The 72,089-nt window shown below is 30.7% G+C and overlaps 1 protein-coding gene across 3 annotated transcripts; it reads right to left on the reverse strand.

The window, feature by feature from the left end:
• Positions 1–2,074: 2,074 nt before the first annotated feature.
• On the reverse strand, positions 2,075–45,991 carry LOC139519242 (zwei Ig domain protein zig-8-like). Of its 3 annotated transcripts, none has more exons than XM_071311185.1 (10): positions 45,556–45,991; positions 23,829–23,952; positions 20,658–20,782; positions 16,765–16,975; positions 9,247–9,291; positions 8,209–8,229; positions 6,229–6,522; positions 5,566–5,592; positions 4,650–4,670; positions 2,075–2,715 (listed from the first exon to the last, which is right to left on the reverse strand). In XM_071311185.1, the coding sequence occupies exons 2-10, from the start codon at positions 23,923–23,925 to the stop codon at positions 2,600–2,602; spliced, it is 957 nt and encodes a 318-aa protein (XP_071167286.1). In that variant the 5' UTR covers positions 23,926–23,952; positions 45,556–45,991; the 3' UTR covers positions 2,075–2,599. The 3 variants fall into 3 exon arrangements, with proteins under 3 accessions (XP_071167286.1, XP_071167287.1, XP_071167288.1); XM_071311186.1 differs by lacking the exon at positions 45,556–45,991 and adding an exon at positions 37,639–38,327; XM_071311187.1 differs by lacking the exon at positions 45,556–45,991 and adding an exon at positions 37,639–38,229 and having other exon boundaries at positions 5,566–5,589.
• Positions 45,992–72,089: the final 26,098 nt, after the last annotated feature.

Here is a 72,089-nt window from a genome sequence, read left to right on the forward strand (position 1 = left end):
TGCTTAATCAGGATTTACTGTTTAAGGGGTGTTATGTTTAGTTTCTAAGAAAATTGTCAATACCTTTTTCAGTTATCAGTCAGTTTATTTTTATTTCTTTAATTTTCTATGTTATGTCATGTGTACCTATGTTTGTCTGTTTGTCTTTTTCATTGTTAGCCATGGCGTTGTCAGTTTATTTTCGATTTATGAGTTTGACTGTCCCTCTGGTATCTTTCGTCCCTCTTTTATTTACTGTGATTTACACACAAAGACGGTGTTGTTTATGACTTTCGCTGCGAGAAACACATAGTTGTCATGGAGGTATGATTAGCATTTTGCAGCATTTGAATCTTTAAAGATTGATGAAGCTTGTGTATTAGTAGACCCAATCACTTTCTTAATCGTTTTTTTGTAATTGGTAAAAGTATAGAAATACTTAACATGTAGATTGACTTTTATGTTCTTTTATGTGGTTTTCGGACGGCTGCCGCTTTATACAGTCTATGATGACATTTTGTTACAACCAATTTGATAGCATCGAGACATTTGTTGGCAAAGGAAAGTTTAAGAAAAGATCTTTTCTCCTTTCCATCTTTTGCCTATGCGAACTAGTTTGAAAAGTATTTAGCGGTAAGGTCATTGTTAACAGCTTTAATGCAATACATTTATATCGCCAATGTCATTTCAACTGATCGGGTGGAGCTTATGTTTTAATTTGCATAAGGACAGTCTATTTGAAGATGTGTGTGATAAGGATGATTGCCGTTATAATTTTTATTGAATTCTAATCACCTATCAGTGTCATCAAACGCATATACAAAATAACTGACTGTATGATATGGGATGAATATGAACTGGACACTTCATTGAAGAGATGATCCCGAAACTCCTGTCTATAGATGGAATGTTCTTAAATAATCAAACTTCGTAAACCCCTCCCAGTCAAGTGAAATTAATTAAGTAATATTCAAGTGTAAAAAAAATTAATAAAAGAATATTTGCTATATCTGCAATAGCAGTAGTTAGTTTAAATTAGTTTGAATGAGGGTTAATGACAGTGGTTTCAACACATAAGTTAAACAGAGAATGCACTATTGAAAAAAGCTTATCATTAATAAAGATAATAATCATAGATAGTAGGTGATGTATGATGACGATGACCATGACTAATTTTACGCCGATGAGTATAGTTGAAAAGGTGCAGCACATTCACCGAGCTGATTGAAGGACTATATAGAATACCTATACTATCAACTTTGTCATTGCAACCATATGGTGTCGCAGTCCCAATTTTCGAATTTTGGGCCATCTGAGAGGTGTTGCAAGATGAGGACTGTTAGTCAGGTGGTAAATTGTTTTGATAATGCGAACTTGCATAGAAAGGATTGAATGATCAGGCTGGTTAATAATGTCGCGGTGCACTATGATTGATGTGTGACCTATGGCAGCAAATAAGTTTATGTAGCCTTCGTTTCGTTTCTCCGATCTAAACTAATCCGCAAAGGTTACTCTCTAATCCTTAGACGACATTAAAAGAATTTGTTGACTTACAAAACAGATCATCGTAACTTCAGGTGAAATTTGACTTTTATTCAAACTGATTGTGAATTAAACATCTGTTATTAAAATTATAAAGGTGTTGCATTTCGAAATGCGGCAGTCTTGTTCATATTTATCAAAATCAAAAACTTTTTGGAGAAAAACTGAACACGGCCAATGATACAACTGTCCATTCAAGTCACAATGTTTCTAAAGTAAACCATTTAAGGTCAAAGTATGATCTTCAACACTGCGCCATGCCTCAAACCGAACAACAAGCTAAAAAGGGCCCGAATTGACATGTGTAAAACAATTCACACAGGAAAACCAACGGTCTAACGCGTACGATGTCTCCAGATAAATTGCGCACATTTATTTTTAAATAAGTAACCATTTCTAAGAATAATTTAAAACGTGTTCATTATGGTTAAAATGCAGCAGGACATGTAACTGTGTGTTAAGTCAATTGTACTTTTTTAGCATATGACTGTTTACTTTATTGTTAAGATTTATCTACGGTAGTTGACAACATATATATACAAAATAAGTAACATTTGTAAAATTATCATTTTTAATAAAAATAACAACTGCATTCAGAACAAATCAAACTTCCACATGAGCTACTTAATGGACCTAGATTATTGGAATGATATAGAATGTATCGCATGAAACAAGTCATTGTTTTGAATTGCTGCCATCTTTGGAAATGAAAATTAATGCTATATTGCTGTTTTTTTGTCCATCAACATTTCATAATTTTATATATACATGAAAATAACGGAACATCAAAATTAGAAAAGAGAAGTGAATGACATACACATGTGCTTTATAATGCATTTACAATAAACTAAAACGTGACTAAATAATGTTTAATGCATATATTCATCTGCAACTGGCCCTTTTAAAGGTTCTGGTTAATTTGCTTTTCTCATATTGAACGTCCTCCTGATATCTTTCTTTCTTTCATTTCTGCTTAAAAGAACTCGTTCAAATTTCCACATAGACAACTTTTGATCGAGGAAATCATTTATTTAATACGTTTTCGCTTGATATTCTTGTCAGCTATATATTGTGTATATCACGTGACAAACCACGCATGTGTAAACCAGGTTGCTGATAGACAGAAAAATATTATTGAGCACTGTTTACTCCACTTGAAGGAACAACAAGGGATAGCAGAATCGCTCACATATCCTGAAAAAAAAGAATTTTAAAATTTAATTAAACTATAAAACATGATAATCAAAAGTTTTAGGTTGGACATATTAAGCAAGGCTCACTTTTATTTACAAATACACGTGTGCTAGTATATAAAAATCAAACAAATACTACTACACATTAAAAACATGTTAACTACTTTTACTCGTCGAATAAAATGAAAAAAAATATATGTTATATGTGTGAAGGCAGTTCTCAAACAGGAACACTGGAGATTATCGATGAGCTTGTATCCTGTTTATAGCGAGTTATAGTACTGTTTAAAATTAAATGTTGGTCAAATGTTGTCTTCGTTCTAATGTAAGGTTGGTTTTCAATGTGATGTTTTCTTCTTGATTGTTCTTTTCCCAAAGTTGTTGCCTTTTAATTGTTTGATAAGAAATATATAATAATTTGAATTTGATAAACATTTAAATAAACAGGAAGAGCAGAGACGTTACCATTTTGCGTTTGTCGCAAATAACCTGATTGTAGCTATATATATCGTATATATATATATAGGCGAAATAATTATCATTTTATTGTAGTTGTTGTATGATGATTTTGTTACAATGCACAGTGTGATTAGACAAAGTAAATGATCCGATATTATATAATGATATGTTTAACAGGTGATCACTATTTAAAGCATGTGATATTCTAACAGAGAGAAGGATAAATGGCAACAGCTGTCTAACTCTATTGTAATGCACTGAACCTCGGCACACTTCTATCAATATAAACTTACATAGCGGGATTATTTACCAGTCATGAACAATTTTACAAGATATATAATCAGAATTATTCCACCACAAAAAATGATCTTAAATAGAGGAGTAATACCACCATTGTATGGCTGACTATGCGGTATGGGCTTTGCTTATTGTTGAAGGCCGTACGGTTACCTATAGTTGTTAATTTCTGTGTCATTTTGGTTTCTTGTGGAGAGTTGTCTCATCTGCAATCATACCACATCTTCTTTTTTATTTATATTGTATTATGTTTAGTATTTGTTAAATTGGCATTTACAAAACGTGTGATCAATTAATTTGCAGAATCCAGCCGTGTTTTAAATGAACACAGTCTTTGGATGAGTAAAGTTCCTTTCCAGTACTATCATTATTTTTTCACATTTCATTTAAGATGTGAACAATCACTAGGAGAACACTTATCGGATGATAAACCCTTTTCCAGTTTTCAAGCTTTAGTAAACATGTCACCTCATTTTTTCAAAATATTTTATAGAATCACCAAATTAAAAAAAATGTACCAAAATTAATTTACCACGGATGTCAAATTTAAGGGAACCTTTGTCAAATCTTCTCCGAATGGAACCGGATGTATATTTTGTTTCTATCACACCTAAAAACTCAAATTTACAAACTTATTTAAAACCACTAACAGCAATTAATTGTTCCGAGCTTTCATTTTGATCTGTCTATAAATTTCCGATAACTTAATAATTCAAAGCATCCGAGACCTAACGTTCCTCTTAACTGTAAATCGGAAATGTGATCAAGGCGTCTAGTGGTCTAACAATCACTTTGTTTGATTTAGACTCAAATGGATTAGAACATTTGGCAAAACAAGTTTTAAATTAAGATGTATGATAGTTTAGACTACTTGGTGTTCTTTTAGTTATTGATGCCACAAAATGTTACAAAATAAAAAACTAGCATGTCTCTCAATTTCACTTAATCAGTGCATATTCTTAAGTTCTTTGATTCATTGAACATAGTTTTTTCTGACGGCTAAGCTATCATGGTTATTTCTATTGATTTTGAGTTTTATGAGCAGTATTTTGTGAAGGTACAAACACAAAGTCATCCACGAAACAAACATGTCATTCACAAAATACGTATAACTAATTCTCCTACTCTACACTAGACAACTTCAATCTAATTCAAACATAAGTTTAATAAGATACATACCATGAGACGGAGATCCATCACCTTTGAAAGGAATAAAATAATATGAAATAGTTATCAAAATAAAATTTCAATTTGTAGGCAACTATAAATGTGTTATTTCTATTCTAGTTGTTACGAAATGAGAATTTTAATTATGTCAATATGTGTACGAGTGTATTTATGTTAAATACAAGTTTATCAATTGAAAATTCAAAAGTTTCTTTTATTTCGTCACTTATGAGTCTGTTTGTTTTCATTCTGATGAGTATATCATGTGATGGCAATGTATATAATTGTTTTTTTTATATTTAATTAGAATATTAAGGGAGTTCGCTTCTCAGTTTCAAAATAATTAACTTTTCAAAACACTAGGTTTTATTGATAGGGGATGCATAAAGGAATCAAAAGAGCAAAACAAATATATAGGTTATTGTGCTTGTTTTCGAGATATCAGAAATTGCAATTTTGGCGGGAAAATATTGTCTCTTGACTTTTCATAGCTTTATCATTGACAAGTTTAAGTTCCCCAAAACTATTAAAAAAAAAATAAAAAAAATTACAGATGGCTTTTTAACAGACATGTAAGAGATTTATAAAAAGAGAAATGGGTGTCAATGGGCATTTTTTTAAGGCATTCAAATTGATAAAACCAGAGGATTCCAAAAATCTGACAAAACATGACAAGCGAACTTCCTTAAGCAAATGAAGCATTTCATCAATGAAGTATCTTTATCCCCTTTTAAATTTTTTTCTGAATATTGTTTCAATATTGAATTTTATTTGTGAACAGTAATATTCTATAAACGTATCTTTTATAAGCAAACAATATATATCTATAAGGAACTTTATTCTGTCCTGAAAATGGGACGCTTGTTTCAAACCACGTGATTCAGATCTTCCTAGTACTTTATATAACAATATCTAAATATTGGCTTACCACGCTTATCTATACTTGACTTTTCTTCTGAAACAAAACATGAAGAAATTAAACATAGCTTTTTCACTTAGAACATTACTAGGAATTTAATAAAGATTAATCGTTATAAAGATAGTTGTTTTAAGGTTTTCAATCGAATAAACTCATTTGTTCCATTCTCAGAGAAATACCGCTATATGATATGTTTGCTCTTGGCGCCTATATAATTTGCCATTTATCAGATTTCTGCAAATTATATTTCAAATCAGTTTCATCAGAACATTCTCATGACGTACAGAGCGTCACTCCTGAGAATTTTTAAATCTTTACATTTCTAATAATACTAACTATTTACCCGATCTGAGTGACAGTTCCCAGATGAAAGTTCTCGTTATTTCTCAAATTTCATTCTTAATTGTTTTATCTATCTGAGCATTTCCATATTTGTGATTGTCGTTGATCCTTAGATTGTTTTCAATGTTTCCTCAATGACGCTTGTCTTTAATAAATGTGACCAAAAGTCAGTTTGCAAGAATGTAATATTAAGAATAAGACAAAAAATGTTGAAGATGTCAACTTGTTGTTAAAAAATTAATCCTTTATCCTGTTCAGTATTCATGAACGAAGATTGCATAATTTAAAGTTAAGTTTAGAGTTTACTCGGCTTTTTTTATATATACTTACCGTCTAATATATGGACTGTCAGACTACCTGTTCTCTGTTCTGGACCTCTACATACATATATTCCTTTATCATTCATTATAGAACGTCTTATTTCTAAAGTGCTTAGTAAAGTTCTTTTATTATTGTCAACCACTGGATCGTAAATTCTAACACGAGGCATTGTTTGATGATTAACTTTATGTCCATTTATAAACCAGTCTACTCCATCCGGGGCAAAGTCCTCACCTGTGGCATTACAGGTAAGTAGTATAGTCTGACCTTTGCTGACAAATCTTTGTCCTGACATTAGAACCTCTTCAAAAAAGAACAAATCATTTAATGAACAGATAACAGCAGTATAAACTGTTTTTTTTTATTATACAAAGTACATTATCGGAAGTTGTACGGTTTTGAACAAGGTAATTGAAAAACCAACAGACATGGGTAGACATCTTGTCTAAAACACTTTTGTAATTGTTAGGATTATTTTGATTTCAAACACGGATTGATTTTCAGTTTTGAATTTCCCTCGGAGTATGGGATTTTTTTTATTCTGCTTTATAGGTATACTTCAACTGTATTTGATTAAATGAGACTTTTCTTTACATGAAACGGCTATTTTTTTAAATCTAAAATTCTGAGGCTTGGAAAAAAGATCATATCTATGAGAGCTTATTCTGCGTCATCATTTGAAATGCTCTTTTTCGATTCAGCAAGTCAAAAAAAGAATTTTGTTTCTTAACTCAATCATTTAAGAAATAAAATAGGTAAGAATATGAGTTCGTTAGGAAGAAGATAAGCGTCTTTTGATTTCTTTTTCAATGTTGTCTACTGATTAAGATAGTTTTAAAAAGAATTCATTATTGTGTTTTAATTTAAGTCATTCTGAATGAGGTTTAGTATTGTGAATTTGTTTTAAAAAAGATTTACATTATCACCAATTTAAAAAATAGTAACTTCATTTTCTTTGCTTAATACCATTAATTAAGATTTAAGGAATGAGAATGCAACAGTTCATTATTATTGATGGATATGTAGTGATTTGTGGCTCTGTTTGTCTTTTCGTAGTCTTTTTTTTTTACGAGTAAAACAATTTAAACTTCGATCAGTTTCTGAAAATTTGATTACAAGATAAGAGAATGTTCGATTATTCTAATTTAAGACAATTTTTGTCAATAACAATAAATCTGGGTTTTGTTATTTTTGCATTATTTGGTAAAATTTAAGACAATTATCTTAAAAGTGGCGCTATTCCTAAAAGGTTTTGCTGATTTATTTTTAATATACCAAAATGATAAAGGGGTGATGCCACATATGAAATCAAGAAAAAAAAGATGACACGTTTCTACAATTATGAACTTAAATGTCAGGCTTGTACAATTGTAATTACAATATATGTACTAAATGATAAATTTATCAATTACACACAATGAATAGATTTACTTCTTTTAATACTATACATTTTTCTATACTGTTAGATTTAGAGAATGTTAAAAGCTTTTAAAATATGACATTTTGATAGCTTTAGCTAATTTAAAATAAGTTATTTTCATGAATGTTTTATGTAGTTATGAAAAACAATGGCAGAATATACGAGTGATATGCCTATCTTCTTTATAAAGACAGTTTTAATCCCATAAAAATCACTTTAATTAACAGCTACTTGACACAATATTTTTTTTCGTTCGATACGCTCACCCGACAATAAGCTTTATATTGTGACTCGCAGTTGATATTTTACCATATCAATATACAGACAACTTGATAATCGGTACCTTGTTTAAAAAATCTTTGTAAATAAGTTCAGATTTAAAAAAAAAAGATATATTTTGAAACACCTCAAATGGTTGTCTATTTTATACATCCAACGCAATGGAATTGAGTGAGAAGATACATCTAGTTATCCGGAATTTCGCATTTCAGATAAAGATAGCATTTTCTCACTATAAATTAAAAAAAACCCACTAATAATGAATGTATATATTACATGTTTATACTTACGAGATTTTATGCTATCTTTATCTGAAATAAAGAAAAAAAAAGTAAAACTATTGATCTCCGAGGAAAATTCATAAAGAAAGTCCATTATTAATGATAAAATCAAAAGCTCACAAACATCAAACAAATGGATAACAACTGTGAAATTCCTGAATCATGCGGAAATGATGGTGTGAGTTTTTCTTACATTCCGATAACTCAAAAACCATCGCTTTCTTTAATTCAATTCATTTCTTATTTACTTATGATTATTATGTTAAAAAGAATGGTGTATAACTCAAGGCTTACAATGCAACAACAAAAAGCCATAAAAAAAAAACACGTTGCACTATTTATACATTTTTATTATTAAAAATCTGAAATAGAATGATTTTAGATAATTGAGACAGACAAAAATTAATGCAAGAATTATACCAAAACAAAAACCAATGCACAGAATACACAAAAAAAAAAAACCGGTGTAAATGATTACAAATAAAATATTCTATTTTGAAGAGAATAAAACACCATAAATTTATGTAATAGTATATTCATTTTGTTTCTATGATGAGACCATTTCGTCAATCATTCAATCTGACAGGAATTATACTTATTTCGTTTTGTTAGTTACTAACACTTTGCTAATTTTTTAATGAAATATGACAATTTTTCAAAATAAAACAAACATAATTGACTGACATTATTTGAGACGATTCAAAATATTAACATATAGGAAAGAATTAGAACAACAGGAAATTTTGCAGAAAAATAAAAATGATCGGTAGCTATATATAGATGATGGTTAGTTTTATTGTACAGCAGCAACAAATCAAATGTCTAATAAAAGGGTTTGGTCATTTTCTTCAAATGAATATTTAAACAAAAAACTCCAAAATAAATAAAATACAAAGAAGCAACCAAAAAGAAACAAAGCACAATACAAAAACAAAAACAGCAAACAAACAGAAAAAAAAAACATAACAAAAACTCCTTTATCAAAATGGTCAATAATTGGTTCTCTTTTTCTATCATGAATGTATATAAATTTCAACATGAAATTACCTTTATCATATGCTGAACCTTTACTGTTAAAACGTCGTGATGTTCCTGAAACATACAAAAAGTTTCAGATATACGTAAGAGCAAAATCATTGGATGAATAGTATTTTGTTCCCATAAACTGTGAATTTGCAAGAAATTGTTGCTATTCACAAACATACCAACATTTCAAAAGTACATGATAGCGCAATTTTGACAAATAAAGAGTTGCGCCATGAGCGCATGATATAGTCGTCACTTTTTCACAGACTAAAGTTCCAAAACTTCTCAATGTCATATCAGAAATATATCAAAAATACTAAAGAAAGTTATAACAATAGAGCTAGATATACACCAAATGTTATCAAAATCCAAAGGGAACTTATTTTAATAGATAAACAATTCCCCAAAGTTTCGCGAATCGTTTTAGAAGACGCTTGTGATCGTAATTGATGTTGGTTGAACTCAATATTTGAAGCCACAAATAATTTTCATGAAGACGCACAGGTGTACTTTTATGACTACAACTAAATTTATTCTGAATTGACCAGTAAGTACTTTTTATTTTGTTATACCTTTATTTAAAAATACGTACGGCACAAATTATCATGACACATTCCATTTTAGTGAAAAGGAAGGCCAAATATGACCCTTACCTTTTATATGCAAATAAACCTCTTTATATATATCTTGACGACCAAAGACATTTCTGTTACAATTTTCTCTTAAACTATGAAATAAAATTTCCTAAGATTTTGAATCAAACGTCGCCAGCATATTTGTCCCTCTGATGTTTTTTCCTATCTATCGTTACTCAAATTCCCGTTTACCGGATACGTAGAATAAAATAAAAAAATTGAAAATAATGAGTTTAAACATAAATAAATAAACTCATCATAGATACCAGGACTAAATTTTGTATATACGCTAGACGCGCGTTTCGTCTACAAAAGACTTATCAGTGACGCTCGAATCCAAAAAAGTTAAAAAGGCCAAAAAAAGTGCAAAGTTGAAGAACTACTGTTTCCTCTAATTTGAAAACGTTTAATTCTCTTTTGATTCTCTTCGTATGCTGTTCACATTGTCGATAATGTGTTTGTGAATTCATAGTTGAACTGATAATACTTTACCCTACTTAATATATAAATCCGTAGTATCATTATAAATGGTATTTGATATGTTTTTTGTAGATATATATATATCGGACCAATTGGCAATATTCTGATTTATGATATCTATCTATGAACAGTTGTGGTTTACCAAACTTTGGAATGACAATTCGAATGTGAATGGAAACAAGTTGAGGCTATATAGACGTTATAAGAAGGACCTTCATCCTGAACACTATGTTACTAACGCAATGTCACGCCACTTACGAAGTAATCTATGTAAACTTAGATGTGGAACTTTACCTCTGTCTCTCGAGACGGGTCGTTATACGAAACCACCAATACCGTTAGAAGAAAGAATTTTTCCATTTTGTAACAATGCTGTAGAAGATGAGATACACTTTTTGATTAATTGTGACATTTACAGTGACTTAAGGTTTAATTTGTTTCACAGAGCAATGGTCATGGATAATTCCTTTTGTACAATGTCAGATCTTAAACAATTTGTATTTTTAATTCAGAATGCTGAATTACAATACGAGTTATCTATCTTGGTGCATAATATGATAAGAAGCGTCGTGCACTGAAAAGCAATCTACACTCTTAATTGTATATTTCCGTAAAAGTCAAAGTTAATATATTTAATTTTTTTTTTAATTCATGATAGTGTATTTCCGTAAAAGTCAAAGTTACATTTAATTTTTTTATTTTTTTGTAATTCATTTCAATCGTGTTCTATTTATTTACTATTTTACTGAGAGGTTTTTAATAAAACAACAAGATAACTTCATTTTATTCTTCGCAATCTGTTTATATAACCTCTTTAAAATATATTCTTTTTATCACATACCATTTATTTTTTTACGTCATACTTAATTTTGTCATTTCTATTTTTAAAAGATATGTTTTTTTTTTAAATTACTTATTTTAATTTTTTATTTATGATGTGAAATATCCGGATAATTTTAAACATTTTTAACATTTTATTATGTTTTTTCAATTTGTATTTGTATATATAGTGTCTCATAAGCCTTTCTAGGCTGGGTATTTGTCTTATTTTATTATTGTGCAATGTATATTATATAATCTGTATACAAAAATCTGTAGACAAGTATGTGACACTTTGATAAAATAAATTATTATTATTATTTATTCTATACAAGAAAACGTGGTTTAGGTCAATACTATTGTAATTAATTTTTAATTTTAACAAGAGATAACCACTTTATTTAACGACATATTAAAAAGGCGACTTTTCAAACATTTATCGAAAACGATTATAATTGAACATTTAATTGATTAAAGGGGCACTAGCTATGAGATATCTAAGAAATATAAAATATGATTTATTATTGTTCATTTATTAATGAACGTGATATTTGAGCAGCCAGTATGGTTCAATTTTTTTCAAAATAAGCGAAGAATTGATGATATGAAGTGAATGATTCGACCTCATTGTATCCGTATTCATATGAACTTCAATTTAACCCCTTAGCTACAGATGGTTACCGCATGCATTGTGCATGTCCAATTATTTAAAGGAAAAGAATACCAACATTGAAAGTGAAACATCTTAAAAGGTGAATCATTTGATAGACTTATTCGATCCACAAAAACTCATTCTTGTACAGGTAAAAACGATGATGTACATATAATTTTAATCTATAATATGGAATTAAACAGACCTAGGAATATCCAAATACACCAGTCTTCTATCTACGTATATCTATATTTATGTTTGTATCGCTTATATGACAATTAGAGGTCTTCGGGGGCAAATAAAGGCAACAGTAGTATACCGCTGTTCAAAACTCATAAATCCAGGGACAAAAAACAAAATCGGGGTAACAAACTAAAACCGAGGGAAAACTCGAAAGTTAATTAGATGGCGCATACGAAAAGAGCTAACTATTATAGAGCCCATGGCCGGTATATTGTTTGTTTTAGACTGTTTATAAGTTGGGCAATATAGTTATAAATCAAATATGAGAATTTGACTCAAATTGGTGAACATCATTTTGAAAGCTAGTGCCCCTTTTAAACCTTTGCACTATATTCATAGTGAGAGAAAAAAACCGAACGAAACAGGTTTGTCTATTCTTTCGAATGTTCTAAATCAATACTTCAAACATAAAAAAGAAATATATATAAGTTGCTTTCATCATTTAACAGAATTGAACAGTTCAAAGAGATTGTCTTGTAAAGGTATCACCAGAGTACATGTACATATATGCTACATTTTCATTTCATCGATTACCATCAAGCCCTTGTGATTATGTAATAGAGATTTAAGTAATATTTGCTATCTCTATTGGCTACAATAACTCGTGATTATTTATTCAAATAAAAAAATCATATAGGAATAATGCGGTTTTATTTCCGATACTCTTTTCCCATTATTTCTTATTTCCAGTAATTAACCATACATTCATTGCTTACTAGATGTCTTGTCTAGAAATAAAAGTTATTGAGTACAGACACTAGAAATTTATGTCAACATCGTCTTTTCTTGTTCCAAAGTTATTGCGTTCATTATATTTGTTTGAAAATTTTCGATATTAACAATAGTTTTAAAAGGAAAACAACCCGGTATAATATAGTTCTTTTATATATTCTAAATAAGAATGCCACTTTTATATATTCTAAATAAGAATGCCACTTTTATATATTCTAAATAAGAATGCCACTTTTATATATTCTAAATAAGAATGCCACTTTTATATATTCTAAATAAGAATGCCACTTTTATATATTCTAAATAAGAATGCGACATTTCATTGTTGCAGTTTTCATCTTGTCTCAACATGGCGTACATAATTAGTTTCGCTTCCCACTATACATGTTAGCAAAAACTCCATATCTATTACGTAATTAACTGATCATTAACCCGATTTCAAACAAAAATCGTTTGTATTTCTCCCGGGAACTAACTGCACGCTCATATATTTCGGTCCAGTGTTGGTTATTTGTACATTTGTAGGATTAAATTCTGTATTTTTGTCTTCGATATGGTGATAAAGTCGACAGGAAAATAAACAAAATAACCTATCGTTTTTTAAATCCTCTATTGTTAATGGTTTAATTTCAGATGTCCTTCTCCAGAACTCGAACCCAATCAAAACCAGGGTTGATTGTAGAGTTTCCTGAAGTGTACGCAGAATCTGCACCACATATAGCATCCATGTACAGCCCGTAACAGAGAAGTGATCGACTTGGTGTTTCTTTACCGTCAAAATTAGCTACGTTATCGACAAACTTCATTGAGAAGTGACCGAACTATTGGTACTTTAACGTTAAAAAGATTGACAATGCTGACAAACTTTCATGTGTCGATAATCAAGTTTAATACCGATAATATTGAAAATAATTCTAATAATATGAAACAAAATATGTCCATGCACCATTTCGATTGGTCAAAAAGTAGTCATTTCTTCAAAGTCAGAACAGAAAAAAAAGATTTATGGAAGGACGTCTTGATAGTATTATTTCCTTTACAATTTTACCCAAAACTAAAAGAAATATACTGGTAAACAATTAAAAAGGTGTTTGATAGGAATGAAGTCCTTTTTTCGGACTGCAATGTGTACCGTATGTGTGATGGATTTAAATTCAATCAATAACTTTGAAATGTTTTCTCATATGTATACACAAAAGGGAGGACTGGTATTTGTACTTCTGTTAGAATATGTCTTCGTCCGTTTCACATGTCAAACTTTTTTCTAGTTCAGCTTAAAAGGGAAAATTTTGTTGAGAATTTTTTTTAATATGACAAAATAACGAGCAAAACTATTTCTTGCAATGGCACACACAGAGAATATTTTTTTAGTAAAAATCAGTAAAAAACATTTCTCCAAAATATACCATGGCCAGAACCTGACAGTTTTTAGCAGTGTACAAATGAAAATCGTCCGGAAAACTGCGCTTGCTGTCATTTTGAGGGATCATGCAACATTTCACCTATTACCCATAAACAACATAGGTTCTCAATTACTAAAAAAAGTTCTAAAAGATAATTTCAAATCAGAGTAAACATATTAACTTCCTTATACCCAGTCGAATTTGTCTATAGTTTACACAAAGCTGGTTCTTTTAAAAACGTTTGTATCAGGGAAAACATTTTTCTTTGACTTTTAAAACATGCAGGGGAAACGGATTTCCTAACCATTCACATATAATATTCCGATTTTCTGTTCGATAACGTAAATTATACGACTTTTTTTATGACTACGTGAACTTGTGCCATTTATTTTTGCTGGTCTTTAGGAAGACAATTAACAATTGTGCAGTGAACGGAGGCACTTATACAAAACCTTATAATTCTGTTTGGAAACAAAAATAAATTCCCAATATATAAATATACATGTATTATATGTCGTGTACATGATTGGATTTTGTAGATATAACTACATACGTTTGGTCATCAAGAGATTCTGGTTTCTCTTTTTGTGTGTCAGAAACATTCAATTCGGATTTGAATTTAATTTACCGAAACATTTCCGTACATTAACTCTTAGGACGGTCAGAACATTTTAAGGACGCAACAGATCGAAGTACAATTTTAAGTAGTTCATAGATGTGCAATAATTCAGCTTCCTGTACCGTTCAAGAAGTTCTAAATTTTGAATGCTGATTTCTTTAAAAAACACCATTTTTTTACAATAAAAAATCTCAAAATGTCCGTTAACAATGAAAAAGTTTGACCATGAAAAATCACATATCTAAGAAAAGCAGTCGTTTAATTGATTATAAGAAAGTTCCAGTATATCATGTCAAATTTCTTTAATTTGAGAGTTTTCCTTTAGTTACAAATGTAGCTCCATGTCTGATGGTGAAATAAAAATGAATGTCTCAGAAAGTGGTGAATTAGTTTCCATAAATGACAGATGAATCGGGCCAAGCTTAGTAACTTACAGTAAACAGACTACTGTAACATTGACGCACTCTTCTAACTGTTTAAAAGATTTGTGTTTATAACCAACATGTATATACAACTTCATTTATAAATTAATCTGAATTTCATAGCGCGTCGTCACAATACTGAAAGTTATAAAAAAAATCTATAACCAGCAGATCCTATAAAGAAAGTATTCTTGTACAAAAGGGTATTTATAATAAAATGGTCCTAACTATAGAATAGATAGTTTATCACAGAAATCTTAAACGGAAGTTTCGACAATTTTAAACAGAAGAGATTTGAAAATAAATTTAACTTTAAATAAACACTGAAATAATTTTAATACGTCGAAGGTGTAAAGAATAAACCAACAATCCCAATCTTTGAAAGTGTCTTCATTGCACTAACCGACGAGTTCATGTTTACAGTAGAAACAGTGGATGTGACTCTAATAAATTCATTATCATTGTAGTCATGCATATTTATCGCTTATATTAAATTGATAAAGATTTTATCGAGGTTGCACCAACTATTTCTACAGCTTGGATCAGTTACATGTAACATGATCTCGTCGATTCGCACGACGAAGCCATTGTTTATGACAGAACACACATTCTAGATAATGTATTTTTGTTTCCGTCAGTTCGAAATATATATGTATTTCATAATATGTGTCATGAACAAAGACATATGTTCGATTGAATAATGATTTCCTCGTAACAAATGATAGAAATTTCGGAGATCCCGTATTTGATCCTTTACCGTTAAAATGAAAATGCCAATGACAGAGGTGGATTATAAAAAATGTTTTACTGTGTTAAAAAACTTCGACTTAAACAATGAAAACTTACACGTTGGACATGAAATATTTTGTCGATGAAGACAATTAAATTATGTCACTTCCTAAATAAGTTTGTCGATAACGTAACTTATTCTGACGGTAAAGAAACGCGAATTCGATCACTACTCTGTTACGGGCTGTACAAACAAAATGAACTAAGACGTTTGGACAGGTTTTTTTTAACCCTGAGACAGAATTGACCAGAGTCCCATTAAGCTCTCTTTTTATGTATTTTAGGTTTTTATTGCATCTTGACGGTTTTTAATATTTGCTTTAGATTTTTGATTGGAAAACAAAATGACCAATTTCACCCATGTTTATTTCAGTCGGAGAAATAAATTGAATAGTGGTTTTGAATAAGAACATATCCATTAAATGAAAACGTTTTATGGCGTCTCCTGGCTAAGGCATTGAAGTTAAAATCAAAGATTTAAGACAAGGAAATAATAAACGTTTTGAAATTCAGCGTGGAAGGATGTACAATGTATTTTTTTATCTGCTAAACAACACCTGTGACAATGTTTTCCTACTATATAAATCAGAACTTTTTATTTGGAATGTCCTTCATATTCGATTTGTTTTCAAAATCTATCTAACTTGCATTTTTTTATTATGTTGAGGTAAATTGGATTTTTAATGGAAACGACATTGTAAATAATTTCCGATTTTAAACGAACGAATAAAGCTGTAATACTGACCATTAACCCGAAGTAAAACAAGTCTTTTGTATTTCTCCCGAGAACTAACTGCACACTCGTATATTCCAGCGTCGGCTATTTGTACATCTTTTATGATTAAATTCCATTCATTTTTGTCTTCTACACGTCGGATGGTGATACGGTCGTCGGGACTATATACGAAATCACCTATTGTTAAAGGGTTAGGCTCAGATGTCCTCCTCCAAACTACCTGAAAATACATAGAATTTAATAAATGATTACTTTTCTTATTGTAAGAATAGCTAAACAAATGTATTATAATAACTCATTTCCAATGAGAGTGACAAGCCCGAACCCAATCAGTACCGGGTGATCTCACGGTCTCCAGAATAGAAAGTTGAACCTGCTTTATTACAATTGCAGAATTAAATTAGACATTGGTTTTGAATAAGTAAAAGTTTTGATAATGAACTGGTTTTATTTATTCTTTAACAATCTAACCCATATCCCATTAAAAGAAAATGTTTTACGGCGTCTCCATATGCATTGATGTTGAAATCAAAGATTTGATCCTGGGGAATATTAAACGTTTTGTAAAATTCTGTGTGAAAGGATTGAAAATCCTTTTTTTAACTGCTAAGCAACACCTGTGACAATTCACCGATTTCATACCGATCAGATTTTGTATTTGTTTGGAATGTCCTTCATATCAGATTTTTCAAAAACCATTGAAATATCTTGAAGCAAATTGAATCTCTGTTGAGAAATACGTGGTAAATGATTTCCGATTTTATACGAGAAGGAATGAAACTGTGATACTCAAAACAAAGATTTGAAGGCGTCTGACTGGAAATGATGCAAAACGTAATTGGTCCTGTCTGTTTCATTTTATAATGTCGAATGACCCGTCGCAGAATAACTACTTTTTGCAATATAATCAACTCTTACATAAACAAATGTTTCTTGGGAATTATTCAAGACGTACGTGTCCAGTGTATTAATTCCAAAAGTTTTTTTCTAACAAATTTGTCCTAATACCATTTCCTAAGGTAAAACAATGTATTAACCGGAATTAGTTGATGTATTAAAAAAACCAATACCAAAAGATTGGCAAAAGGTTACAAAAGACATACGTTTTATCTCCTTCAGAGAAAAAAGATATAAGAAATTCACTTGAGAAATACATTGATTATACTTTTCTGCATGATATGCTTACAGAAAACGGATAATTATCCTTTCGAGAATCATCCGTGATGGCAAACCAAAATATGCACTGAGGCATGCTTCTGTTCGCATGGAGAACATACTGAGAGAAACGTGCCACCACCGGAATGGAAACATATCAATTTTACACCAATTTGAGTTTTCCGTTGAAAATTTAATAATGGTATATTACCGCACACGAACTCAGGCGGCACTTTTGTTGATTGGATTAGAAAACCAGTCGTCTGAGGCAGAATTATTCACGGCTTTAGAATACGGATTCTGTTTCACAGTAAACAATCTAATTCGAAATATCCAGGACAAATACAGAATTCATTTTGCAAAACAGAAATTACAGTGACACGTTAAAAAGCAATATGTATTACATGCCTAGACTACTACTACCTACTGTGAAAACAATCTATCCGTCCAAACAAAACATACTGATGATAATGATTTTGATTACTGTCAAAGTTTCAGTAAAAATATATTCTCTAATAGAAGCATTTAGGTATCAATATGTAAAGAAGGAAAAAGGAGTAAAGTACGTAAAGTAACAATATTGGTATATAATAAATAAACTCATCATAGATACCAGGACTAAATTTAGTATATACGCCAGACGCGCGTTTCGTCTACAAAAGACTCATCAGTGACGCTCAAATCCTAAAAAGGTAAAAAGGCCAAATAAAGTTCGAAGTTGAAGAGCATTGAGAACCAAAAATCCTAAAAGTTTTGCCAAATACAGCTAAGGTAATATATGCCTGACGTAGAAATAAAGATTCAAATTTAATTCTACGAATTATCCCTTATAATGCATTGTGCAATGAAATGCATGGTATAATAGTCATAGTGTCAGCTTTACATAAGCCTTAGGTGACCTACGGACCACTATGAAGTTATTTTGATTGTGCTTTTGACTTGACGAGCGTGTGGTATCTCTATACCAAACATTCCAATTTTGAATGGATGTTGGTGAATCTTTATATGTGTACACCCGCAGAGCTGAACAGACGACCCTCTCTTTGATATGAGTTTAACTGTCAAACTGGAGAATTCCAGGTGTCGATACTTTTACCCCCAGTTGATTAAAAGCACTAGAATTTGAAGGATGCAGAACGTTCATGAGACCATCTAAAAGTGAAACAACAAAAATACCGAACTCCGAGGATAATTCTAAACGGAAAGTACCTAGGCGATACACTCATTGCATATATACATAATTTGTGTATTTGACGTTATTTAACTAACAGCTCTTAAATTATCCTTTAGTATGCTCATTCTATTGCATAAGACTTTTTCGTATGTTTTATTCCATAGCTAGATCTGTTCATAAAATAATTAACAAATGGCACTTAAGTTATTATAAGTTATAAATAAGAAGATAAAATCGATTGAGTAATTGTGTCAAGATGTTCGTGTTTAAGAGAAACAATCAAATTAATGTAACTTCAAGGCATTTACCAGCAGTACTCAAAAGAGATATTGTTACATTTTTTTTTATGATTTTTTTCATATTTTACTTTTAGTTTGTGATATAAATAGTCTGTTTGTATGTGGTACGGTAAGAAACCACAACAGTTCGTTTGGATGTTGTTCGACAAGAAACCACAACATATCAAGTCTAAATGACGGTAGTTTTGATCGATTCTCTAATATCTAATGATAACTAATATTGACGGATTAAAGGGACATATAACTAGAAATTACAATTAAAGTAAGTTAAGCGATGACACAAGTTTATCATTATTCAATCTGACGTTATTGATAGTCCATGAAATCAAATCAAACTCTAATGCTAAACAAGGTCTTGGTTGTGTACAAAATTTCATTAAAATCATGTTCAATTCAGCAGCATCCCAAATTGAATCTTTTTCATCTCTGCTAACTAGATTATGAAATATTTGCTGAAGCAAATGTTACATTCTATTGAGCTGTCAGTTCGGCATATAATTTTTTGGTGTATAGTTCTTTGTTCTTCTTAATTAATTTTCGGGTTGATGTTGATGTTTTCAAAATGATAGAAAATCCATATCTCAACATGAACAACATTATAAACAAAATATTTAAAGATATTATTCATACCTCAGTCCAGTGGTACGATTTCGTTTGAAAATGTCGTTTCGCTTGTTTGTCTGTCCGTCAAGTTCGTTAGTAAGATACGTTTAATACACTTATATCACTTCTACATGGTTACCTATATAACAATTAGTTATTCATGTTTCAAAACTTGTGACTGTTGATATTCTATTTGATTGTTAAAGTGTAAGAATCAAAATTTAAATTTTATTGTACTAGACAAGTATTTGAACAATTCTACCTGTGACTATTATAAGATGAACCTAGGTACGTTCTTGTTATTTTTTGTAATTTTAGTTGCTTCAAATGTTTCAATTACGCTAAAACATATACAATGTCAAAAATTAAAATATACCAAAATAAAACTTATTGATACTTCTTTTTACTATCATGTACATAATGTATTATTTTTCGAATGCCTGTTCTTTTTGTGTGAGTTTGATTAATGGGACACGACTCAGACATAAAAGTAAATAAAGGGGTTTAATCCACCATTTTGTACATAAGATAATGCCTGTACCAAGTCAGGAGTATGACAATTAGTATCAATTCGTTTAATGTATTTGAGGTTTTGATTTTGGTTTTGATTAGGGATTCATATATTTCAAAGTAAACAATTGTATATGTTTTTTTTCAGAAAGCATACTTACAAAGCGAGTTTGTAATCCAGTGACAGAACACAGTAGCGTTGCAGTATCGCCAGCAAAGAATGATACGTTGTTTTCTCTAGGTTCAAACAAAGGGACATTGGCTTGTAAACCTTTCACAGATAAGGCTAAAATTAAATTTAAAAAAAAACTATAATAATAAATATTAGGATTATAGATACATGTACAAGAGATAAATCTGAACATTTATAATAATTACCAATTTGTATAATCACTATATATACATTAAATTCTATATAAATTTCCTGATTATTTTTTTTACCTACGAAACTTTATTTAATTTACGCACTCTGCGAAAGCAACATGGACTCTACCCTTTATAACATTTCACATACAAGTTTCTTCCACCAATGTACTTTTAAGGAAAAAATCTCGATTTTATATGCATTAGTAAACAATAACGTTATTTCATTTCTATCGTAATCTTTAATAATTTGAAGTTATATAACTACATAATTTGTTATACAATGTATCATATCAATTTTTAACTCTATATCTTTTGAGATTTCTTTACACAAATTTAACACAACGATGAATCAAATATGCATTTTGTATAATATTCGAAGGGACAAACTACCTACTTTAATGGAATATTACTAATTTTTACGACCTACTTCACTGTGTAATTTTTAACAGTGTAACATAAAATTTAAAACACATTGCAGCTACTTCGAAATGTCTGAAGTCTACGAAATCAAAAAGCTCAAGTTTTAATTTTTTTTGTTGCGTTACCAGTCTGAAATTATTTGCATTTTTACTGTCATAACCTTATGGAATGGTACAGTCACATTGTACAATCTTTATTAACTTATGAAGAGTCAGAATTACGGTACTTACAGCAGAGCAAAACGCGCAGAATGAAAAAAAAAGAGTAAAAAAAATCACAACGATTTAAGTGTATCCTTTACATGTATCAATCTTAATAGTATTTTATAAATATATTTATATTAATCTAGTACGTATTGCTAAGCATTGTAGCGTTGATCATATCACAGACGTGTCAAAAATAGACACAAAAAGTGTTTCTATATTTAACGTCATGTCGAGGAATAGAAGTAACAATAGTAATACGCGCTTGTTTATCATTCGTTTTATTAATGGATAAAACCTACATGTATCGTCGTAAATGGTGATGAAAATGTCAAAATGTCAAAATACAGAACATAAATATTATATATTGGTTCCAGTTTATTAATTTTCTCCCAAGCAATCGACAGTAGCTAAATCTGTTCAAACGTCAACATAATTACCTCATCAAAGCTGGGAGCAGAGCGGACAGTTCTATAAAATCTATTGGAAGATACGGCAGAGTTTTCTTAAACATTAACATATGGAACGTATAAACAAAATAGGCACGTTTCTGTGATGATGAGGAATAGAAGAAAAACCAAAAACATTTCTGTTGTAATGTCCAGAAAAGAAATAATTATACACTATAAAATTAAAATATCGCAGTAGATTTTTTTTTTGCATTTTTACTTTTGAATTTATTTATTATATTTATTTAATTGATAGACGTATGCACGTTCAATTAAAAGCGTTTCTGCATGTACAGTCAAAAAGGAAATGCACAATCAAATACGAGTTGATTGAATTAATAACCATTTATTTTCTTCAAGCCATGACCGTTCATGACACACCACGATAATTCTACTTGACGGATATAATTCAAGTTTAAAAGCCAATACACATTGAACAACAATAAGCTTAATGTATTTCAACTAACTAGTTAAGTCAGCTATAACTAATATTTAGTTAATGACAAATATATTCATTTATTATCATTCTTATTTCCATGTTGAATTGGTATCAATCAGAATTCATTACACTTTAATGCCATACAGATGACGGTGACCTGTATACAAACTCTACCACTCTAAAGATACAGAAATCGGACCTGAATACAAACTCTAGATCTACCACTCAAAACGTTCAAAAATCTGCAATGCTTCAGTCTAAAGCAAATTCAGCGTATAGTCATATAAAAGCAATCTCAGAAGGCTCGATATATATGATTGCACAATATGAAGCAACACTATCAGTCTAACGTAAGAGGGTCTGGGTATGGGGAGGGGGACTGTATATTTCTTATTTGTTAAGCTTCTGTATTCTTTTCTCTATTCTATATCTTTTTTTTTAATATTTTATGAATCATAACTCTTCAGTTCTTTTATTTTTTTAGCTTTTTTGTGTTTAATTCTTTTATTTTAACCCATTTTTCTGTGTTAAAAAAAGTCTTGTTTTACCCAAAACTGTTACTGCTATATTAAATCAATATTTTGCTTTATACATGTAATTGGTTTAAAAATGAGACAAAAAATATGTATAAGTTGTCGATGAACAGGGAGTATAACACCAAAAAGCCTGAAAACATGACTAGTTGTATAGCATAATTATATGAAACTTAGTGCATTATATTATGATGCTATGATTTGTAAATGCTTAATATATAAAATGTGGCGAAATTGCATATATGTGCACGAAATTCTTAATATATATTTAAAGTGCCTAGAAAATTGATATAGGATTAAACGCCTTTTTGAAGGAATTTATTTGTGTATAAACTCGACCAATTCACTCACAAACAAATAAATGTCCTAGGGACTTTTATGATATGTTTGTGAGTGACTTGGTCCAGTTTATACACCAATAAATTCATTTGAAAAGGCGTTAAATCCTTATAAGTCTTTAAAATTGGAAATAGGGAATATATTTTTCCACACACGTTACCTCTATCACACGTAGATTGTATATTTGTGTCATTGAATAGGCCTGGCGCATGAATATATTTGTTGGCTAACGCAAAAATATATACTCAATGAAATTTGCTATCTGATAAAAAGTGAACTGCAAAAAAACCTTTTATAATCCAATCGAATGTTTTTGAGTATTATTTTATTTAACGATTTACGTACAGTGAAAATAAATTTGGTTGACGTCGGTGTTATTATCGCACCGCCATCTTGCTTACATAGGTTACGAAAAGTAGTTTGGTCAACGTCGTCTATCGAAAAATAACCAACGTCAAGATCAACTACCGGAAGTCCTCTCGACCAATCATATAAACGTATTCCCTAATGTGCAAATCACTTAAGAATTATTCTAGTATATAGTAATCGCAATTCTTTTAAAAATAAGACAAAGCTAACTTACCACTCCACGATGACAAGAATAGGACAGCTTCTACTATATAATACTGTAAGGATATTATTCTAGAAATTTTATATAATCGTCCATTACGAATCATCATTAACCGCAATCTTTGTCATTTAAAAGCCTGCAAGTAAATTTAAAAGAAATCTTCACTTTCTGATAACAATCTTAGCTGATAAAATGGTTGTCAAGTACTGCATCATACAAAAATAAATTATATCAACATCAAGAAGGATGTTTCATTAAGAAAAATCACAATTCCATTACTGGTACATAAGTTGTTTGTGCTAATTACCATTTTATTACATTTAATTACTTATTCATAAACAAGTCTCTCAGGAAGTAGAAATTCTACTTTTATTTGACAGTAAGTATGTAGAGGTCGCTCATCTGTGTTGTGTCAACGACTCGGTACAGCTGTATTAGATACAATTGTAAACAGTAGTAAAAGTCGCTTAGTTTACTCAAATAATTGTAATTATGTTAATTGTACCACAAAGTTAATGGTTAATTAAAAATGAACTCTGACGGATATAAACTGGACGTGTGAGTGAACTCACGTGGATACCCAAAATCAGAATTCTTTAAAAATTATTATAAAAGCTATATATCGACGTAAGTACGTTTAATTATCTCCCCTTTACCATGTACGACCGAGATTGTATTCCGTTACGTACGTTTATCCAAGAGTAGTATGTACTACATCCGTATAAAGTTTTATCAATATGCAACAACACAGCTAGGAAGACAGAGAGATCGACCGACGAATATGAATTGAATGATTCCTTAAAATCACCAAAATCATTTGATTAAGCCGGTATAATCAATTTCATATTTTACTGCGAGGAATAATTTGGTTTAGTGTACAATAATTTACATGTTGTTTTGCTTTATCTTTTTGACAACTATATTATATTGCAACTAATTCAATTATACCGAACCCCTTCATACTTTTCAAAATTTAGAACAGACATGTTCACAGAAATATATCAATCGTTTGTAAACAACATTTAGTTGACGGAATATCAAGGATTAGGAAAAAATGAAATATTTAAAATACAGAACTCCGAGGATAATTCAAAACGAAATGTGCCTTATCAGATGACAAAATCAAAAACTCGAGCAAATAATTTTTTTAGCGGATTTTAACGGTCATTCTATACAGCAGTAATTGTTCTGATTCATTAATTTTCAAATGATCGTGTCATTGAAAATCTATATGCTTCATTTTTATAATATCCATATTATATAAAGTTCAACAAGATCAGAATACATTCAAATGACATAAAATCCGAAGTACTTCAATTATTTAACACGTACATTTTGCCTGTTCTAGATCTTGGACAATGTAAAATTGGTCAACGCAATTTCATATGAATTAATATATTTGTGTATGAGCGTTATTATGTTATTGACTGAAGACATGTCAAATATAAGAAAAAAAAACGATGAGCAGTAAATATAAATAAGAATATGATTTAAATATAATAAAAATGCACTTCTGATTTATCAACAAATATATTGTTGTTTCAAGTCGTTTTGAGTAGGTGACAGGTATACTTTGTATCAAAGAAGTTGCTGCGTAATAAGATGTATTTCCGTCATCAATATTCAATTTTTCAGCATTATCGTCCAACTAATTTGTATGAAACTATATCAGTTGTAAGTTGATAGCTTATAAATACATGTATCTACATGTTATTCAATTTGATTCAATTAAAATCTTCAAAGTTTTCCTGTTAACATATACCTGAGGAGTTTTCATATGAATTAGCTTCTCAAAGTACAAAGTAATATAAAATTATCCTTATCTTTAGTTGATCATATTCGTATGTGTATGGACTGAAGAAAACACACTTTTTATTACTAGTTACTAATAGGTTGAAAACACCTGCTGGTTGCATGACTCGAGAGATGCTCCCGTTGGGTTGCCATCTCTTTGCACACTGTAGTTTGTCTGGTCTCTGTGTGGTCTGCCTTTTGTTCTGTCAATAGTTTTGATTGTCCTCGATTTCCCTCCCACTCAAATTCTTCCATGTTCAAACAGTATTAATATATAACGGTTTTCAAATCATCACTCAGCAATACACATTATGGGACCGAACCAAAACTTGATTTGTATAATTCTGTATTTGATTAAAGGGCAATGTATCAATATACTAAGACTAGTTTTGAAATTGATCCATATTTCTACACACATTTAGATTTGATATATCGGTGTAAATCCCTTTTTTGATTCGTACATTGACTTGTGGTATTGTATTCTCTTTCAAACGGAAAAAGTTCTACATTTCTGACATTATTCGACAGACCAGTTTCCAATATCGTGTTCGTAAAAACAGTTATAGTTGACCATTCAGAAAACATTTCTGTTCGATAATAAAAAAAAAAAAAAAAAAAAAAAAAAGGGCTGCAGTTTCTTCATACCGAGCAACAGTGATATAAACGTGGATTTATATGCCCTTTATCTAATTTGATTCGAGCTTTCACTGATGTTTCTTTTCGCACGACTTGCAAATAAAACTATAAGTCTGGTATCAATGTTTAGTTTTAGCTTTGGAAAAAAAGTTAGCATTTTGGTACAAGTCTTTCTTGGTTTCTTTTCAGCAATGTTAATGAATGTGTTTTCTTACTTTTATTATTATTATCACTATTACTATTATCTTTATTATAAGTAATAGTAGTATAACTAACGTTTCCGAAAATGTCGTATGGTAAAAAAAACAGGAGAAAATTATTATTATGTTCCTGTAAAATTCTTCTGGTTCATATTTTTGGTCAATGTATCTGTTTAGCTGCTTTTGTATTTTTAGTATTTAGCCCTTTTGTTTTTCTTATGTTCTTTTAAAATAAAAATGGAAGTGGTAAGGGGATTTCACACGAGAAACATATCCACAAAATACCAAAGAGCGACGGTTTAAACGACATTACTTGAGATCACTGTACGGCTTTCAATAATGAGTAACATCATAGTAAGATTTATAGTTTAAGTAATGGCATTTCTTCAGTTTGTTTATATTTTATTCTTTACAATGAAATACTACACTTTCTTCCTCAGTCGTCAACTTATCTAATTGTTAGTAAAAAAAAAATCGGTGAATCAAAAGCTCACACAATGGGCACAATTATGAAAGGTCCAAACAAATGCCGCTCATTTTCAAGACAGAAACCGGTGTCAAGCATTTACAGGAAATAAAACGAAAAACATTAAATATTGATGTGTTTTATTACCTACGTTTAAAATAACAACGTTGAATTCATTAAATATTCAAGCATCAGTAGTTCGAAAATTTCTAATTCTAGTAAATCAACAAGTCAAGGAATGAACATATATTAAAGAAATTGCATGAATTCATATGTTCGAGACTGGTTTGATCAACAGTATGAACGTCTCCTGCTTTGCATCCATCACCCGCCATGCGTATGAGCACTCAGTACAAAGGTTAGAATTCGGAATAGGACACAATCGATAAAAGTACAGATCAAACATGAATATTCTGGTATCTTTTTCTGATAATCTAGAACAGCTAAAAATGTTACTACTTAGTTGAAACATCGACACATCGTTTAAATCAACTGTTTCTGATGTTAATCAGGAAATATGCGTAGTGTCGATTTAAGTCATGATAGAGCATGTTTTGTGTAAGAAGCACATCCATGTTAATGTCCACCGTCTAACATCAATATGCGTGAAACTAAAAATTAGATATGTAACCAAATAACGTTTGGACAGTGGGCATGTCACGGTTGAGAAATAGGAGGTTGACATCATCACATTCAGCATAGGTTCTAGTTTGAATTTTTCGATCTGTGTCAATTGCAATATCAAGACCAAGCGATATGAAGCAGACCTTCTAGTGTTGGTGGTATTATTTAACTAAGTAAACGTTCACGGAGATATTTGAGATGTATATGCACTATTTTAATTTTTATAACGGTCAGACAACCTGCGAAACTAAATAAAATCTAATGAAAGACATCCTATATTTATTCTCATTAATGTGAACACTTAACATAACCTGGTGTAACTCCTTAAAATAATCCGTGATTGACATATAAGTGTTTTGTTTTTTATATTCAGGTATATAACGTGTCAGTACAATTGATTTTTCTATTCAAATAATCATTAAAAGTATTTTCAAATTATCTATTTAAATATGTTTCTCAATGGATAACAAGTTTCTATCATTGTCACTTATGGTAAACTAGAAAGATAGTATGAAAACGTTAATTTGGCCGTTAAACATCAGCTGAACCACTACACATACAACCACAAAAAAAAAAACAAATTAGTAAATCCAAATGTATAGAGACCCCGGTCCGCTTTTCGTGTCATGCTTGCATTACCAGTCACTGGATTTCTAGCCTTTTATTTGATTCAATGGTATATACATTTCTTAACAGCTCCACTTTATAATTTCTCCATCGAAGATCTCTTCGTAGATTGTCTAATTAGTTTGAATAAACCATTTTATAAAAACACATGCTATTTTCATTTCAAAACGTATAGGGATAAGTTATCAAGATTGCGTTTTGTATGTCAAGAGTTTCATTCTCTCACAGCTCTTCATTGTTGTAAGCGTCGGATGCTTTTCAACCATGGAAATTAAAGAATGATGCTGATATAACACAGATATTTTACGAAACTGTTTCTTACAGCTGATGTACTGCCTTGCTTTCAAAACACACTAGACGTAAAAAAAAAAAGACAATGGAGCTAAGAATATTACAAATAGTCGATGGGTGGCTATCTAATTGGTAATTATATCATATCTCGCCTTTTTATAGAGAAGAGGTATTGATTCCGAATTCTGATATACTTGAATTATTTTTGCAATATATACAGATAAAATGGTCATGGAAATCTTTTATACAATTATAGAGATATAAATAACGACTGCGCTGTATTATTACGTCAAAACAACATTACATCATCAATCTAGACCTAATAAAACTAAAGATGATAATAATCACATAAAATGTTATGAAAAGATATATTATAGAGACGCATTACACAGTAAATTTACCCTAATGCAAGATATTTTGTTGTTTTGTGGAACACTTGATTTTTCTATCGACACCCAAAGTAAGGGAAGTTTGCTTATTCTTGTCGTCTTGTGATAATTATCCTTTAAGAAAGCCAGTGAAAATGTTATATTCGAACAGTTTTGTACTACTAGTACTTTGTTGTTGTCGAGATTACTGATTGAGGCGTTTTTTTTTTTGGTTTGTATTTTCAAATAAGCTTTATCAAGGTGAACGCAGCAATCATAAACCTGTGCTGACGTGTCAAATCTATATGTTAAAGATTAACCAGAGATGAAAAATTGTATAGACGCCAAAAAGATAACTTTTATTTATAGAACATTTTCAAAACATAATTGATAAATATGCCATCGGTGTAAATGTTTCATTAAAATACTTTGTAACTCATTAATTTCATTGTATCATTATTGTAACACTCACATTGAGGTATCTGTTATGTTATTGTAACAACATTTTATTTTAAATTTACTGGAGAAGAGAATTGTTCATCACTGTTACTTTTTGTTACATTTCGTTGGAAATGTTTTGTTGATTACAATACATAAATACATATATATGCAGTAGCTACGAAATATTAAAAAAAAAACAATTATATATATATCATATTGTTCAATCATTAATTCAAGTGGAAGTGTGAAATTATAATTCGCTATTAGCAGTTTATTTCAATTTTGTCAAAATAAGCTAAAGAATTATTCAATTGCAAGTTAATAATTCGACCTCATCGAATCCGTATTCATGTGACCTTTAATACACCCCATCAGCTAGAGATTGATTGTACATTAACTTGGGATGTTCGGCTATCAAAAGTTAAAGAATGTCAACATTGATAGTGAAACAAGGGTTAGTAACCTCTGGATTGACCAAGTCGAATTACAAAATATAATTCTTATACAGGTATCAACGATGATTAAACCATATTTAAATCAATAATATGAAATCAAACAGACCTAAAGAAATCCATCTACACGTGTTCGTCGGATTACTTTTTTATATCTATATCTATCTTTATATCTGGTTATATAACCATCGACTGGCATCGGATGTCTCCTCGAGAGTTAATTAAATGACGTCTTGACTAAAATACACACGAAATGCTGATACACATTATTGGGTCCGTGTATCATCAATTCTAGACTTTTCATAATTGGATATTCGTTTTAGTATGTTATAAATCAAATATGAGAATTTGAGTCAACTCGGTGAACAAGAATTAAAAAAAAAACTATTGTAACTGTAAGTTACGTAGCGAGAATAATATAATTTGGAGGCTTGAAATGTAAAGAAAGTGAGAAATGTTAGACTGAAATAAATAGAGAAATATCAAGATAGAATGACAAATATGAAGTTGGGACTGACAAATATGAAGTTGGGACTGTTAAATATCAAGTTGGGACTGTCAAATATAATGTTGGAACTGACACATATCAAGTTGAATCTGATAAATGTCAATTTGGTACAGAGAAATATCGAGTTCGAATTGACAAATATCAAATTGAACAGAGAAATGTAAATTTAGAACAGAAAAATGTCAATTTAGAACAGAGAAATGTAAATTTAGAACAGAGAAATGTAAATTTAGAACAGAGAAATGTCAATTTAGAACAGAGAAATGTCAATTCGGAACAAAAAAATGTCAAATATGAACTTAGATGTCAATCTTGAACTCAAAAATGTCAATTTGGAAATTAGAAATGTCAACTAAGGACTAAGAAATATAAACTATTAAGAAATATCAACTTGAAATTGATGAGAAATGTCAAGTTTGAAATGAGAACATTTCAAAATAAAGTTCCTATCGTGTGTTTGTTTTGTAGTGATGTTATTATAATTATAATTGACATTTAAGAATAACATTTGTCTTCTGTTGGAAGTTGGAATAATGACCAAGTTCCGACCATATCGCAAAAAAAATAATAACATGCGATTACGAAAAATTATATATAAATTGCAAGCTAGCAAAGTGTTTTTCGTATTGGTTAAACTGTAACTAAAAATGTTGAGACTGTATGTTAAGTCTCTATTTTATTGACTTTCTTACCGAAACTTCCTTTAATAAAATGTAATGCAACAAGTTTTTATAATTAACCTGACTGTTTTCTATGTAATATTTGGGTTTAACATATCTTCAACTAAATCACAAGGCTGCATATCTGTGCAATTAGAGAAAGAATCAGTTAAACGACAATGACTATTTTCGAATGGGGAAAACATTATTATTATAAAATCAACAGATAATCATTATTTTGAAACTTATTAGCAGGGGTTTTGGGATAGAAGCATCATACATTGCTATACATACATTTGATAATTGATTTTAAACACTTAATTAAGAAATGTATTCATAATTTATGCCATCAAAAATCCAATAAACCTTTAGACTGTATACCACAAAAAGACGAAATGGACGTCTATGGTGGTATAACATATTGATAACATTTGGGTATTTTCTTTTACAGGATATTAACAGTATAAATTATCCCTCGCCAATCTATCGTTGGTAAATGTATCTATAAATTAAAAATGTATTGTCAATATGTAAATTATAAAATACCTGTAGCACACTTTTAGTGTTCAAGTATCGATCTTTTTCATTTTACTTTGACTTTTAATAAAACGAAAGAAAATATGGGAATACTGAATGCATAGCATATAGCAAACAGACTGACAATCTTAAACAGAATATTATCAAAAATTTCAATAAAAACTTTAAAATGGGCAATACAAAAAACATTATGTAAAAACATTTGACGAATAAAGCCAATAGTAGTACACCGCTGTTTAAATTTCATCAATCGATTGAGAGGAAACAAATCCAGGTTATAAACTCTAACCGAGGGAAAAATATCAACTATAATAGGCAAACAACGGAACACTGAAGTGCAACAAAAAACCAAAAACAAACGAGAACCAGTCATATGCATGTTAATTGCAGACTTGGAAAATCCCATAGTGAGAATTATGAATTAAAACAAAAAAGAATACCTACATGTAGTCTTCAAATTAATCCTTTGCCAAAAAATACCAGTACTCCAATGTTATGGCTATTTACTGAACGCAGGACGACCAACGAGCAGTATATAATAGCTGTATATTACGGGTCTTGCCAGAACACGTTAATATAGAGTTATTTAATACTGGTCCTAATGGAATACTTTAGTTTTAGGTTGCATATTACTTGTTCGGGAGGAACAGCTTACAACTGATATCATCAAAAATAACAATTTCCATTTGACGTCAAGCTCAAATTGATGTATTTTTTCCTTTTTGCATCTAGTTTTCAATAACATTTTGATAATGTCGGACTACATCTGTTTGTTAAAAAAATCCCTTACTGATTGAGATTCATTTAAGTGTGCGAATAGATATGTAAATTACGGTGATGTTTTTCTTCGACATGGGGACGTACATTCAATGTCACAATGTTAAACGTCTTGAAGATCTGAAAGGATTCATGAATGATCTGATGCAAATCACAGTGTCAGACCCGTCTTTTTACTAGAACTGCATATGGCAGCGTTTAATCCAAATTATTATAATTTATCATATGTCTACATGATTTTCAGAACCTTTGTATATCATTTGTTATTAGCTTACATATATGTGTCTGGGCATGGAATCCGCAGTTAAACTTTCAATCGATAATGCTTAATCTGAACCAAGGACTACAACAAAACAGGATATTCCAATGTTGACTTAACTGTATACCAATACAATACAGTGACACAGTTCTAACCCTCTATATCCTAACTTACCAGTCTCTTTACTGTAAACTATAGGATAGACCACATAAAACAGAACCTAAACAAATACATTATGCAAGGCCCAAGGTTATTAATATTGAAAAATTTTAGAGTCCTAATGAAGTGTGTCAGGCAAACGCCATTATATAACATCATGACCAATAACAATGTTTTCAAAGAAGAAATGAGCCGTTAGATTAGGAAGTTCCACTCGTTGACACCTACATATGTACGAGTTAAACGGAAATTTAAAAAACTCTGGTAAACGGCCACTTATGCCACAACTCCGGAAATATATATAAAGCGTATAAACAATCTTGAAAAATATCAAATATCCGAATTTTGCCATCATCGACACACGATGACATCGTTATAACTAGTTCACCAATTACACGAAATTTATTGTCTGATCACCTGAAGTAAATAACAAAAATACCGAACTCCGAGGGAAATTCAAAACGAAAAGTCCGTTATCAAATGGAAAAAATAAATAGCTCAAATACATCAAAAGAATAGAAAACAACTGTCATATCCCGACATGGTGCAGGAAATGTAGTCAATGGTAGATTAACTTGTTTTGTATAGCTAGATAAACCTCTCACTTGTATGACAGTCGCATACAATTCCATTATATTAACATCGATGTGTGAACAAAACAAGTCTCAGATACTGTCCAGAAGTGGTTATCGGCGAGTTGTTCTCTATTTAATTCTACTATGCACTTCAGTTTGAATGGTCAACGGTACTGCTTTGAAAGATTACTATCGAATTTCAATATCATTAACATATGATACAAAGGTTAAAGAAAGAGTGTTTTGTTAAACAAGTTAAAAACTGTTAATTGCTTTATCAATTAAACTCGTTATTCATTGTCATCATTATATTGAAGACTTCAAACAAAACATACTGTAGCCCCCCCCCCCCCCAAAAAAAAAGGACCATAAACGCACTCTTGTATCTTTTGCCCCTCTTTTGTGTTTCCAACATTTATTTGCTTAAGGCTTTGGTACCAACCCAGTTTTTTACTTTTTGAATCGCGTGCACAATTAAAACCCTAGGGCCGTGTTAATGACATTTTTCAAAGATACATCTTCAGAATTTATTTAGGATTGTGCTAGTACTTAGATAAGACATGTCCTAAGGTGTAAAACAATGCTCTATCTTGAGTGTCATCTACATAATTGTACATAATTGTACAAAGATCATCCTTAGAATTTCTTCTGCTGATTTATCAATAGATAAAAAGAAGTTGTACTACATTGTTGTTTTCATCTAAAAAGGAATGTTGCACTATTTCGCACGCAAGATAAACAATTCGTCAAAAAATCAGATCAACACTTTTAACAATACAGAATAATTATTTAAAAATATATATAAGAAAGAAACTAACGAATGCGTATAAAAAAGTAACTCAAAGAAAAAATCCCGCAATTGGAGGCGGGCATCAACTAGCCTTTACACAAAAATGTGTTCTAGTTTAGTGAAAATGAGCGTCCAATTAATCCCCAAAACATATAATTGAACAATAATTATAAAACATACAAGACCAACAAAGTGCAATGGCTCCTGACTGAAAAGTTTTGTGAGATCTGAAATCTCTCTCTATACATTTTGTACCTCTAGCTAATGTAGTGACTTCATTAATGTATAAATTTATTTAACATTGGAGTTCAAATATTTCGGAGCAGCTTTGAATATCGAAAGTTTTGTATCAAACTTTTTAAAGCAACAACTTCAACTATAAAGGTTAAAGAAAACTGTATATTGTTAAAGATCGATACTTGCTGTATCAATTTTACCTATTATTTAAAAATAAAAAGAAGGTAAAACACACGTTATATAAATTCCATGCGTCGGAAGCGCTTTTCTAAATTTAAATTCATCAAGAGTCAAATAGTTGAAAGCTTAACATTTGAAAGCTAAGGATGTATTTGAACCGAAACAATTGAAGAGCTATATATGTATCAAAGGTACCAGGATTATAATTTAATACGTCAGAAGCGCGTTTCGTCTACTAAAGACTCATCAGTGACGCTTAGACAAAACAAGTACAAAGTTGAAAAACATTGAGTTCCCGAAATTTCAAAAGCTTGTGCCAAATACGGCTAAGGTAATCTATTCCTGGGATAACAAAATCCTTAGCTTTTCGAAAAATTCAGTCTTGTAACAGGAAATTTATAAAAATGACCATAAAAGTGATATTCATGTCTACAATGTAGTGCAGACTACTGGGCTGGTGATACCCTCGGGGTCGAAACGTCCATCAGCAGTGGCATCGACCCAGTTATCAAAGGTATTAGGAGTTAACCTCAGACGCGCGTTTCATCATATATGACATAATTAAGAAGCAAAATCCACAAAGGACAACTATGTATGACTTGCCATCATAACATTCAAGACTTAAAATATTCCACTAACAAAAGTTCGCTAAGAAATGACAAAACAAGCACTTTGTGTTTTCAACATTTAATTTCTTTGATTTAGTGCTTTAGCACCATCCTAGTTGTGTACTATTTTGAATCGCGTATTGAATTGAAACCCTAGGGCCTTGTCAATGACATAATTCAAAGATACATCTTCTGACTTTATTTAGGATTGTCTTATATTAGCTCAGACATGTCATAGGGTGTCAAACAATGCTCTATCATGAATGTCATCTATAAAACAGTGCTTATAGTATTCTTAGACTTTGATATATAGGGAGAAGTATACAACACATATGTATAATTCTTTTCCTTACAACTAAAATGAAGTATTGAATTATTTTAAAGCAAAATTGACCTTTACAATTCGATAAATAATTTCAATTGTATATCGAAACTGTAAATATTTTTTTTTATAGCAAATGATAAAAAAAGAAACTTTACGAATGCATATAAAATAATCGACCTTATTTTTAGGAATACTTGATTCCATTACACATGAACACCGCAATTTAAATTCTGATTATGCTATTCAAAATGATGATCTGGTTTTTGTGTGCACCTGATAATAATTATCAATTGACACATTTTTGATTTTCAATATACCAAATGAAATTCCGTCTTTACCAGAAGGAAACTAAGAAGTTTGTTTAAACTGTGACGCGATATATATTTTAAGATTTAAATTGATAGGCAAGGAATTCAAATATATCTTACAGTTGCGCAAAGAAAAGAACGGAAATCTATATTTTGGCACATTAACATTCTGCTTATTTTTTTGTCTTTATTTCAGTGAGGGTTTCTTATAAACACCAATATTCTTAAGTCTGTAGCTAAATAAATGCTACTGTTCTTAAATATTGAACTCATTTTTCAGTCTTCAACATACACAGTGGCAGTATTTGGTTGTTTATTTGGTATTTTGACTTGGGTGTTCTTAAGTTTTAAGGCTATCATAAGACCATAAACAGATACCTAAACTTAACGATTTTTTTTAGGACGAATCTCATATAGGGACGCACTCGTTAATCTGACTTAACGTGGTTTGATCATTTAAAAAAACGTTTTAGTCCTCAGAGAGCTTAGTCGATATGACTTTTTTTATATGTATTGTGAAGAACAATCAACCATATCTGCCCTTAATTTATGGGAAACAAACCAAGACGATCAAAATGGCAATAAAACTTCAACTCAAGAGCCACAACATCATTAGTATTAATTTAGATAAGTATATCTTTCTAACTTGATCGTGTCAATTTGCAATAATTCGAGAATATATTTTTTTTTATAATAATGAATGCATCATAAAAAACGATCAAGTGTACGTTGATCAATTTCATTTGAAGATTATAACATTTAGTAGTTCCAAAATATGAATAAAGTCATGTTACTAAAATAGATATTCCTTTGTATGTACATACGATAGTGTAAGGTCAATTCATTCGTCTGATTAGTCCGTTCGGTTAACATCGTGTCAACCGATATGCTCGCTGACTATCAGAAGTACACAAGGTTACGTATGACCTTTGCTTCCACTGACTAAGTAGACTTTTTGTCTCCAACATTTTTAAATCAATTTATAGTTTAAAAAGTACGTTTTCATTCAAGGCTATTCATACTTTACTGACATGGACTATATAATAGTTCTATGAACAAACTTATAACATTGATGGCATTTTTTTGTAAGAAGCATTACATAAAATGGTCAATTAAAGAATCACTAACACTTTTTTACATTATGAAACCTTTCAAAATAATCAAAACATCCTTAGAGTTAAGTTGTGTCATTTTTGAATAAAACTCAATTAATGTTATCTGTATTCATAATTAATGTTCGGCAAAATTTACAATGTTAAACTATTAAAGAAGTGGTTATTTTATAAGCATTGTAATTCTATTGATTTAGTTTTTCATTTAAAAGAACATACGTCGACTCGAATGTTTAATCTCTTGTAGAACTCAAACAAATATGAAAACTTATCAATAGGTTTTGTACAACAATAATTAAATAGCAAGGATTTTAAAATCTATTTCTTTTTCGTAAAGTTTATTTACTTTCCGATATTTTTTTACATTAACAGTCGATCGATCATGTCAGTAAATACTATTCAATGCTTACGTTTGTTCATTTTTTAAATGAATAAGTGTCATAATAAAAGTTCAATAAATGGTTATTTCAGTTGTTAGAGGAATGTGTCACTTTATTTATATTTAATGACTTTTCGGACTTCTTCTGAAAGCGGACAAATCATAAAATAGAATCTTATTTGAACGGTTTAAGGGTCAATGTATTTAAGAGAGTAGGGAATCATAATACAAGTGTTCAAAATGATTCCCAAATAAACAAATCACAAAAATGAAATGGCATATACATTTATCAGTGAATAAACCTTATATAATTTTTATTGTGTACCCAACTATTTAAGCATAAAATTAAAAACAGTTTTGGTAATGTATTAAAATGCCGTTGCAAACTGGTACGTTACACATAAATGGTCGCTCTAACGAAATGCATATATACATTTGACACTATTTAAAACATACATGTACTTATTTTTGTGATAGATTTACGAAGTATTAAAGTATCAAAATACATACCTAAAACAAAATATTCTTGTATGAATTTAAAGAAATCCATTCATAGAAGAAAAATAATAATTCCATCAGTATTAGAGCAACACATGTTCTGACAAATCAATGAACGACTGTTATATCCTTCTCTTATTCCGTCAATGTTTGTATATGGTCCGAAATATAAATATTTGAAGGAGTAGTACACATTTATTTCTCAATTTATCCATAGCGGATTGGAAGATTTCATTAATACTAGTCACAGAAAAAAGCATTCAACTCGCCAATACGTTCCTTTTATAGAAATGAACTGCGTTGGTGCCTTTTACACGATAAACAGTCGCACAGTTATTAACTGTACAAAATATTTCTTAAAATGATAAGTCAGATGGTTCAACGTAGTTCTGCTATGATAATGATTTACTTTAAATTTCCTGTTCATTACTTCAAACGATTTGTGTTTTTTTTTAATTATTTACACAACGGTTCCTCAGGCAGTCAATAAAACTATTAATGCCTTATTGAATCCATTAGGGACATAAAATACAGCAGCGTCAATGAAAGTCAACTTCTAATATATCAACACGCTTTCATTGCCTTTAATGAGTATTCAACCTTTAGCCTAAACTTATCAAATGACTATGTTTAACAAATACATTTACAGATAATTTTCAGATCGACAGTCAGAAAGCAAATGTTAAATATAATTATTTAACAATTCACATCCCTAGAGCATACCGTATTTATCAAATATATCGATATTTCAAAAGTTAGTTAGATTGCAACTAATAATTTTTCACAGGAAATGTACAATTATCCGTAATAAACGACTGCTTCCTTGTGACGAATAGTTAAAATAATATGTTTTACTTAAAACTCTCTGTGTGAATTAATCATATTAGTAACAGATGAAAGCGAATCAACGCCTTCATATAATTCCCTACTTTGTTGAAATGTTTGTAAAAACCACCGAGTGTACTCCAATAGGATTATATATTTCAATTTGTTTCATTCTAGTAATATAGGTGGAGGGTTCACATAAAATACAGATGTTTGAAAACCTTATTGATGATCATCTATTTAAATTTGCATACATTTAAAATCATGAATTGAATATATATTAGACTGTTTGCTAATACATGTATACGTATACTTATCCACTAAAATGTTCATAATAAAACAGGCAAATAAGTTTTATATAATTCATACATTTTGGTTTAACAAATTCACGAAATAATGTATTGTTTTATGATAAATGCACGTTCAAACAGAATCGCATATCGAAAACAATGTTATTCAAATATTTTCACTTAATTGACAGCGAACTTATCCTTTGCTTTGGTAGCACTAATTTTAGAACGAAGATATGCGACAGATATGTATTGCACTAGTAATTGACGAAGCACTCTACCTGAACGCATGTCTGTTTGATACTTTGTTGCTCATTTGCATAGTCTATTCAGGGTGATTAATAATATATCAGTATGGTTTTTGTGGTGAATATATAAAAAGAGGGTACATTATAATTTGTCACAAGTACTTTGTTTACTTATATGGCTATAAGTAATTAAAATGAAACATAAAAATATACAGTATAAAAAAATCTTAACAAAATACTGAACTCCAAGCAAATTAAAAGAAATCCTTAAAAATGGACAAAGGCAAACGCTTTCTATCATCAGAACAAGTGAAAAAACAATTGCCATTGTCTTGACTTGGTACAAGTGCCTTTCCGATGAAAATGGTGAGTTATACATGGTTTTGTAGCTAGCTAAACTGCCCACTAGTATGACACTTTTTTATAGTTCCGTTATGTGAAAGTAAATATAAGTAATACCGTAAAATGTAGTTGTTGTAACAAGAACGGAAGAAACTATAATGTTAATAAGAAAACAACGAAACAAGACAAGTCTTAATACCAAAGCCAGAGTGAATATTTCGATTTCCCTTTTCTTCGTCACTTGTTAAAATAGTAGTTAAGGGTTCATATATTAGTTAATCCACAAGATAAATCACAGCTGTAATTCTCTTAGATTTTGAGTATTTACAAGAAGTAAATAACACGATAAATATATCGAAATGATTGTTCCTGTTTCATTTAATATTTCTTTCAACTTATTTAAATTAAAAGATCATAGATGTCTGAATCTATAAATGTTACTGACTTATTTCGTGTTGAAATATGAAATGGAAAGGAAAAAGCTTTGCATTTTACACATTGGATGATATCATTTATATACAAGGAGACCTTATAAAACGATGAGTTTCACTTCTGTTACTTTTGATTAATCTAAGACCGGGTAATATAATGATTTGTGTTACTTTTTGTTCATTGTTTTATTTTTCATGTAGTATTTTGCATTGTTGTGTCTTTTGAGTATTATATAATCATAATTTTGTGACATTATAAGGCATAGTTTGTTGTGTGCACATTAACCAAATATTCTTTTCTTTACATTGACGACTTCGACCTCCAATGAAAGAATCGGCAACTATTCTTATTTTGATACATTAATATTCATGTAGCATACTCTGATGAAAACAAATTCAATATCTTACATTGTTGACATTGTCAACATAACGTGTTTCATTGATAGAGATGTAATTTAAAAATGGAAACATAATTATAATTCCCTTCATTGTCGTACGAAACTATTTACCTAACGATCACGTTTACTTGTAATGCTAAAATAATTAGGGTTCGCTGTTCGTAAAAATCAATGTGTCTTACCTAATTTTGCCACAAAAACCCGGATTTTTTTTTATCGACGTCTGGATTAACTTTATGCATAAGTTGGACCATTATTGTGTGAAGGCAAATTAATACCTTGAATGAACAAATTCATTATTGCTAGTATTTTTCTATGTTCTATATGATATGTGAATGGAATAATTTGTCACAGACATGGGGAAAAAAACAAGAGTCTTCGGCGATACAGTTGAGATGCTTCAAGCATTTTTGTCTATATTATATTATTTTAGTTATACATATACTTCTCAGTTTCATATAATATATCACCAATTGATTGCGTTAAATATATGTTCAGATTTGAACTCATTTGCTGACAACACTTATTTTTTTTTAAATATTTTGATAGAAATGATGATTAAATCAAACAGAACAAAAACGGACGAGCCAATAATACGCAGGGAAACAGAGCTATGCTTGAAGGAGGTATAATTCTGGATTTAAAGTAATTTCCAAACTTTTATAACAAATTAACAATATTTTTATTTTCATGACAGTACCGAAGTACCTGCTACTAAGCTGGTGATACCCTTGGTTAAACATATGAAATAATCATCTTAATTATTTTGTTTTGCTGTTGGGGAAAAAGCCTATATTTGTCATTGTGCTATATTGTTAATTTCCCATAGGAACATTCCATTCCAAATATCAATCAATATAGATATACATTATTTATCATAATTACTTGATTATCATAACTCTTTTCATATTTTGATTAACTCTGTGATAGAATAATAAAGTGGCATATTTGATTGAAACTGTTAAAATGTTATTTTCAATGCTTCACCGCAATGCATTATGCTCTGCTTAAAAAAAGAAAAGTCTGTCGGGTAAAAAATACTTTGCATAGAAATGTGTCATGTTATATTATTGAAGTGTTGCTATCTAATAGACGTTCACAGTGCATTTTATTCATATCAAACAAAGACTATATGACTTGTTATCACTTGTCACACAAGAGGATTGTACGACTAGTTATCAAACAAGGATTTACTAGATATTCCCTACTGAAAATAACTCTACCAAGTCAAGAATACGGCAGTTGTTTTTCACTTGTTCCGTTGATTGATAGCGATTGATTTGTCATTTGTTATGGACTTCCCCGTTTTAGATATGCATCGAAGTTCGGTATTTTTTTTATCCTTATTTACATTATATATTCTGAATTTCTAAATAAGTATAACAATGAAAACATATTTGCGCTTTGCTTATTTATGCCCTTTTTCTTCTCGACCAACCTTGTCACACCCAAGCAGTTAAAATATTAACTCAAGGAAAACAGGTGTTGTGTTTAAAACACGCTCATAATTTCTACCAAGCTGATATATGTTAAGAATAAAAGTCTGTAGATTGCAGCATGTTACAAAATGTGTATCTGGTAACAAAGAAAAAATTTCTATAAGGAAAATGATTAACTACATTTTAACACTCCTGCCACGCCAGAAATTTTCTGGTTTAAACTCCTGTTATTGAAGTACTATGAAAACACTGTAATTGATAAATTTACTAGCTTGTGGTCAATTGATTTAAATGCAAGAACATTAACCATGAGATCTGTTGGAGTAACAGAGAAAACCGAGTTCATCAAAGAACTGAATGAAAACTGTATGTTTCGTTCAGTTATGCATAGGTATGTCCTCAATGACTTGTTCGATTTGAACTGAAACATATCATTGAGCATAAAAACATTTCATTCAAATGCTAATGTTATTTCGTAAGCACAAAGCCAACAAAAGACAGGTTTTACACTTATAAATTACAAATACATCAGATGTGTAATTATATATCAATTTGTAAACATGTAATGACCCTTATTTTATGTGGGATGGTGTGAGACACAGTTAGTCTGACTTTTATTCTCTCAGTTTTTGTCTTTCTCCTTGGTTAGTATCTTTTAATTGGTTTACGTAATTTGAATATCGGTAAACTTCTGAAGCCTCTAATAACATTTCTCTTCTAAATGTAAAATAAGAGTCTGGTTAAATACACATGATTTCTATAGCATATGATGTGTTATATGTGGTTATGTATTAAATTAAGCAGCATAGTTGTCGCTGCTCATCAAATACTTTTACGGAAACAACAGGGTCTAATAACATTAGGCATAAATTCGTTTCCAGTGCAAGTCCTTTCCTTTCCCCACACACTTTATGAAACAATCAAATTTTTATTGCACAATCATGGCAAATTCGTTAATTTAAAATGAATATTCACAATATTTGTATCGGTTTGCATCTAGTTGAATTGGGCTTACATCTTTAACTTCTAGAAGGGGTGTTTGACGATCACGTCTACCAATAAGGATCAAGTACCGTCGGTATATCTTAACATTAATGTTCATGCTTTATCCATACAATATTTCATCTTGTAATAGGGAACCGCTAGATTAGTTTCTTGGTTATTTTTACAAACAAGGAACCAGTTATAATCAGATTTCAAAATTCTACCAGAGACATCAACTTGTTATAAAAAAACAATACACTATATATCACAATTCATTAAAATCTATATATATTTTCCAACAATTTGCAATGGAAAGTTTAACCGATTTTGGTAATAGCATGTATGCAAATTATCAGGTAAATCGTTTTACATTTTAACGTTGCGTCGTTTGTTTTCTCTTAATTTTGAGTGTAAATTCACATTGCGATAAGACGTGTCACGGTACTTGTCTATCCCAAATTCATGTATTTGGTTTTGATGTTATATTTGTTTTTCTCGTGGGATTTTGTCTGACGCTTGGTCCGTTTCTGTGTGTGTTACATTGTAGTGTTGTGTCGTTGTTTTCCTCTTATATTTAATGCGTTTCCCTCAGTTTTAGTTTGTTACCCCGATTTTGTTTTTTGTCCATGGATTTATGAGTTTGAACAGCGGTATACTACTGTTGCCTTTATTTATGATGGTGTTAAAATTCTGTAAAAAAACAGTGATGTAAATTACTAACATCTAGTTTGCAATCTCGTAAATTTACATAAAAAAATCAATTTTACATCCGGATACTTAACCAATAGGCTTAAGTAACAAAACAAAGTTTATCCTGTGTTTTAATGAATTTTGTGTTAAGTATTTGTATGCATTTTATCCATCCAACTATTTTTAGATCTTAGGATGTTAATAGATTAAGGCTAATGGCTTTCTGCAGGCAACCTGTAATTTCAAATTTCAATATCTGATAGGATGATATTGATAGATTGGTAACGGTGCATAGGTATAACAATATGTTTTTACTAAACGCGAACAAAATTCAGATTAACGATAGATAAAAAAGGTGGTAATTTACCGCAATGAATCGTTCTATTTTTCTTTCACGTTTTGTAAATAGTACAGATTTCGTTTAAATGGGATAAATTAAGGATTTTCTAATTTGTGAACAATTTCAACGACCAATATGTTACCATAATAGCCTTAATCTTCTCTGTTAAAGTTAACGATATAACCATTCATCTTAATATTTTCCATTCTGTTGACAATTTTCATCTTATTTGTTTGCTAGAGTTTAACGCAACATTATGTATGTTTGTACAATACCAACGAGGTAAACAATCGGATATGGGCATAATTTTGTGTTCTGAATTTCCGTTCTTTATTTTTATCACTTACTTAGCGATATCTTTATTTTCATCTTATATTTGACTGTTCGTTTTCTTAGAGGCTTCTGCCTTTGAACTGTTATTTTTGAGGCCTATTGTATCCACTCAATAATCTTCCTGTTTGGACCGAATTTCTTAGTTTCTAAATTTACAGTTTCATTTAAACTAGGTGTCTCTATGGCCGAGTTGTTTTCGTATTTCATCGATATTGAAGTTGCGAGCTTGAACCATACACGGTACGGAACAGAGGAATCGCAAGGGGGTGAATGTTTATCAGAAGATGTGGTATGAGTGCTAATGAAGCAACACTCCATTCAAGTCACAATTTGTAAAAGTAAATCATTATAGGTCAAAGTACGGTCTTCAACATGGAGCCTTTGTTCACACCGAACAGCAAGCTATAAAGAGCCCCAAAATGACGAGTGTAATAAAATTGAGAATGGAAATGAGGAATGTGTCAAAGCGACAAGAACCCGACCACAGAGCAGACAATAGCCGAAGGCCACCAATGGGTCTAATCAACGGTTTAATCTATATAAAAAACAAGAAACGAGAAACACGTATGAACCACATCAACAAACGACAACTACTAAACACAAAACATGTATAGCTGGATACAATTCACATGTATGCATTGGTATCGCTTTAGGATTACCCCATCAGTTTCTGTTCCTTGATTTGTCCCTTCCGAATACAAATCGATTTGGGGGATTTTTGAAAACTGTACTCTACTGTCGTCTTAATATTTCGTTTTAAGTACCCAGTTTTGAACATTTTTCATCTACATCAGAGGATGACAAACAATACACAGAGGTATTACATGAACAAGTACTAAAGTAAACTAATACACGTTCAGAAAATCGTGTGACTTTAATAGATAAGGAATGCAAACTATAAACAATTGTGAAATTCCTAATCCGGTGATATAAAATCATACCTTCTTACACTTATTGACGTTTTGTTATCTAAACTAATTAAATTTAATGTTCTTGTACATCTGTCAAACCTAATTATATCGAAACAAGTAAAAGTAAAAACACAAACTAACTCTTTATATTATAAATGTAGTATTTGTTGGCAGCTCTTCGTACATTATGAATAATTTGCGTGTAGCATCAGAGACACATGGAATTATGATACCCTCGGGAACTAACGGTCCACCAACAGCGATACCGATTCGGTGCTAGAAAGAAAGTAATTGCACTTTAATAATTTGAAGCGTTACAATTATTTAACAGGTAAACCTTCGCCAAATACACCAAATGAGAAAAAATCATCTACTGCTGAGGAGTTCGAATATCATTTTCTGAATCAATTCTATATATATGAACGAAATTTAATGGACAGTTGATATCAATAATAGAATTTTTACAAACGTGGTGCATCCGAAGATGTCTCTTGTATAAACCTTCATCAGCAATTATTTAAAACAAAACAACTGAAGACTAACATAAAATATATAAATACTAGAGCACTGTATGACAAAAAAGGAACATTCAAATGACATATAAAAAGAAATATTATACTGGGATTACACATAATGGTCTTCCAATGCAATATAAATCATTCAAAACACAATGAGGTTGAAGTTTTGTTAGGACTTACCAGCAAAATTGATTTGAAGTATCACAGTTAATAAATCCAAAAATCCAATTACAGTGCAAATAGAAGATACTTCCAGAAAGTCATAATACAGAATCAAATGAATAAAAGGATGTCTTGAATATGTCCTGTTCACATAGTGTTACCGCCAGACAATTTTATTCATACTTATATTTCCTTGGGATATCGTAATGAGAATACATTCTTCTCTCATCATCTGATACAATTCCTAGTAATATCAAGTGTATATAAGCACATTAGTGAACATCGACTGAAATGAAATATTCAGAATCTGTTGTCGTCAGTTTTACTTGAAACAGATTGAAACCGTAATAAATATAATGAAAGAAGGTGTTATAGAATCAGATTGATGTTGTTAAACATAAATAAACTTGGTAAGATAAAGGGTAGTGTATCATTAAACTTACTACTTATATATATCAAATATTTAAAATACTTACACTTGCTGCAAATGAATTTTAGTTGAACGATAATATGTATATCTAATCCATTTAAGGCCACATCGGGACTATATAACACAAGTCAATAAAACGTTACAATCGTTTTACAAAGGACTTTTATTTGTTGAAATACATACTTACGATAGTTTAAACAAGGCTATCAAATAGTTTATTGTATACAATTGCAAACAATAATACAAGAGCCGAATATTAAAGGTTTTGAAATCAAATAAAACAAATGCGGAATATTCTTCTTAATTCATTACTACAAATTCATCCAATTTTAACTGCGTATTTAAGCCTGATATACTAAAATTGAAATAGATAGAAAGTTAATTAGTTCGATATTGTAAAGTTTTCTACTGTGGACGATGGTTTTGATTTGGACCAATCCTGTGGAGTGTATACAGCCCATATATGTTGTTCACTACGACCGTGAATATCGTGACATGATAGATTTCAACACAATCTATAAAGCATTGGTAAATTATGAAGTTAACACAAATGAATTACATTAATTTTTTAATACATTCTTTCGTAGTTTCAAAGATTTGATATTGAAGCTTGGCTCTAACCATATAAACTGCATAACATACATGATATAACATCATAATTAGTAAGAAGATTTTGTATATAGATCCCGTTAATTAATCTAAGACCCGTTAAACCTTGTTGGTCTTTCAAACATTTTTTTTAAGAATAATAAATTTAACACTGCAATAAGATCGATGAATGCTGTTTGTATTTGTAACCAAAACATAACTAAAATATTTTTGCTATACAGTTATGAATATTTTCGGTCCTACATTCTTTCGACAGCTATATTTTAGCATTGCAGTAGATAATTGTTTTCTTTGACTGTCTATGGCGTCTTCACACTAAATCCATTGAATGATGAAGCATTGGTATTTATGTTTTTTAAACTAAAGTATAAATGTATAAAACTAAATACTATGCATTCATCACAAAAAAGTTTAACTGTCGTCAATGGAAGATGTTCTTTGTTATTCTGCGCTTAATTAATATGTTGTAAAGACTATTGTATTATCTATTTGTGCGTTTCTCTGTGCTGAACGTACTAAAGTTTGTTTTTGGTGTATTCCTGTCAAATAGTGTTATGATTTTAGTGATATTTTATTTACATTGATATAAAAGCGGTAGTTTATCTAGCAATAAAACCAGGTTGAACGTATCAATTGTTCTAAAAATGTCCAGAATCATATAAGAAATATGGCAGTTGTTACCAAACAGTTTGTTTCTATGTCTGATGTCGTTTTGTTAAACTTCAGTGTTTCTGTTGTTCCATTGTTATCCATTTTTAGTTGATATGTTTCGATTTAAGTTTGTTATCCGGATTTGTTTTGTCTCAATCGATTTATGACTATTGAAAACTGGTATACTACTGTTGCTTTTTTGTGTGCTGTAAAACAATAAAGGTAAGAAGATGTGATTTGATTGCCAATGTGCCAACTCTCCAACATGGAAAAAAGTATATGAAGATAAAAACAAAACCAGGTCTATACAGAAAACATATTGAACAATTCCTTTTCATAGAAGTCAAAATAATCCCTTGAAAACTGAATAGTTAAATTACATAACAGATAATGCCTAATTTCAAATGAATATGCATGTCAACCTCCATTAACTTTAATCAAACAATTTATAGATGAACGGTTGTCATTGGTAAAACCTGTTATCAAAGTTACAGGACTAACATAGTTTACTCCTCTATTTTAGAAAATAAAACAAGGATTTTTAAAGATTGTTATAAACTGACACCGCCGTCTTGATTTTGAGATATGATCAATGGAAAATTTTGCGGGAAACGGTTCTCACGCTAGATTTTTCCTACATTTAACATTGGCTTTTTTTTTTTACTGTTATTAGAAGTCTAAACTATTTGTACTAAAATTTGAAAAGAAAAGTAGGTGGACACACATTTTTTGGCACAACATAGATAAAACTAGAGAATTCCAAATATCTAACAAAACGTCAAAAACATGAGTAGCGATTTTTTAAATAAACATGCAAAATAAAAGACAACATGATTTAACGATTTGCTAAATTTACTTTTTACTATTTCTCCTCATTCAAAGATCACTTAAAAACAATTAATAACGACTTCGACAAAACCAAATGTAGATGTATTTTTGTGAAAGACATTTCTTATCATGAAAATCGAAATTCTTACGGCGAGAAGATTATCATACCAAGCAATGTGTTATTAACTCGTTTTCGGCCTTTAATTGTGTCCGTGAATAAAAATGTTACAGTGAGGAATGTCAGAAAAGCTTCTTTTATAACTTTGGACATCTGAGTGAAATTCAAGTCTAGACAGTATCCATTGTATCAGATGATCATCAATGTAGCTGCACAATGCATGTGTTTGATACAAATAAATCGATACAATTAACACTAAACACTAACCGTTGTGCTCAACGGTAACCGCTAAAAATGAGACGGTTTGGTTTTATTTGGCCGTGATAAAACTGTTTTTTTTTTGCTTGACCGATTTATGGCTATTGAACAACGGTATGTTACTGTTGTCTTTATTTATGTGTGTATATATAAGATGAGACATGACTAAAATATTAAATCTAATATATTGATTTTCTGATACACAGATAGGTCCCTTTTTCAGCAATGTCAATTCCTATTAAAAGCAGAAACCACAGAATAGTGAGTTAAAGAACTAACTTTACAGCGCCATAGTTTAGTTGCTAATAAACACAATATTCCTATTATATTGTTAAATCCTGTTTCTTAAGTCGCACAAACACATCGATATTTTCCAACAATCTACTTATTATATCATTCATACTACAGCCATGATACATATACTACAGATACAATCACAGTTATCACTAGTATCAATAAGAGGAGCAAAAGATAACAGAGGAACATTCAAAATCATAAATCGAAAATAAACCGACAACGTTATGACTTAAAAAACAAAAATATATAAACACAACTTAAAAAAAAAGACTTAACAACAATAACCACACCAAGTACTTCTCAGTTACTCTCAAAGGGTAAGTAGATCTTGAACCCAATGTTGCACCGGTCATGTTGCTCATGTTAGTACAAACCCGATATTTTGGTTGGTAACATTTGTAAAAAGGGAACGGAGTTGTAGGTACGACATAAGGAGCATATCCTCTATCATCTATGCGACGGATATTTCATCACGGTAAACTAACTCATGGTGGTGTCCGTAAAATTTACGATTGGATGATTTCAACGTCATGGTTTGGAATTCTTAGTTTAATAGCTTCCATGTGAGCAGCAACCCTCTATCAAGGAAATCATCATATGAAATACAAGCCCGCGAATATCTTATCAATTGGGAGATATATACTTCATATGCAAGCACTAGTGGAATGTTGCTACATACAAATGGAACATTTACAATTGGGAAGCTGCAAATTATTTCTTCTGTTACAACGTTTTTTTCCCCACCGACTCTCATTGTCAATTTCTAGATGTAAGTCAAGATATGAGCTTTCCCGATATATCTGAAGTTTTTTTATGAAAATATTGCACCATAATTTACAATACGTGTACAATAATAAAACAACTTTTTTTATAAATTCCATGCGTAGTATATGCGTAATAACACAAATACTCCATCTGGTTATGTTAACAACTGGTTTGAAATGCAGAAATCGAAAATAAAAAAAATATTTAAAATGATATAATGTTGATTTATAAATTTATTTTTATGAAAACCATTTCATAAAGCTGATTTAAAATTTATAATTTCATAATGAAAATAACGAGGAACTTATTGCTTTGATCATGTATAATCACGATAGTTGTTTCTGGTACTGTGAATATATAAATACAGTGGTTATGTTATAAAACTGGTTTGAAATGCAGAAATCGAAAATAAAAAAATATATAAAATGATATAATGTTGATTTATACATTTATTTTTATGAAAACCATCTCATAAAGCTGATTTTAAATTTGTTATTTCATATTGAAAATAACGAGGAACTTATTGCTTTGATCATGTATAATCACGATAGTTATTCCTGGTACTGTAAATATATAAATACAGTAACTGAGACAGTTTTTCAAGTTTTTACAAGAAGAAATTCGAAAAAATTGGTATTCAATTTTAGTTTAAACAATATAAAATGACATTCAGAAAGCTGTCCGCGAAACTCAAAGACAAGTCACTAAACATGCATAAAAGTGGTAATATCATGATATTATTCGTAATCTTCATAAAATTAAGACTGTAAATGGCGAGCATGTCAAAGAGACATCGAACCGACCAAAGAGCAGAAAACAGCCGAAGGCCACCAATGTGCCTTCAAAACAACGAGAAAATCCCGCACCCGGAAATGAGCTTCAGCTGGTTCCTAAACAAAATACTTTGCTTAATTTCTTCCTTCTTTTTTTACACATACTTTTCTCTCACGTCTACGTTTTTTATGCTTCAAATTCTTCTTATTTCTGCTGACAAATGGCACACTGTCGCGAATCGTTTGACGTCTCTACGATTTGAGGTAAGTCTAATATGCTGCATACATCCACGTCTTTCCAACTCTAATGGGTCGTTTGCAATCATAGTAATATTATTACCACATCTCTATATTTATATACCACATTACGCATATATATATGATAAGTACTATAGTTGCTAGCTTCTACGTCATTTGGTTTCTAGTAAAGAGTTGTCTCCTAGGCAATCATGTCACATCTTCTAAATTTCATTTCATATTTATTACTTGAACTTAGATAGTTATGAGTTTCGACCATTTGTATCCTCCGATTCCTTTTTAACCGGCTCAACAGGGTTTAAAAAGCCATATTATAGATTCAAAATCTCAAAATTATAATAAATGTATAAACGCCTTACATGAAAAAAAAATGTTGAAAATTAAACTCAAACAAGGCACAAAGCTACACATAAGATATTATGATAAACGTCTTCAATATAACAATAAGCGAAAATCAGGCTCAATGGTATGTATATCATCCTATGGTATGTTGCCCATGGTAAGTACGAATTTGATGTTAAAATCTTATTCGATGATATCATTCCCTCTTAAATCGGATAATCACAATTTGCTTTTGTTTACCGGGAAATCTCCAACTATGTGTACGTTAATACCTATCGTAAACTTGATAGTTATTGAATTTGTATTTGACCTTCTGTTGCAATTGATATATTTATTTCTAATTAAGTGCTTATTATTCTAAGTGAAAAGAACCTTTCACGTTTTTCGTATTTTTATTTTTATCATGCAGCATTAATATATTCCCGACGAAAGAGATATGGACAATTATTTATCTGTTGTAAAGATTTATAACAATTTATTCCCTCATCTATCTGTATTTAGTATTCACGATTTACTACTTTGATTCTATAATTCCCTGGTATGATTTGATTTTGAAAGGCAATAAACTTCACATATCACTATGCCTAATGTATTTCAACTGAGATAATATGTCAACTTCACTGGATCTTAAACATATGATAAAGATATAAATTTTCTTTTATCTACAGGTGTATAAAAGTATAATACATTCTAATGGCAATGACCATAACACTGCTATGTATTGTAAATCAATCTACAGAGATGTAAAGTTGTATCTAATAATTCTAAGTTATTTCATTTATAGTTCGAATGTATATGATCAACAAACGAGTAGAGATTCAATTTGTTGTATCAAATGCAGGCTACGGGGTTGGTTTTAGTTTTTTTGTAGTTTCAATTGACTAAAATTTATCTATTGGTACGATTTTGGGTGTTGCAAGCAAATATTTCTCAAATAATTTTTAGACTATCAATTACACTGAAAACACACATGTTTTGATTCCAAATACGTGAAACGAATGTGAACAATCGGGCAAAATGTTTCTTAAATAAAAAAAGGAAAACATAGTACAACTCATTCGTATGGGGATGCAATACTAGATAATCCTGAAACTGAAATACAATCTAAAACATGTCATCACGTGAATCATACCAGTAGTAACATAATGGATTCAACCCTCAAGTTAAAACATTATTGATTAAGATGTTGTAAAAGAGACGATTTATGTTTGGGTTGATGGCTTTTTTCACGAGTGATATTTTTATGCAGAAGACAGAAGACATTTGCATTTTCGTGTTTTTTTTTCTCCATTCTGATGTTTTCCCTCAAAATTTCATTATGTCATGGATTGAAGTACTACAAGAGACTATAGTTCTTTCGCATTTCATCGGCTTTCAACGTTGATTGTAATTGACAAAGATCTGGAAAAACACAAATGATAAAATTAAAAGTTATTTACTTAAACAATGGTCGTGTTGCTAAAATTACACATTACCTTTTATAACGTTGCGATAGTTGTAAAACATTGTCTGATGTTTTGTTTTTTCCTGAGTCTTTAATGAAATTTAAACAAATCGTGTAATCACTGAGCACATGATAGATGGAAAGATAAGAATGAAGAAAAATCAGTGTATAAGTAAACTTTAATAAACCTAATCGACACACTTAGGAAGCAGCATATAATTGGTATACTTGGGTATAATTTCTTTTTATTCACCTTACTGTATCCATTATGTTACAGTTACATGGTGAGTTCTGATATAAAGTAATTGTAATGTATCAAACTTTATACTGTGGTAACATACCACACATAACGTTCTGTGCATGCTTGTATATAACTTTCATTCTAAGGAATGTGTCGTAATAATGAATGGCGTTCTTATTAATTGAAGTTAGCCTTTATACGAAATGAATAGATCTTTGAAAATAAAAAGTATTTTATGTTTTAGCATGTAAATAAATAAAATACTCATATAGAATTTTCATTTTGATGACCATATTTTATTCATTTATTGTACTTAAAATATATATAGAAAGCAGCTATTATCAAGGCTCCCTTGGTACTCATTTAATACAGGGTGAAATATCGCAAATTAGTCATTTGCAAAGCATTATAATCTATTCTGATCATTAGACGATTAAAATGGCCTTATATGGCCTTGTAATGATATATATTTGTTGTTCACCTGAACACTTGATCGGAACACACGTGTCCAGGGAGTCGTTTCCATGAATAAAAGGCGATTTACACCAATCATCTAATGTTTATATTATCTGTAAACTTGTAAATGATATAATCAATAAATTGATTTCAATACATTACAACTATGAGGAAAATCTTAAAAGAATGGCTTATAAGATCTTATAACGAGGTTATTGAGATTAACTTTATAATATCTAAGAACTAAGGCTGTACCAATGTTACTATGACATCTTATACTGCCAGTTGTTGTATGTCTTTGTTGTAAACATAGTATATAGGATTCCGGATTGATATTTGTTACTGTGCAGTATGTCCAATCTGCTACCATAAATTATATGTTATCCGATTGAGAGTTAAAAAACAAATAAACTCATTATGAATACCAGGACTAAAATTTTATATTTGCGCCAGACGCGCGTTTCGTCTCAAAAAATGTTTAAAAGGCCAAATAAAGTACGAAGTTGAAGACCATTGGATACCAAAAATTCCTAAAAGTTTTGCCAAATACAGCTAAGGTAATCTATTCCTGTGGTAGAAAAGCCTTAGTATTTAAAAAATTCAAAGTTTTCTTAACAGTTAATCTATTATTATAAACATATCAATGATAACTCAAGTAAGCACAGAAGTGCTGACTACTGGACTGGTGATACCATCGGAGAAATAAATCTCCACCAGCAGTGGCATCGACCCAGTGGTTGTAAATAAACTCATCATAGATACCAGGATTAAAATTTTATATTTACGCCAGACTCGCGTTTCGTCTACAAAAGACTCATCAGTGACGCTCGAATCAAAAAATGTTTAAAAGGCCAAATAAAGTACGAAGTTGAAGACCATTGGATACCAAAAATTCCTAAAAGTTTTGCCAAATACAGCTAAGGTAATCTATTCCTGAGGTAGGAAAGCCTCAGTATTTAAAAACCTCAAAGATTTCTTAACAGTTAATTTATTATTATGAACATATCAATGATAACTCAAGTAAGCACAGAAGTGCTGACTACAGGGCTGGTGATACCCTCGGGGAAATAAATATCCACCAGCAGTGGCATCGACCCAGTGGTTGAGTATAGTACAACACGATTGAGTATAGTACAACATGTGCCAAACCGATTGAGTATAGTACAACATGTGCCAACCAGTCTGTGATTATTCTATTCGATTGCAAATTTTGAAGGAACATGTCATTTTACTTCAGTCCAAAGAATCAAATTAATTGAATTAACTAGACAATTAGTCGAAAAAAATAGTTAAAGGCTAACATAAACAAATCAAAGTACTGAAGTACTGAACATCGGATGACCGCAAGTTCTTGTGAATAGTCCGACAAGCACCTGTCCCAGTAAATAAAATCATTTCTATACCTGAAAGTGAATTAATGTACAGATATATTTTTTTCCTGAGACAAGTTAGGGCGTGGATGATAACATGATGAAAGAAAATGCAACGTCACCGGTATGACTATTGTATTTAAAGGATTCAATTAAGTATACTCTGGTTTATTGTTATATATCATATTGATATTTGTATATTATTATAATAGTTATATGTATATATAATTGTCCTGCATATCATTTTATTCTACTGTATTAATAATTGTGCAGTACAAGTGCATGGTGGACACTCTTCTGTTTTAATTCGATTTTTCTAATAGATGGGATTTGAGAAGGCATTCGTACTTTCCCGTGAAAAATGTTGAATCTCCCATGCAGAGTTAACGTTCCTTAGGATGCAAACGTTCTTAAGATATTCTTCCGCATGCGTGTATATAGATATTAATGCTTTTTACTTATATTATCAGATTATTACATGGCATTTTTCATATCGCACGTATTATCAGCCCTAGGTTCAATATCCTCCCAAGAGTTGCATGGCTCGAATGCTGATATTGACCGAGGACTGATAAAACGTGCGATATGAAAAAGAACATTTTATGATCTTTCTATCATATGCTTTAAAAATTGAGAAAAAAACCCAGATTGATATACATGTATTTTGATCTTTTTACGTGGTTCTCAAATAGAAGTTCAAAGAGTGAAAAGTAAATGGACGTCGTACATTCGATATGAAATATTTCTTAAAATCATATGTCTCAACAGAGAAGAAAAACAGCAGTATGATATATTTTGATATGGACGAAAACAAATAATTTTTTAATATACATAATGAACACTGTTTGGAAAAATTGGCATTTTTAAGGTAACTTTCTAAATTATGTTTGAAACTTTTAAAAGTGCGTTAATTTCATCATTTCTTTGTTGTTGTTGTTGTTTTTTTTTATCTATTTTACACAATATACTTTCCAGTATCTAAATAAACTCATCATAGATACAAGGACTAAATTTTATATATACGCCAGACGCGCATTTCGTCTACAAAAGATTCATCAGTGACGCTCGAATCCAAAAAAGTTAAAAAAAACAAAACAAATAAAGTACGAAGTTGAAGAGCATTGAGATCCCAAATTCCTAAAAGTGTTGCCAAATACAGCAAAGGTAATCTATGCCGGAGGTAGAAAAGCCTTAGTATTTAAAGAAATCAAATTTTTGTAAACAGTTAATTTATAAATATAACAATATCAATGATAATTCATGTCAGCACAAAAAAAATAATTGTTTTGTACCCTACTATGTAATAGTTTTTACTGAAAACGTACCATTGAGGTGTATTTACCGGAATTTGCCGAGTATCACCGGAATGCCATGCGATAACGTTACGGAAAGGCATGTGATTATAGTCGAAGCTTGTGATAAACTTTTCATATCAGCCCGCTAAGAAGCAATTCGAAAAATATGGGGTTTACGTAAATTAAATGCTATTATCATACGGTAAAAAATATATGTTATTTGTTCAAAGTATATGATAAGTACATTTATCATATATTTAGTACAAATTACAGTAATTTTGTATATCTAATGAAGGTTCTTTTTTCCAGTCTGTATCACCTACCCTGTATCGCATACCCCGTATCGCATAGCTAAACCCGTATCGCATACCCCGTATCGTATAGCAAAATCCGTATCGCATACCTGGCGTGACGTCATAATAAGAATGACATCGACGTTTGATTTCTATTAGAAAAAAAACGTCCTATCAATTCAAATAAAATCGATTTTTGTTCCAATTATTATTACCCAGTAACTTGACGAGCGATTTTTATATAAAAAAGTAACATAAGATGTAAAAATATCTGAAGTTTTATTGTTTATTTGGTCATAATGTTCGTGAAATTGTTTCCGCACAAACGCATTTTTTTTTACGATTTTAATTTGGTTTAAAAAATATATGATAAACATAATAATGCATGGCAAAATCCGTATCGCATGCTGTATCACCACTCGACCAATATCAGCCCTTGGGACCTTCGGCCCTCGGGACTGATATTGGTTTCTCGTGGTGATACAGCATGCGATACGGATTTTGCCATGTATTATTCTATATATATATATATACAATATGTTAGATATTTCGGATAACAGATATCCTTCCTCGGTAATTACACGATGACAAATGAATCTAGTCAATTCAAATTAAGACTCTATCAAAATCTTTAAATTTATACAATTTGAGCGAACGCTGGAACAATTTTTAAAATTTCCAAACACGGTGCAAAGACTACAAAGATATGCCAAAATAAAAATAGTTATTTACGATGTGAACTGGCACAACTCTAAATTCCCAAAGGTGGTGACAGTTGAGATGTTAAACAACTGCGTGGATATACAGTCCCAATAAACAGTCCTGACAGATCTAAGCTGGTATAATATTTAAAATATGACAACGGTAGAGCAATTGCAACAGAGATTGCGTTTTTAAACATCCCAAAAAATATAGTAATTAGATGATTAGAAAAATGAGTCATAAATGTTTACTGAGGTTAAGTAATAGAACGTGGCTGCGTATTTACACATCCCTGCCAACTGTAGTTAAAACAAAACAAATCCTGAAAAGTGTAAGAGTCCAGTACGGAAGCCGGAGTTACTGGACACAAGTGATGGCAGGAAATTAGTGATGGTAGGGAAAATGAGTGACCCTTCTATGTTTTTTCGTCAACCCCCTCTGGGGAAACTGTTCTGAGCTTTCTTATCCAAAAACTTTCTCGAGCAAGTCTGTCGGCTTTTGACCAGTCCTCGTTGTGATCTATGATGGTGATGGTAAGTTTTTTAAGATCAGCTTGGGCGTGCCCATGTGATCTTAAATGACGACTTACGGGGAGGTCGGGCTTGCAGGTGTAGTCACTACGATGACCATTCATGCGTTTGTTGATTGGCTGTTCTGTCTCGCCAACATACTGCATGCCACATGGACACTGCAGAATGTATACATCATTCTGGGTTTTGCAAGTTACATTACAAAATATTGTGTACACAGACCCAGTGGAGTGGCAAGTAAATGTTTGAGTATTACAAAACATTTTGAAATTATTAATTTGTCTTCTTTAAATTGCATTTGTTGAGGATTCATTGATGAAAGAGATTTATAACAAGCGATAAGGAATGTTGTTTTGCACTCGGTAATTTCTGCGTATTCATCATGTAAATAGATTGGTTAAAAAAAACCCGAAAGTTACCTAATGGAAATCAATGCGATAGCAATACACCGGAATGCCCTCATGGTCACCCGCTGTAAAAATCACTTTATTAAATAAGTTTTTCAGTTATATATTTTAAACTGAAATTGTGGTTACTTTTACATGTTTTACATCTACTTTTTGCCAGTATTTGGAATCTTCTTTGGACAAACATATACATGTTAACTTAAGATGATTTTCTAGTATGCGGTTAATGAGTCTGTTGTTATTCTTCTCGGACGGCATTAAAAACGTGTGTTACGTATCGAATTTTGCATTACTTGGATGTAACGCAGAAATTCATTTTTCATTATTCGCAGGTCATATTTGCATAAATTTGGTCACAATGATAATGTTGCTTCTGCTGTATAACTCGCATCACTAATCACTACACATTTTATAAACGAAATATGTTCTGTTGTGTATCTAATAAATATAAGATCTGATGAACCGAATTGAAAATTGAAAAGGAAAATGTGACAAAGAGAATAACACCTCACCTAAGAGCACAAAACACACCAAAGGCCACAAATGTGTCTACAACGCAGCGAGAAACTTTTAGTATAACCCTCTATATTAAAGTATGCAAGTAAAACAAAAAGGAAGGCACAGTTATCTCTGAAACATTTAAATGAATGATTTGATAAAATTTAACATGCTTTTATTCCAGGAGCATGTATTGTTTTTAGAGGTATCTGTTTATTGTTTTCTGCTTTGAATCATGGAATTCTGAATTGTTCGCTGTTCAGGTGCTTTCCATCTCTACGCCCTCTTCAAAAATGTGGATAAAGTTTTTCAAGTATTATTAAGTCCTGAGTTTTAAGTCAAATGAATTCCTATTCTAGGAGAACTGTCTATATGTCTACAGGATTGTCGCTTATTTTTTATGGGTGACATGCATAACAAAAAATATATAATGATGAGTATCTTTTGTTTTTTTATCAAACATAATTGTTGTTATATATACGTTCATATCAAATAACGTTAATAGGTTTTAGATTTGATAGTCCCAGATGGAGGAAAACTCTAGAAATGATATTGAAAGTTTCTAAAAAGTTAATTTTATTTTCTCATATCCCTCAATGCCACACTTGATCGATGGATTTGTATTAGTATTGTGATAAGAATTGTATGAAATTCAAGAGTATATATACGTTAGAATAATACGTCCCCGTGTGTGATGTCCTGTTCTGTCGTTGATTGAGTTGTTCCTTGTTATTCTGCGTTTTCTGATAGTTGTTATCAATTCCTTTGATGTGCTTATGCATTAGATTTTGATTAGGGACTTTTTGTTTTGAATTTTCTTCGAAGTTCAGTATTTTTTGGATTTTACTTTTTACATGTTGTAACGACAATTATATTAATCATTCGTGCGTTTCTTTGTGCTGTGTGCTCGTTTGTTTAACCTTTATTTCTGTTATCTTAGAAATATTTTAAAATATCGCCATATAAGCGGGAGTTTTGGCTAGCAATAAATCCAGGTTCAACAAACATTTTTTTCTTAAAAAGTGATAGTCCTGTACTAATTCAGGAATCTTTCAGATGTTATAAAAAAGTTTTTTTCTATGAATGTTGCATTTGCGCTTTTATTTTATTTATTTTTATTTTTTGGGACTTCTGTTTTTCTGTAGTTCCGTTGTTTTCCTCTTATAGATGATATGTTTCCCTCGGTTTTAGTTTAAAACCCGGGTTTGTTTTCTCTCAAAAGATTATTGACTCTTGAAAAGCGGTATACAAAAATTGCCTTTATTTGTAGAACTATCACCTAGTGCGCATGATATGGTGTAACCTGGTTGCTTATTGCAGTTCCTAATATTTGACGATATCTTGTTCGGTTAAAAGAAAATATACTTTCTTTTAACAATCTTTACTGATTCTAATATAAGGTTTTTTGTGAGTCATTGCTTTGATTTCTACTATCCATTTTCATATTTTTATAGATGTAACAAATAATGAATGCTAGCAAAATGACTCGTAACATATAAATTGGTTAGCTATCCATTAGTCATTTACTGAAGATGTATGATCAAGGAACGTCATCATGTTTCTGCAATCACTTGTATCAATAGGCTTTCATATTTGAGAAGCTTGTTTATGATATAGCTTCGTCTTTGTGTAGGTAATAATGATCCATCTTCATTTTATTCTTCGTGGAATTTAGATAAGTATGAGCTTTTGGTTTGTCATTTTAACTAGAGGCTCTAAAGAGCCTGTGTCGCTCACCTTGGTCTATGTGAATATTAAACAAAGGACGCAGATGATTCATGACAAAATTGTGTTTTGGTGATGGCGATGTGTTTGTACATCTTACTTTACTGTACATTCTTGCTGCTTACAATTATCTCTATCTATAATTAACTTGGCCCAGTAGTTTTAGAGGAGAAGATTTTTGTAAAAGATTTACGAAAAATGGTTAAAAACTGACTATAAAGGGCAATAACTCCTAACGGGGTCAACTGACCATTTCGGTCATGTTCACTTATTTATAGATCTTACCTTGCCGACATTTATTGCTTTTTACAGTTTATCTCTATTTATAATAATATTCAAGATAATAACCAAAAAACAGCAAAATTTCCTTAAAATTACCAATTCAGGGGCAGCAACCCAACAACGGGTTGTCCGATTTATCTGAAAATTTCAGGGCAGATAGATCATGACCTGATAAACAATTTTACTTCATGTCATATTTACTTTAAATGCTTTCATTGGTGTTTGAGTTATAAGCCAAAAACTGAATTTTACTCCTATGTTCTATTTTTAGCCGTGGCGGCCATCTTGGTTGGTTGGCCAGGTCACGCCACACATTTGTTAAACTAGATACTCCAATGATGATTGTGGCCAAGTTTGGTTTAATTTGGCCCAGTAGTTTCAGAGGAGAAGATTTTTGTAAAAGATTACTAAGATTTACGAAAAATGGTTACAAATTGACTATAAAGGGAAATAACTCCTAAAGGTATCAACTGACCATTTCAGTCATGTTGACTTATTTGTAAATCTTACTTTGCTGAACATTATTGCTGTTTACAGTTTATCTCTATCTATAATAATATTCAAGATAATAACCAAAAACAGCAAAATTTCCTTAAAATTACTAATTCAGGGGCAGCAACCCAACAACAGGTTGTCCGATTCATCTGAAAATTTCAGGGGAAATTGATGTTGACCTGATCATCAATTTCACGACTTAGATTTGCTCTAAATGCTTTGGTTTTTGAGTTATAAGCCAAAAACTGAATTTTACCCCTATGTTCTATTTTTAGCTGTGGCGGCCTTCTTGAGTAGTTGGCCGGGTCACGCCTCACATTTTTTAATAAAGATACCCCAATGATGATTGTGGCCAAGTTTGGTTTAATTTGGCCCAGTAGTTTCAGAGGAGAAGATTTTTGTGAAAGAGTACTAAGATTTAAGAAAAATGGTTAAAAATTGACTATAAAGGACAATAACTCCTAAAGGGGTCAACTGACCATTTCGGTCATGTTGACTTATTTGTTAATCTTACTTTGCTGAACATTATTGCTGTTTACAGTTTATCTCTATCTATAATAATATTCAAGATAATAACCAAAAACAGCAAAATTTCCTTAAAATTACCAATTCAGGGGCAGCAACCCAACAACGGGTTGTCCGATTCATCTGAAAATTTCAGGGCAGATAGATGTTGACCTCAAAACAATTTTATCTATGTCAGATTTACTCTAAATGCTTTGGTTTTTTAGTTATAAGCCAAAAACTGCATTTTACCCCTATGTTCTATTTTAAGCCATGACGGCCATCTTGGTTGGTTGGCCGGGTCACCGGACACATTTTTTAAACTAGATACCCAAATGATGATTGTGGCCACGTTTGGTAAAATTTGGCCCAGTAGTTTCAGAGGAGAAGATTTTTGTTAAAATTAACGACGACAGACGCAGGACGACGACAGACGGGGGGTATTATGTTTTCTGGTCTGTGCGTCCGTTCGTCCGTCCGTTCGTTCGTCCGTACGTTCGTCCGTCTGTCCCGCTTCAGGTTAAAGTTTTTGGTCAAGGTAGTTTTTGATGAAGCTGAAGTCCTATCAACTTGAAACTTAGTACACATGTTCCTTATGATATGATCTTTCTAATTTTACAGCCAAGTTAAATTTTTGACCCCAATTTCACGGACCACTGAACATAGAAAATTAAAGTGTGAGTTTCAGGTTAAAGTTTTTGATCAAGGTAGTTTTTGATGAAGTTGTAGTCCAATCAACTTGAAACTTAGTACAAATGTTCCCTATGGTGTGATCTTTCTAATTTAATGCCAAATTAGATTTTTTACCCAATTTCACGGTCTATTGAACATGTCAAATAATAGTGCAAGTGGGGCATCCGTGTACTTTGGACACATTCTTGTTTTAATATCCCTTGGAGTTCGGTATTGTTGTTATTTTACTCTTCGCTTCTACTTTTACTTGTATCATTTATTGTATTTATGATAGCAAAATTAATGGTTTGTTATAATTTTACAGTAACAAAAATAATTAATTTCGTTCTTATAATTGAATCCAAATAATTGTTGATGGGTATTTGAAAGAAGAAGAAGGCAAGAATGTAAATATAAACTTATGATTGATGAAAATGACCCATAATTTAAATAGTCCAAGAGAGAAAGCAAATTACCGGTCGTGTTGTTTATGATGTTGATGATGATTAAAATTCCGGAATTTGTTTTCAATAACTCAAAAACAAGGAAAAAAGGCAAATATCATAGTTCTGACTTTTGAAACTACTTAATCAATTTTGACATAAATACTTCGTTAATTAGGGGCCAAAGATAAGAGAGGAACATTCAAACTCATAGATTAAAAATAAAATGACAACGCCATGGCGAAAAAAAGAAAAAAAGATAAACAGACAGATAATAGTACACAAAACACAACATAGAAAACTAAAAACTAAATAATGACCACTTCAGGGGGACGCTTACTAAGGTTGTTGAACAATGAAAAATCCATGTGAGCAGCATTCGGAAATCAAAGCGATCGTATTATGAAACACAATTATACTTACAATAAGTGTGAAATTGTGAATATAGACAGCTTCGGTTTTAAAGTTTGGGTACAGTTGTATACCATGTATGTATGGGTAACAAAACATTATTTGTGGTCGGGGGAATGAGACAATATTTTTTTCCCCTATCACTTAGTCGAAAAAAGTTTATCTCAAAATAACGTTCTGTAATGATTACCGTTAATTAGTGTTACATTTAAATTTTTGTCATTATAAAACCAGATCTACATGTTTTAATCTTCGGATTTTCACATGAAATAGTTGCAATATAAGCGGGAGGTTCGGCTAGTCATAAAACCAGGTTAAATCCTCATATGTTTTCGCTATGATCTGTACCAAGTCAGGAATATGGCTGTTTTTATCAAATAGTTTTCTATGTTTGATCTTTTTTAGCAGGTCAGTTTTTCTGTTATTCTTCTGTTTTCCTATTATAGGTAATGCGTGACCCGGATTTGTTTTTTTCACTTTATCTCGATTTATGACTATTGAACAGCGGTATACGTCTGTTGCCTTCATTTACCATCATGATATATATGACCACAATTCAAGGTTGTGCTCTCACGCCACTGACTAAATCGTCAGCATTTTTTTCTTTAGTTTAATACATCGTCAATGAATGAAATAAGAACTAATTGTAATGACAAAGTCAGATTTATGATTACATAGTCTTACAGGAAATTATATCTATGCTTTTAGTGTAGACTTAGGAAGAAAATGAATTCTGTAATTAAATATATAAATACTTATTCTGTTCGCCTTTTCAGTGTGATCACGCAATCATATTTCCATTTTTGTCTTCCTAATACATGCTTACGTCAATACAAAAGACAATGAATTGAAAATTATAAAAGACAACAGTCCCAAATGATTTCTACATTATAGGTCAATGTAATCATCATGATTTTTTTCCGTGTCATTATTTTAAATGATATTAAAAAAAATAGGAGACAGATACCAAGGGGACATTCAAAAATAGTATGTCGAAGAGAAACTGACATCAAATGAGAGACTATGAAAAGACAAACAAATCCACAAACACTTCATAGAACATTAAAGATTGATAGACACACCAACCCAGCCAAACACAAGGGGTGATTTTAGGTGTTACGGAAGGGTAAGAATATCTTATAACACTAATGCCATCCGTCAATTTGCTCATGATTTATATATATATAAATCATGAGCAAAATGACGGATGGCATTAGTGTTATAAGAGATTTTAGGTGTTACGGAAGGGTAAGAATATCTTATAACACTAATGCCATCCGTCATTTTGCTCATGATTTATATCTATTTTACGGAAGGTAAATGACGGATGGCATTAGTGTTATAAGATATTCTTACCCTTCCGTAACACCTAAAATATATATATAAATTCGGTGATGTCATAATCGAGGCAAAGAGGACGCCATTTTGTTTTAGATAATTGAAATAAATCATTGATCATATGTGACATAGATATTCTATAATATATTTAGGGATTCTCTGGTGCAATAAAGTGTTCCGGTTACAGATATTTTTGCAGTAAAGATCATTCGTCTTCCTTCAGCTGCTATAGTTATACTTCTTTTCAATATCCTTCTTTTCAATCCTTCTTTTCTATTCTTCTTTAAAGTCAAGTATTATATCAATCATCCAATAAATTAATTAAAATCTTGTCATGATGTCCTTATATTGCAAGCTATCATGTAGGACAACTTAGTCTAATTGTGTTAGTTTCTGTTTTGGTATCTTCTGTTCAAACACTGATACGCTGTGTACAAAGGTAATATTTGTGGCAATTACTTTGATTGCAATTTTTGTGCCCTAAGGTTTATTTAGAAGCCAGTCAGTCAGAACCCGACATTTCATTAGTTCGAATGACTTATATAGATGAAAGTTTGATGATTTAATCTGTGAGCGAAGGTCAGACAATTTGTTTGTTTAGACATGGATGTAATAATCAGTGTCCGGTGAGGATAGGATCAGAACATTAATATATATTGTCAATTAATCAGAAAATTACAACACATCAAATGGTTTCAAATTAAATCATGTGTCTTTATAGAAGAGAACAACTGTTTAAATGCGTTAGAATATCATAATACAGTATGTGACAGCATTTAAAGAGATTCAATAATCTTCAAATTTTACAGCCACTAATCACAAATACTTCGTCTAAGAACATTCTCACCTTTTCTCGTGCAATGGAAAGTCAGTATTTTACCTTCTATTTTTCAAAGTGCATGGTGTTCCATGCCCTATAAAATGCTATACATGAATGACGTTTTATTGTACATCAATTATGTGAGTGAACTCTTTAAAACTGCACTAACGAAGTGTACAATTCCCTAAGGCAATTTCCAAAGGAAAAAAGCAAAAGAAAAAAAAGGAGGAGTACTGTTGTTTGTCCAATTATACTATTAAAGGAGATCTAGAATAGAACTATAAAAGCATTTTAAGTTGAGATTTTTACATTGTTAATTTTATTTAATGTTAAAAAAAAAGACGTTTCCCTCCCCACTACAAAAAAAAGAATTGAAAAGAGTTAGGGTAAAATACATGTAGTATTGAATCTCAATTTTATACAAGACCTCAAAGTCAATAACGTTTTTATTTATTTTAAATGCATTCGTCAATAAAACAGCAAGCATCTGATGTTGAAACGATTGTTAATCAAAATTCATTTGATTGAGTTTTATTCAATATCAAAATTAATATAATTTAAGAAAAATATGATATATAGTATTGCTTTTTAAAAAGAAGAAATTTTAGATACATCAGATTAAATTGACCTGAAGCAGAAGAAATCTTCATTCATTCATGATATATCTTTTTGTTGGTTATCACACAATTATCGCATTGCTCTTTGATTTCATTAGTTGAAATGTTTAAATTATTTACATCTCTTTAAACTTTTAATAACGATAACCAGGTTGAAATTTGATTAGAGCTAAAATCAAAATTAGAATATTACAAGGAGGGGCAACTTTTGTTATATCACTCGATGGTTTGGATATGTTCTAAATTGATCAGACAATACTTGGTAATGTTTAATGAACATTTAAAACCCACGGCTACGCCTCGGGCTGAAAATATTCATTAAACATGACGACGTATTATCTAACCTGTAATCAAATTCAGCCCATCAATGTCGTAACTTTTGCGGGATATCAACGTATGCTTCAATTGCATCGTACCATTATTTCCTAGCATATAGTACGTGGCTAATTTTGCTATATGAAAAAAAAAACTTCCGTTCGTTTAGTAATATATAGGCTTGTAGCACACAGTACATGCTGTATTGTGGCGTGCACATCAAATTCTGTTTATCAGTTGTTTGTATATATAGTCTTCACTAGATTAGAGTACTGTAACTGCAGAAATTATGAAGTGCATTTATTACTGCGATGATTGAACAAAGGACACATATGCCAGATTAATTTTAGCGCTTTCATAAAAGAGGGACGAAAGATACCAAAGGGACAGTCAAATGCTGCATAGATATGATTCAACCGGCATTCATCGTGCGAGTTTTATTGCCAAACATAATTCAGTGGTTGTCATTTGTTTATGTGTTACATATTTGTTTTTCGTTCATTTTTTTACATAAATAAGGCCGTTAGTTTTCTCGTTTGAATTGTTTTACATTGTCTTATCGGGGTCTATTATAGCTGACTATACGGTATGGGCTTTGCTCATTGTTGAAGGCCATACGGTGACCTATAGTTGTTAATGTCTGTGTCATTTTGGTCTTTTGTGGATAGTTGTCTCATTGGCAATCATACCACATCTTCTTTATTCATATATACCGTTTAATTGCTTCGCAATAATCCTGTATCTTCAATACTACAATATAACTTTTTACAAGACAAATCTAGTAATCATTAGAATGCTAATAATAATGGCAAGTACATATCTCAATTACTAAATCAGTATAAGAATAAGAATAAGAATAAGAATACTTTATTAATCCAATTATGGACCCTTGCGGGTTTTAAATTTCATACAATGATTACAATGATTTGTTATAACAATGAAATAATAAAATGAAATACATGACAATAGAACTCTGAACGGTTATTGCATGCACATGGAATAGAAAGTAATATGGGAGAGAATCAATCAATTTCTGTAAGGATTATTCCCCTTTAAACAGATATGGTGTTTTGAGTTGCATACAAATGATATGCAGCCTCAACTGATTAGATATAAGGGTATTTTTCTCCCATGTACACACAGCAACCAATTACTAGATATTTATGTATATAATTATATTTTTTGACAATTGCAGGAATATGATAAGCACCTTAGAGTTTTACTGCAGTTTGTTTATAAGCATTTACATAATAATAGAAGAAATATGCATACACATAGACAAATGTGCACTTAAATTAAATTTTTGAATTTAAAATATATATATATAGATAAACTAAAAGAGATTTAGCCATTAACAGAATTTGTGGATCTCAATTGAAAACTCTGGATAAGAAAAATGCATAACTTTTTCAGTATATGTTGATCTTCAGTGGTCATTAACCATAAAAATTTTGATTTGCAGTCCAAGTTATTGAAATTTTGACAGTGTTCATGAGCTAGTGCAAACAGTGATTCTCTACATTGATTATACAATGGACAGTTAATTAAAAAATGAAACTCATCTTCAATATCATTATGAGAACAAAAATTACAAGTCCTCTGTGACCTTTCTATAGGTTTGTTCTTATGTCGCTCTTTTTCTACTCTTAATTGGTGAGCACTTATGCGAAATTTACATAAAATTTGTCTTGATTGAAAACTTTGAATATCAAGATATTTTTCCATTTGGAAATTACTTTTATGAGAAAAATATGTATCTAGCTTTCCATTAACATTATCTTTATCATTGAACCATGCTTTTAAAAATAATGTCTTTAACTTTTTCATAATAAGTTGTTTTAATCTATTAATTGAATAATCAATACAATATGTTTCTTTCAATTCAAGCTTTTGTAAAATAAATTTAACAGAGGAATACCATGTTATAGTGTTATTTTCATGCATATCTTTGTTACATAAAAACGCTTCTTTCAATAAATTTGAGTTACAATGATGTAATCTATGCAGATAGCTTATCATAGATATAACAATATTAAAATATATAGGAAATCTACCTAATTCTGATTGTACAGCAACATTTGTACTTTTATTATTTAAGCCTAGAATATGCTTACAGAACTTTAAGTTCATTTTATCAGCAACATTATTCTGGTATATTTTTTCAAGCACATTTGTAGCATCTTTTTTACAGGAAGCAGAGTTGGTTTTAAACATTCCCCATATCTCTGAGCCATACAAAATAATAGGTTTAATGGTATGGTCAAACAGATGTAAATTTGTTTTAATACTAGCATCTGAGCCAGATAAACATCTATTAAGTTTATATGAAGCTTTTAAAGATTTATTAAATAAGTCTTCTTTTGCATAATTAAATAGGCCACTTGACTGGAATATAACTCCAAGGTATTTATATTTGAAAACAGTTTCAATTAATTCACTTTTAAAATAAAATGGTTCTTTTATGTGGCGTCCACTTTTATTAAAGATTAAGACTTTAGTTTTTTTTAAGTTTACATTAAGGCACCAGGTATCACAGTATGATTCCAATGCCTTCAAGCGCTTTTGAAGTCCATCTGCAGAATCAGAAAATACAATGACATCATCTGCATACATAAGACAGTCTATGCGACTAGTGCTGAGTTTTACACTATCAGGACAATTTAGTAAACAGTTAGGTAGATCATTTATGAATAGATTAAAAAGGGCAGGGCTTAAAACATCCCCTTGTCTAACCCCAATATAAGAGTTAAAACATGGACCTAGTTTGTTATCAACTTTTACTCTTAAATTATTAAGTGTATACATGTGTTTAATTAACTGGTAAAATTTTCCCCCAATGTCTGACTTGAGCATTTTGATAAGAATACCTGGGTGTATCACAGTATCAAAAGCTCTTTTAAAGTCAATAAAACAAGCATAAAATTTACTTCCCTTACAGTTAGTATATTTATCAATTAAGCATTTGAGGATAAACATGTGATCTGTTGTCCTTGATTTATTTCTGAAGCCAGCTTGGCAATCAGTCAAAATATTTCTCTCATCTAAATGTTTAGAAAGTCTTGTATTTAACACAACATTAAATAACTTTCCAATACAAGAATTTATAGCTATACCTCTGTAATTTTCAGGGTTATTTATATTTCCTGATTTATGTATAGGTATACAGTATCCTTCACACCATAGCTTTGGATATGTACTATGAGCAAATATTAAATTAAAAAGTTTATTAATGCAGCCTATAAGGGCTGTTTGTCCAGCTTTAAGCATGTCGTTTAGTATCAGGTCCAGACCACATGCCTTTCCAGGTTTTAAGTTGGTAATTGCTTTAAATATTTCTTGATTAGTCACTTTATAGTCTAATACATTTGACATGTTCTCTTTTTCTAAATCAACAAGCATGTTATTTAATAGGTTTATTTTTGATTTATTGGTATCAGATAGAGAATTTAAATCTTGGAAGTATTTTGTCCATGTGGAGTTATTTATAGAAGTTTCTGGGGTGTCCCTAGTTTCTTCTGTTTCCCCCTTTAGTTTATTTACAAGGTTCCAGTATTCCTTTGGATTCTTAGTTAGTAGATTATCAAGCTGTTTAACAATTTTTGATTTAAACTCCTTTCTTTTATATTTTTTTAACTTTTTGAATTCTCTATAATGTTTAAAATAGTTATTTCTAATATTAATATTATATGGATTTTCAGACATATGCTTAGCCTTAATGTTTAATTCTCTCCTTTTATTGTAAAGATCTTGATCATACCATTTTTTCTTATTAATAGTTTTCTTTTTATATTTATTAGATTTGAATTTGAGTGACATTTTTGCTGCTTTAATAATAATATTCTGCAGGTCAGTAGCAGCAGAGTTTATGTTTGATTTATCTTGATAATTGTTAGTTAGAAAAACATTAATATCAAGTTTACAAGATGGGTGACATAGAGCATCCTGAAATTTTTCCTTTGAGCAGTCGGTCCATTTAAATTTACCTGGAAAATTTTGAGTATTTTCATTCTTATTTATAAAAACAGGACAATATGAGGCAAGCAGCATACATGATACCTTACAATGGCAATCTGAAAAACAGGGAATAAAATTTGATACTTTACAATTCAAAGTATGTTGAATCAAATCTTCCGACATAATAATATAATCTACCACACTTGTGCCATTAGGTTTAAAACAAGTAAAATTACCATTTGAATCACCCAACATACGGCCATTCAGTATTCTGAGTTTTAAAGTAATACATATGTAAGTAATTGCTTGCCTCTAGCATCAACTTTATTATCACAACTATTCCTTTTCTGTAACCCAATATCATATTCATATTCTTCATCGTCCATTGCAAATGGATCATATGTATCATTTTCTATAAAATCTAATTCTGACCCAGTCCTTGCATTTAAGTCTCCACATAGAACTATGTGACCCCTCTCAGCATAATAATTTGTTATATCTATAAGTCCACGACTCGATTTTAAAAACATGTTATGAAGAGTTGATTACCGTTAGGTTTCTCTAGAAATACACATTACCCGAAAATATGTCTTTTGTCATTGCAAATGGTAATAATAATGATTTATTTTATTATAGTGTCACATATTTGATCAGACATATATATATATATACACAATTTCATAAACAACACAAAATACAAAGACCAAATATTCTGCCTTATGTATACTTATGAGACCCTTATGTAAAAAATTTCTAAAATCAAAAAGTTAAAAGACTTCATTAAACAAGTCATTGTAGTCTAAATGTTCAAAAATTCAAATTCTAAAAATCCAAAAAAGATTTAAAAAGATTAACTTATTATCATACTGAGCTTTAAAAATAAGAAATAACAATAGAAACATATTAATTATCACAGGTAAACTTAAAAAAAAAGTAAAGTTTTTTTCCAAAATGACTAAACAATTTTAGTTACAATCACTGTTTATAAATATAAATAGAAAAACATGAAATATTTTTGCTTGATAAATTCTCATGTGCTAAAGAGTTTTCGTCTCTGAAAAGATTTAAAAATTGCATATGACAAAGAAGTTTGTATATCTTCACAATACATTATTTCGATAAATTTACTGTCCATATCCAAAGTATCGAAACTATCAATTAAAGTTCTAGCTTTAGCAAACAATTCAAATCTAATATCGTCATATAATGGGCAGAAAACAAAAAAAAATTTCACTTTCGACATCGTTGCTATTACATAGTCGGCATAGTCTTTCATCTACTGGTGTTCGTGGTCGGACATATCGTCCTGTCTCGATCGCCAACGGCAGAGACCCGCTACGAAACAGGGTAACAGTTCGACGCACATTTTTGGGGAGTTGTAGCTTAAGGTATCGCTCAGTTTAAACGTTTGTAATAACTATAGCATGTATCTGTTGTTTTCATAGATTTATGCTTGTCTATCTATGGATAAAATTAAAGAACATATAGCTAGTAATTAGCAATGATGTTTTCACGAACCATCTGGTTTTAAAAGTAATTAATTATCTTTTTTATGTATACAGATATTTGATTCCTTTTAAGGCCACAACTTAAGCTTAAGTAACAATGAAAAGCAATTATTAGTATAAGATTCAGAATAAGGTATTCAATATTTATCTCTTGCTTATTTCAATCAATTTAAACTCTGCCTGTTTCTCTCCCTTTTTTCTCTCTTTCTTTCTCTCTCACTTAGATTATTTTTACAGATAAAATTGAAATGCTATCATACTAATCTATAGTAAAAGAACACAAATAAATTGATTAGTTGCACTAAGATAACACAACGGCTAATGTAGCAATCAAAACCCGGAAGGTAATCGCATCGCTAATTAGTATCGTAAATCTTTAATTCAAAATACATTTTTCATAATTAAATGTTTTTCCTGCTAGAAAAAGCTGAAAGATTGAATATTAAGCCATTTGGCAGACAGGTGAACATGGTACCTGTGTTTTTTTTTAAAACTATTTTACAGTGAATTGACTGTTAGTGTTGCTCTCCACCAATTGCAACTCATTCAAAATTTTGACCAAATTGCAATTTGTTTTTTAAAATCAAATTGTTCAACTGGTCAGAAATTTGAACCAACTGCTGTAGAAAACCACAGCCAAGTCATGAAAGTGCAAGGTGATAAAATAAAACATACTTACAATCCTATAAGACTTTAACTCCACTTTAATGATGTTGTGACAAAATTAGTTTATCAGTTTGTATAGTTATATTATATTCATTTCCATGCTGAAGGGGAACTGTTTATTTTGAATTGCTATTAAATTGTCCAAACTAAGCTTTCATATAGTTTTTCTTTCTAAAAGTCTTCTATATTTATAAGAATCAGATATCATTTTAAATAAAACATCATATATTCAGTAAA

This window comes from Mytilus edulis, chromosome 4 (genome assembly GCF_963676685.1).
Source record: "Mytilus edulis chromosome 4, xbMytEdul2.2, whole genome shotgun sequence".
Taxonomy (NCBI): domain Eukaryota; kingdom Metazoa; phylum Mollusca; class Bivalvia; order Mytilida; family Mytilidae; genus Mytilus; species Mytilus edulis.

What these genes read in the sequence shown, in the direction of transcription:
- LOC139519242 (XM_071311185.1), bottom strand. Translation starts at nt 23,925, where the DNA reads ATGATGATTCGTAATGGACGATTATATAAAATTTCTAGAATAATATCC. An exon ending in CTGGATTACAAACTCGCTTT is followed by an intron (nt 16,976 to 20,657) that starts GTAAGTATGCTT and finishes ATGTATTTTCAG; the next exon opens with GTAGTTTGGAGGAGGACATC. An exon ending in GACAGTCCATATATTAGACG is followed by an intron (nt 5,593 to 6,228) that starts GTAAGTATATAT and finishes GTTTTGTTTCAG; the next exon opens with AAGAAAAGTCAAGTATAGAT.